This window comes from Mustela nivalis (genome assembly GCF_964662115.1).
Source record: "Mustela nivalis genome assembly, chromosome: 5".
Classification (NCBI taxonomy): domain Eukaryota; kingdom Metazoa; phylum Chordata; class Mammalia; order Carnivora; family Mustelidae; genus Mustela; species Mustela nivalis.
In genome coordinates, this window is record NC_139024.1 from 42,966,888 (window position 1) to 43,038,976 (window position 72,089).

Here is a 72,089-nt window from a genome sequence, read left to right on the forward strand (position 1 = left end):
AATCCACTGAGCCACCCAGGCGCCCCCCTTTGCATCCTTTTTGACTGCTCCCTCCTTAGAGAGAGACTCTCTCCCTGTTCTGTAAGGGAAGCCTGTGCAGGGAGGGCTGCCTTTACGCAGCCACTCAACCTTAGAGCAATTAGATTCATTTTTAGGTGAAAGAGAAAGCTGATTTAGGCTGTAGGTCAAAGGCATGCTCTTCAAAGTAATTTTACCAGAAAAAAAAATAATATTTTGATGTTCATTTGATACTCTGTTTATTTCTTATTTTGTTCAGAAACTGTAGGGGATGATATTATCACTCTAAAAAACCCCAATTCTCCTGACCCTTGTCAAAGGCTGGAACTGTAGACACAACCTCTTGGTCACAGATACAACCTGCCCACTTCTTGGTCGATCCTGGTCCTCAGCCCTTGTACTTCTTGGAGGCAGAATGACATGAAGCACATGGGATGGGAACCTGTAGGAAGAATGCCAAAGGATCAGTTGACAATTATAATCTCGTGAGTATTTCTCCAGGAAAGAGAATGCTCAGACTCTACATGACTGGTTACATTTACTGGCACAAAAATACAGGGGAAAACTTCTGAGGAAAACAAGAATTTAAGATAAATACACTTCAAAAGCAAAAAAAAAAAAAAAATCCCCAAAAACAAAAAAACCAAACTCTGTTTGTTTTGTCTGCGCTCACTAAACCATCTTGCTTTTGTTCTTCGTGGTCTATTCACTGGAATTTATTGCTATCTTTTTTTTTTTTTTTCAGGCTTTTAGCTTCATCCTATTCAGGGAATTACTCTCACTTCCACCCATTGGGACTGGTTTTTGCTATTAAAATGGACTGACAACTATTACCTGGGGAAAATATTTTAACTCTTATCTCCTGCCTAGACTTATGGCTTCGATTATCACACTGATGCTAGTACTCCTGCCAAGGTTTTCTCTTCTGCATAAGCTATAAATAATTTTGTCTGGTTAGCTGCCCTGGGTTCTTGATCTGTTGGGTGCTGATCTGCAAGTACTGCTCTGCCCTTTAGCTTAGTCTGATAACTGGGATTCACAACCTAATGTTTGCTTTGGATCTCATGCTAGAGTGTGCATATGTGGGTCTTTGGGTGCTAAGGTATTAAGTTTGGGTGGGTCTCTCAATGGAATTTCTTGATAGCTACCAGGAAACAGTAGCTATGAGGTTTTGGTTCCTTTAGACATTCTGGGATTGCAGGCAATGCATATTATTGGTTAAATTCAGACTCTTACTCCTTTATGGTCAGGTGAGCTAAAAAGTAGGATTGCCATTCTTCAAATTTGGAGAACTTAATGAGGATTCCCACTTCGATAAGTGAGCCCAGGTAATTCACATGTATAAGATAGTAGTTTTGCTTTGCTCAAGCACAGTGAAAAAGTAATGATGCAAGCAACAAAGTTCTATTCCCAAGGACCTACATGCAATAATTTTAGCCTAGATATTTTTTGAGGTGGGTGTTGGAAAAAAGTTAATTCAACCATAAAAACTAATTCAGTAAACATCTATGAAATATGTAGATTTAAGCACAATTTCTTGGTGAACTTTCCAAAGAAAACAGACTGCAAATGTGTCCCAACAGTCCCAGTGATTTTACCTGCTCCTAAAGGGCCATAGATATAGACCAGTAAAATTTTGGGTGAGTTCATTTAAAAATGAAAAAAATTGGATTTTGAATAATTGACATATCACCAGTCTTTCTGGCAGTAATTAGACAATGGCACACTTTCTTACCATATTTTACTTTCAACTTGTAATTGATTCCATTAATACTGTTTTTACTGAATTATTTAGTCAAACTATTTCTAACAGCACTGTTCCTTCTATATAGCTTAAAATATTATGGAAATTTCATCTCCCCATTTCTCTACCTTTCATGTATGAGTTATTCTCTTTGAGACACTGTGAATCCTTTTTATCAGGAAGGTAAAACTTTTCTAGAGGTTCCATAGAAGACTTTTGCTTATGTACATTAGCCAGAAATGTGTCATATGAGCACTTATAGCTGTGATGATTGGCAAAGAGAACATCTAGCTTTCCAGCATCTAGAGTGGAAGGCACATCAGGTAGAATAGGAATGGGTGTTTAGTTACCAACATACAGGGTTTTCTATAACAATGCTTTATGCCATGATAAGGAATGTGGTGATAGAAGTAGGTTTTAGGCATTCATTCCCTTATACCTAAATTTAGATATTTGCGTTAGCAAATGGATAGGGAGCACATAAGGAACTCATTTAACAGAGTTAAAATGAAGACAAGAGGAGGTTCAAGGCAACAGTCCTAATATAGAAAGTCCTCAGTCTTCTGTCTTTTAGTGTAGCAGGTTGCTGTGCACTTCTTGATATCAGGCCAATATATCTTTCTAAAGAACTATTCCATCTGGAGGCATTGCTATGGTACTTTTCTGAAAATTAAGAAGAAGGTCTTCAAATTTGGTATCCTGCCTCTGAATGAGGTTTTCAATAGAAAATATTTTGGAAAACAAAAACATACCATCAGAAAAAGTGGTAGAATTGTTATGTAATAGAAGATGTAAAATAGTCTCATCTTTCTCTTTCATTTTTTATTAGAGAATATAAAATGTTTGTTAAGCAAACAAATTATTTTTTATGATATATATTGCATAAGAAGCATATTGGGAAAGAAAAATAGTTATATTTTCATCATTTGAAAAAACTGTTTTTACCTCAGAAAGACATCAGGTAGAATGTTTTCAGTAGCAAATAACAAATGCATCATCTCTAATGACTTAAAAAAGTAGGCACATATAAAGTGCCTATATGGGTGGACTGGAGGAGTCACTTCAGGTACCTTCACCTTCCTCTGAGAGACTCTTGGCTCCACCCTCTTGTGTGTTGCTACCATCTGTAGGCTGTTACCAAAATTATCACAATTCAGGGCATCGCATATAAAACACATTTCCAGAGAAGAGCTGACTCTCAAGAGCAGAGAATTCTCAATTGTGGCTTCATTACAATCACCTGGGGACTTGTTAGAAATGAAATTCTCAGGCCCCACTCCAGAGCTGTCAAAATTGGAAGGGAGGGGATACAAAAAGGGAAGGAGGAAGGTAGGGAGGGAGCTAGGCATTGGTGCCTCAAAAGCCTCCTCAGACTAAGAATCTTTGGCTTCACCTAATTGTGACCCATCCTCTGGACTGGGTAGAGCCTGGGCCCCAGACTTCCCAGAACACATGATCTTAAGAAGATGGTGGATATCTGCATGGAACTATGGTGTTGTTGGGAATGATGATGGTGGTTAGGAATTCTACCAAGTGTACCTTCCTCACATGTTCCATGGTTATAATCTCAGCACAGATCCAAATTTATACTCCTCTCCTCTTTTAATGTTATAATGTATTTTCATATTGTTATATAGTTTTATTTCATAATTATCGCCTTAATGTCTACACAATGAGTTGAGTCATTTTGAAGTTGAAGTGTATGTAATTTTCACAAACTTAAGAAGTGTTCATAAAGACATGAAGAGCTGGTGTTATATAAGCTTAAAATTACCATAGAAACAGACTCTGCAAAGCTATGCTATCAGAGGCAGAGCAGACGTGTGTGTGATGATGTGTCAAACACGAGGAAAACATAGCTTTTGGAAGCTGTGCTCAGTGTTTCTTTACCTTCCCTGATGACAGAACTTGTATGGAGATAATTCCAAGTAAAAAAAAAAGTTGTGAAAAAGATTTTCTCAGCTGTACTCTATAATTAGTAGAATACTAGTTCCTCTAGGTATGAGATGGAAACACCATGATTCATGCTGGATAGCTAAATATTTAGGAGCTCAATGCCAGATATTTCCTAACTCTCTCCTGACAATGATCACGGAAAGTGGGACGAAAACTAATTGACAAATCAAACAATGGACACCTATTAGGCACCTATAAGATATACCTACAAGGCTGTATTGCTAGGGATTATGCAAGAGAAGAATGAAGAGTGAAATGTGATCCCTGCTCTTGAGGCACTTATATTATTGCTGGGAGATGAGTCAAAGCACATAAAAAGGCAGCTAATTCAAGGAACCAAACAAATAATTAAAAGAGACTGTGCATTTATCAAGTGGCTATTATCAACAATGAGATTAATAGGTGTTTAGTGGAAGGTTTTGGATTAAGGTGAGTAGGACAAAATCTTAGAGCAGTGACTGAAGCAGGATTCCAAAAGATGGACAGCATTTAGATCTACAGAGGAGGATCACAGGGTATAGTTAGGTGGGGGAAAGGCCCATTCAGAGGGTACAGCCTTTTGAAGGTAAGGGAGTAAGCCAGTCTAGTTTGATTCTTATATAGAATGAGATTAGGAATATGGGTGTGGACTAGAGGTGTTTGTGAGCCATGTTTTGGTTTTAAGATTTCCCATGCCTCAGTTTCCTCATCTATAAAATAGGACTAATAATATATACCTTAAAAAGTTTTCATGGGGATTAAATGAATAATACAAGTGCATGGCACCCAGTAATTGCTCAGTAAATTATTTGTATTTTAAGTAACATTAACATTATTGTTTTATTAGTAATTGTAGACCCTCAAAGGGTATTAAACAGAAGATACGAATGATCCAATTTGCATTAAAAAAAAAAAATTCCCTGGCTGTAGGGTAGAGAATGGATTGAAGTCAGAGGAAAGAATGGGCAGAATAGTGAAATTATGAGGAAATTGTGATGATTTGGTTGACAGAGGGTGGGCACCTGCGTTAGCTTGTGGAAATGCCCTGAATTGGTATCTGTAGTACTTGACTGGATATTTCTTCCAACTATCAAACTAATAATTATTGAGTTCTTGCCACGTGCTCTCTCAGTGCAAGGATACACCGGTAAGCGAGAAAGGCAAAGCTCTTTTTCATTTAGAGTTTAGATTGCAGGGGGTGCGGGGAGATAGATAAACCACATGCAGACTAATAGGTGAAAGACCTGTCAATTGGGATACGATTTATGAAGGTAAGAAACAAACGAGGGGCTAAGAAAATAAGTCAGAGGTAAAGGTAAGGTTAGTTTTTGTTTGTTGGTTTGTTTTCCATTCTATTTTATTTTATTTCTTTTCAGTGTTCCAAGATTCATTGTTTACGCACCACACCCAGTGCTCCATGAAGTATGTACCCTCCTTAATACCCACCACCAGGCTAGTTTTTGGTGCTTCTTTTAGAAAAGGCGACTCCAAAGGGGCTTTGAAGTTGAAAACTAAAGAAAGTGCGGAAGTGGAGTCTAGGCATTGGGAATGGCAAAGGATATGGAAGAAAAAGAATGGAGCCAGTGTGGCTGGTGGGAGAATGAGGAGGAGCCATGTGAACAACACTGGAAGAGGTTTGCAGGAGCACAATTATATGGAGTCTCCTAAGTCTTGCAAAGGGAGTTGCATTTGACTGTAACTGCAATGGACAGTCTTTGCAGTGCTTACAATGAGAGTGTGAGAGATACTTGGGCTTAAGGGTGCTATTGTGGTACTGTTGGAGAAGTCCGAGGAACTTGTTAAATCCAATAATAAGCAAATGAGGTTGAGTTGTGCAAAAGGTATAAACAAAATGCTTTGTCATTCAGAAGAAGGCGCTGTAGGAGATTTGTCCATTTTAGATGGAGAAGCCTGGGTGTATAGAATTATACCTGCTAATGCAGTAGACTATCTTCTGAGCAGATATTTCTTCTATTTGACCAACACTCTAAAGAATCTATAGCGTTAAAAGCAATCTTTAAAAAAGAAAAATAAAATGATAGGTTTTTCTGTTCTTTTTATATAGGAGAAAATTATAGATATTTTCATCTGTACCTAATTTTAAAAATGCGTTTCTGAAATTTCAGCTAATTTTAGACAGTCTCTTCTGCTCCTAAAATATTTCTTTTAGTATCGTATATTGGAAAACCCGTTCTCAACAGACAGGTTCAGTAGTGAATAAATAACTGAATCTTAGAACCCTAGAGTTCAGAAGTGTAAGGACAGCTAGATATCATCTTGTCCAAATTTCTACCTCATGTCAGGATTCTTTTCTACAAAGCCCTCTACTTTGCAATGAGTATACTGTTCATTTAGGGCTAGTCCATGACTCCCACACTTGACTGACCCATAGGCAGACCATACTACTTTCTTAAATTGAATTTTATATTTATATGATATTTGCTTTCTTGGAATTCCATACATTGGTTCTACTTTTACCTTCTAAATTAACAGAAAATATCCACATCCTCTTCTTTTAAAATATTTCATAATGGTGAATTGAATTGAATGCCTTCACAAGTAGTTCCTTTTTGAAGCCAAACATTTTCTATTCCCTCATTTTTTTTTTAAATAAAAAAATCCTTGTCAGATTACCTTATCAATTTGGCCACCTTCTTCTGCTCTAATAGTCTAATAGTTATCTCTAAAACCTAAAAAGTAGTTAAGAGTAACAAGGCTAACACTGTGTTTCATGTGGAACTCTAAGGAACTAAAGCTCCTATATTCTATTTGAATTAAGGAAAATTTCTTCTCGTCTGAATTTGTGTTCAATTTTGTTGAATAAAAGCTTGGGATTTTACAGTTACCTTTGTTTAAATTTTATTCTTGTGCTTCTGTTTTTAAAACGATTTTATTTTATTTATTTAAGGGGGATAGGAGCAGATGGAAAGGGAGAGAGAGAATCTCCAGCAGATTCCCTGCTGAGCTCAAAGCCCCACTCGGTAGGGCTCAATACTAGTACCCTGAGATCATGACCTGAGCTGAAATCAAGAGCTACCTGCTTAACTGACTGAGCTACCCAGGAGCCCCTATTTTTGTGCTTCTAGATATTATCTAAGTATTTTGAAAAAACTTGAATACTTATTAGCCTGTTATTGGATTAAATGTATTCTAAATTGAGTTCAAAATACATTTAGTGACCATTATTATGCCATCTTTGTCTTTAACCCTTCTCTGGAAAAATGATAGAAAGTCATAGAAAAGAACATAGTTCTAGGACACAAGTCTTGTGACTTTTCAGTAGTTTCACAATAAGACTTTACATTCAAATGATAACTAATTGCTTCTTGAGTGCAAGGTGCTTCAAATTGCATTGCATACATTATTTAATAGAATACCCTGTAAAAATGGTACTACATTATTATTTCATTCTTATAATTGAAAAAAAATGAAGCTTAAACTCAAAGTCACCTCTTAGGGTCACCTTCAAAAGAACTATGGAGCTAAGATTTTTAACCCAGACAACCTGAAACTCTGCCCACACTCTTCTCCATTAAAGAGTCTTCTCTTTGAGCCATCTAGTTATGTCATCCAATATCTTTCATCTTGATCTCAAGGATGCAGCTGAGTATTTTGTCCAACAGGTTTCTACAATCCATTTTTCAAAATATTTATTTCTCTGGTTTAGTATTTTACCTAGTATTTGAGTTTAGCTTAGTAAAATACCTAGTTTTTTAGTTTTTAGTATTCTATGGTTTAGTATTTTACCTGGTATTTTAGTTTAGTTTAGTAGAATACCTAGGTTTAGTAAAATACCTAGTATTTTACCTCAATTAAAGAAAAGAAAATAACTTAACTTATGTGGGTAACATTAAAGTTTCTCTATTTTAAAGATTTTGATTATAATATGATAGAAATATGTAGAGCCCATTTGGGTCATTTATTCCTCAGGATGAATGATGCTCGCTTTGATTATAGGGAGAAGATAAAGCGTCATCATACTTTTTCTACGTTCCAGTCAGATGTCGTGGTGAGGCATAAGGTAAACCCCAGTCTAGATAGTATGAAGAGAAGTTATTTAAAGGATGAAATTTTTAAAAAATACTCACAATATTTGGGGAACAAATTAAAAAGCCAAAACTTAATTTGTGTGTGTGTCAAGAAAAAAAGGAAGGGAATTAAGGCACCCACAATTCCACCATTTAGAGATAAATTTTCGTAGTAGACATGTGTATATTCTAGAACTTTTCCGTGTTTTTGTTTTTACCTTTTAAAAAATTAACAAACTTTACTTTTTAGTGTAAAGTTTACAGCAAAATTGAACAAAAAGTCCATAAGGCTCCCATACAGCCCCCACCTCCACACATGCATAATCTCCCTTATTATCAACATCCCCCAGCAGAGGTACATTTGTTACAATTGGTGAATCTACATTGACACATCATAATCACCCAAAGTCTGCAGTTTATGTTGGGGTTTACTCTTGGTGTTTTATATTCTGTGGCTTTGGATAAATGTATAGTGACATGTATTCACCATTATAATACCATGTAGAATAGTTTCACTGAAATAGTTTTTTCAGTTTCACCTAAAAATCCTCTCTCTGTTCTGCTTCCTCCTAACCATGGCAACTGCGAATCTTTTTACTGTCACCATACTTTTGCCTTTCCTTGAATGTCATATGGTTGGAATCATGGAATATGTAGCTCTTCAGATTGGCCTCTTTCACTTAGTAATATGCATTTGAGTTTCCTATATGTCTCTTCATGGCTTAAGAGTTCATTTATTTTTGGCACTGAGTAATATTCTTTTGTCTAGATATACCAGAATTTATTTATCCATTACTTGTGAAAGGATACTTTGGTTGCTTCCAAATGTTGGCAATTATGAATAAAGCTGCTATAAACATTCATGTGCAGGTTATTGTATGGATATAAGTTTTCAGTTCATTTAGGAAAGTACAAAGGAAATGATTGCTGGGTCATATGATAAGAGTTATGTTTAGTTTTGTAATTAAGGAACACATTTTAAATTCAACTGAGCCATTTAGAGGATTGAATGCAAAGTTAGTTTTCTCAAGGGCTTATGTTGCCTCATCTCTTTCTCTCATATTTTTGACTTTCCTCTCCAGTCTGACTTTTTCTGTACTGCTGCTCTCTTGTAATTTTGGCAGGTTTGTGGGGCTGATCTAGCACTGATGCAACATTTAACCTTTCTAATGAGTGTACCTCATCCTCTGGTGTCTCTGCTCAAATTCAGGAAAGGAACAGTCTGATTGGCTCACCCTAGCCTAGGATTGATTGGTTTGCTCCAGCTTTGGTGTCCAGTTAGCTGGAAACGTGCAAAGCCAAAGCCTTTAATTGCACTGTGCTTCTGGAGAGGCTTAGGGAATAGATGGGGAGGGTAATTTCAACTCAGAGAGTTTAAGTTAAGAGGCTATGCTCGGTCTGTACCATCAGAGACTACCTGTTTCTCTGGTCTACTTTCTAACAATAGCACTCCCTTTTCATTTCCAAACTATTCTCATATGGATGATAAATTTTATGTGGACTCCAAGTACAACCTACTTAAAAGTTTTGACTGGGATTATCTGTAGTGATCAGGTCCATGGTAGGGAGGTATTCTAGAAATCTTCTTTTCTGGAGACTTCTCTGTGTATTTGGGGAATAAGAATAAGAAAAAGAAAATAAGTTCGAATTATAATCTACAGGAGTTTGATTACATTTTGTTTCAGGCTAAACAAATATTAGTTCTTAAAAAACAAAATGAAACAGTTCAGAAATTTTCTGATGTTGACCATCTTCTATCACTAATTTATTTTAGTTAAATGCAGATGAACATAAAAATACATTAGTCCTCCCTTATCCGTGGTTTTGCTTCCTGCATTTCATTTACCTGATGTCCACTGTGTTGCAGAAACACAGTGGCATATTGTCTGAAGGTCAATAGTAATAACCTAAAGCTAGGTCACAATGCCTGCATTACTCACCTCACATTCACCTCAGTCATTTTATCAACATACATCATCACAAGAAGGGTGAGAAGGGTACAATAAGATATTGATATAATTGTTCTATTTCATTATTAGTTATTGTTGTTAATCTCTTACTGTGCCTAATTTATAAATTAAGCTTTATCATAGGCATGAGTGTATAGGAGAAACATAGTATATATAGGGTTTGGTACTACCCAGTTTCAGAAATCCATTGGCGGTCTTGAAACATACCCCCAAGGATGAAGAGGGACTATGGTAAGTTTCTTGTTGACTCAAATTTACCTGTTAATTAAAGAAAGAGTTCTTATTTTTTGCATCTCTCCAATGTTTGAGCACACCATACATTTCATGAAAATTGTTCTATCTTATAAATTCAGTAGTTCTTCCTGAAAGGTTATTAATATGTAAATGGTTGGCTTTTCTGCCCATTTAACCAAAGACTGCCCCCCCCCCATTTTTTTAAGCTTTCCTTTCTCTGGCATGCTTTTCCTTCAACATTGGATCCCAAGCAGTTCCAGCCTTAACATATTTTTAACTTTTTAGGATTACTTGAAACTTACTTCAGCTTGAGTTTGTAACCCTAAAAGAGAAAGGGAAAAGGAAGGAGTTAGTTCTATAAATTATACTGATCCTTGTCACAGGCCACAAATATTTGCCAAGATCTGATTAAATAGATATATCTGAGATGATGGCAACTCTGTTTTCAAGGAGAAATATTCAAAGAGTAAACATGAATCCTTTCACAATTATTTCTTATGTTTCTTTTGTTACATTCTTTAAATAAGCCATAGAGGGTGTTATGTAGGGAATGAAATGAAGATCACATTAAAACTTGATTATTTGAAGTCTGGGAGATGGTTGTCCGATTTTAACTGTGCACTGGTATTATTTCAGAATCCTCTTAGGAAAAAAAATCTATAAAGACAGCTCTGAGGATATCAGTATTGTAAACAGTAATTTTGACAATCTGCTTGACACCAGCCAAGTGATGTCTGGGGACAAGAATGTTCCAAAGTGGAGGGATAAAAAAAGTTATGGAAAAGTGCTAGCTTCCAAGAGGGCCAAGCCTCACAGATAGAATCACCAATTTATCAAATACCATTATAACATCCAATTCAGCATAATGGGGCCTTTCTCCATGGTCTGGCCTACAGCCCACGTCAGCATTGCTTTTCTTATGTCGATACAAAGAAATCTATTACACTAAAAACTTATATAATAGAAATGGATGTTGATTGCCAATCTCTGCTGCCCTGTCAGTAGACTACTATTAAATGGAAACATTGTCCTTTTGAAAAGGAGTTGGGTACAGTAACTCCTGGAATACAAAGGCAGATACTCTCAATGCATTCTGATATGTTGATAGATTCCCCACCCCCTTCTCCTTTCAGAGCTGCAGAGACTGAGAGGTAGAACAGAGCTCTGTCCTCAGACCTGTCCCATTGTGGTTGATTATATTTACATCACACAGGGTCAGCCCAAATTATATCTCCTTACAGATGATTTCCCCGACCTTCCTGCCACTACCAGCTAACTTTAGGAAACTCCACCCTTTCATCAATTCTATGTTTTAATACGGTCACTGTAAGCAGTAATTCCTCAGGAGTTATTCTAGTGTGTATATGTTAAAATATAACATATATTTTATATGTATGTCCTGATCGCCTTGTCCAGGATCAGGTGTTCTAGTAATATTTATTCTTTAAGTATCAAGCATTCCATTGAACAAATGGAAATCACTCTTTGAATGCTGAATAAAGAAAGCTAGAGGCCTTTAATTTTTTTCTATTTTAATGTTTAAATCAGATACTCAGAGATGGAGTTAATATGATGCTATTAAGCTTGAACTTTAGTGACCCATTTTTGCAGGGCCCCCTTTAAGGCACGGAAGTGGCCTTGGTATGTGTTCACATGGTCATACTATTTTGTATAATTTGTAATAGTTGTCATTTTAACCTTAATTAGTTAACACTGTTGTCTCCTTCCACTTATACTGACCCCTGTCACACGTCCTTTCAGACTGAGTGCAGGCATTTTGGGATCCAGCTGAGAGGAATTTTATTTCATTTGGTGTTTGTGGGATGTATTTATATGGCTTGCAGTCATTTTAAACTCTAGATTACCTATTGTTAGCTGTCCTGGTGGAGAAAGAGCTTCTAAGACTTTGCTCCCTACTCCTTGTGCTGAATTACAAAGGAACAGGGCTAGAAGCCATGTTGTGATGTCCTGTTGCACCCAACTCTGGATATACACTGAGAGTGGAGGAGAAATAAGATTTGAAATGTATAGAAGAACCAAAAACTAGTATATTGGAGAATCTTTCCAGTATTGCAGCCTATATATGAAGAACAACATACATATATATTCACACCACTACAACCACAACTGCCAATGGCAAAAACCTTAATGAAAATTTTCCCAAATTTGACATCATTCCTAATAAATTTGTGGGACCTTACTAATAGTGAACTATGAAACAAATGAAATACTTTTCAAGCTGTTAGTAATCAAAGAATATGAACCTATAAACTGTAGGAACCATTTCAGATAAGGGGAAGCAAAAGCTTCGTCAGACAGCCACCTTCTTAAGAACACAAATACAAATATAAATATATTTGTATTTTAATACAAATTTAATTTGTATTAAATTTAGCCACATAGAACTGTTAGAAATAAAATCTACCTTTATTATACTAGAATATAATTTTTAAAAATATTACATAAAATAAATTGCCTATGGTTATGTTCTCGAAACCACTCTATTGTTTCTTTATTGGATTCAACCTGCTGCAACCTGCCATATGTTCTTCCTGCACTGGCTGGTTGGTTTATTTATCATTCTCCACCATGCTGGGCATCTGGTTCCCTGTAATGGGCTTGCTTTATTCAATATGCCAGTGTTTAAATTGTTACCACCTAGTCAAATTCTACCCTTCCTCAGTATGCAGATCAAATGTCACTCCCACCTGCAAGGAGCCTCTTCAGATCCTCCTGTAAGCAGAGCAAAGGCCCTCCAAATGTTTATTACACCTACTTCTCAAAACCTTGTATTTTTGACATACCTTGTATTTTTGTCTCTGTTGGCATTTAACTTTGTGTGTCTCAGTCTTACTTTCCCTATTAAATTCAAATGTTCTTTGGGACCCTCATTAGTCCTCCTATAATTATTTTTTTTTTATTTTTTATTTTTTATAAACATATATTTTTATCCCCAGGGGTACAGGTCTGTGAATCACCAGGTTTACACACTTCACAGCACTCACCAAATCACATACCCTCCCCAATGTCCATAATCCCACCCCCTTCTCCCAAAGCCCCTCCCCCCAGAAACCCTCAGTTTGTTTTGTGAGATTAAGAGTCACTTGTGGTTTGTCTCCCTCCCAATCCCATCTTGTTTCATTGATTCTTCTCCTACCCACTTAAGCCCCCATGTTGCATCACCACTTCCTCATATCAGGGAGATCATATGATAGTTGTCTTTCTCTGCTTGACTTATTTCGCTAAGCATGATACGCTCTAGTTCCATCCATGTTGTTGCAAATGGCAAGATTTGATTTCTTTTGATGGCTGCATAGTATTCCATTGTGTATATATACCACATCTTCTTGATCCATTCATCTGTTGATGGACATCTAGATTCTTTCCATAGTTTGGCTATTGTGGACATTGCTGCTATAAACATTCGGGTGCATGTGCCCCTTTGGATCACTACATTTGTATCTTTAGGGTAAATACCCAATAGTGCAATTGCTGGGTCATAGGGCAGTTCTATTTTCAACATTTTGAGGAACCTCCATGCTGTTTTCCAGAGTGGCTGCACCAGCTTGCATTCCCACCAACAGTGTAGGAGGGTTCCCCTTTCTCCACATCCTCGCCAGCATCTGTCATTTCCTGACTTGTTGATTTTAGCCATTCTGACTGGTGTGAGGTGATATCTCATTGTGGTTTTGATTTGTATTTCCCTGATGCCGAGTGATATGGAGCACTTTTTCATGTGTCTGTTCGCCATCTGGATGTCTTCTTTGCAGAAATGTCTGTTCATGTCCTCTGCCCATTTCTTGATTGGATTATTTGTTCTTTGGGTGTTGAGTTTGCTAAGTTCTTTATAGATTCTGGACACTAGTCCTTTATCTGATATGTCGTTTGCAAATATCTTCTCCCATTCTGTCAGTTGTCTTTTGATTTTGTTAACTGTTTCCTTTGCTGTGCAAAAGCTTTTGATCTTGATGAAATCCCAATAGCTCATGTTTGCCCTTGCTTCCCTTGCCTTTTGCGTTGTTCCTAGGAAGATGTTGCTGCGGCAGAGGTCGAAGAGGTTGCTGCCCGTGTTCTCCTCAAGGATTTTGATGGATTCCTTTCGTACATTGAGGTCCTTCATCCATTTTGAGTCTATTTTTGTGTGTGGTGTAAGGAAATGGTCCAATTTCATTTTTCTGCATGTGGCTGTCCAATTTTCCCAGCACCATTTATTGAAGAGGCTGTCTTTTTTCCATTTGTCCTCCTATAATTATTTGAGGGCTCAGAACTGTAGGAATTCAATACTGTTATTGAATAATTGTTTCTCAGGAATGGCTAGTTTTAAATCTGAGAGTAAGGTTTTAAGCTAGAAAGACCAGCTTGTTGGTGTAAGGGGAAGGGGTGTTTTGCTGAGATTAGGCTCCAAATACTTGTTTTATTTCATTTTTATGGAACTGGGAACAACTTAATGTTTTGAGTTTCTAAAGTTTTTCTTTTTCTGTTTCCTTAGAGGTGGAGGCTTGAATTCTTATTTAATGGCCCTTGGCTCATTTGCTTTTGGCCTTGCTCCTCCTCCTTTTCCTTCTTCTTCTTATAAAAAACAGTAAAATAGATATGTCTATGGATTTTAATATATACAAATAGTTGTATATACAAAGGTACTTCAGGATATCCTGTCTTTTAAAAATCCTGTTATATATCTCCTTCCAAGTATGGTCTCATTTATTTGCTCCTTATTCCCAACATAATTTCTCACAGTATTTCTTTTCTTTTTTTTTAAATTAACATATAATGTATTATTAGCCCCAGGGGTACAGGTTTCTCATAGTATTTCTTTTTCTACTTCTTGTTTTCTCCTTTATATACTCCCATTGAACTTCTGTTCCTTTTATTCCATTATAACTACTCTTGTCAATGTCATAAATTATTTTTATGTTGCCAATGTTGATGGTCATGTCTCTGTCCTGGCAACACTTCCATTCACATTTACAGAATTACACACCAAGGAAAGCCAGTTATCGAACTCTGTGGACATAATCAAAATGATAATGAAGGCAGGTGAAGAACAGCCCTGGAATATACAAAAAGAAAAAAAAAGGATGAATGAACCAAGATTTACTATAAAATCAAGATTTAATAGAATGAAATCCTAAAAATAATAACAGTACTAAAAGAGTAAGTAATCCAATGACCATCACGGCTCATCTTCATCAGATACTTTAGGCAGTGGTGTGGCCAGAGCACCTCATGTGACTGAGACGCTTTGCAATACTGCAGAGAGATATAGTCTAAAACTTTTCTTTCTATAAGGATTTATTTTTATAAATCTAGTTTTCAGATGCACTGTATTGAAGAAGGTATAAAAAATTATGACAGTCCAGTTTATAAATAGGGTGAAATTCTCACTTCCTCAGCTTTCTGTGATGATGAACTCCCCATGCAGAGTCAGTCATAGACATCAATACCTTATTGTTGAAACACCAAGGACTATGCTAAACTCCAGTTTCTTTTTGGTTCCTTCAGCTAACGGGGATTTTCAAAGTTACTAAAAACAGAGTATTTTAATTTCAGTAAGATGAGTTCTTATTTTAAAGAAGGGATCCTAAGGCTTCTATTTTAGATGCATATCTACCTGTGTTGCAAATCTGTGGGTTGGAAATCTATGTTTTGTCATTAACGGTTATTCCTTGAAGCTGTGAGTTGCTAGCTCTGCCATTTACATTGGTAGTCACTCGGGATATTTTATACTCACCTGAAGCAGACAACAACTTTGAATTTAAATGGTAAGTGAGTGTTTACGTGGTAAGACAATCTAAGCAAAACCCAAAGCCCCAGCAAAATCTAAGCAAATCTCAGCATTGTTCAGAGTCATTTTCCTACTCACATGGTAGGTCTGGGTGCTTCATGAGGGAGAAGGATGAAGAGAGGAGGAGAGAACCAAAAGGAACATGTGGAAGGAGAGGGCTTAAAAGAGGAGGGAAAAAACTGGAACAGAAAAGAAGAGAGAGCCTGAGTCTGGTGTAGGGGGAAGTCAGCTGGGGCCAGAGGGTGTCGCACAGTGTCAGATTGTTGTCAGATTCTTGACAGCTTGGTGAGGGCTGAGAGGAACATGGAGAGTGGTGTAGGCTTGACTCTGATGCATTATCCACTCCTCTGTGCTGTGATTTAATGGAGAAATTATACAGAATTCCTTGTTCAAGGGCTATTAGGAATGTCTTTGTATCTGTAGCTGTGACAAATAATACAGCTTCAAGAAAAGGACAGCTAATTAACTCTTCTTAGTACATATTTAGTGCATTTTACATAAATGACAGATGCATACAGAAACAAAATCAAGTTACTCTAATGTTAATCAGGGACACCTAAGGAATAGGTAAAGGGTTAACTAAAGCAGAAGTAAGAGAAGACTGCTAGACCATTCCTGCGGGTTAATGACTGGACAAGGGACCACTCTGTTTGACACTAAACACTGGAGAAAACCTCTGCTGGGTAATTTGTTAACATTGTGATCCTTCTTTTAACATTGATGGCAATTTCATAGGATAATCTGAAGGGAGCATTAAATGATTCCATTTTATGTCAGAAATTTTATCTCAGAAATTTTATGAGGCATGAAACAGATGAGTGGGTAATACAAATACAATAAAACCTAATTTCCTTTTTTGTCTCAGTCTTGGCGCAGATTTGAAGTACATCTATTCCAATTCCATTCTCTATATAGCATCCATGTAATGACAAATCTGAAAAGATACGTTATTCTAGAGAATAGCAAAGAAAGAACCAAAGACATGTGATGAGAACAGCTTTATTTGGAACCAGGTATCAGTGAATTTTAAGTTATTCAGCACTTAAAATGGTACACGGTTCAGAGTTTAGAACTAAAAATCAATCAAAGAAATTTGGTTTGGCTTTTTAGTTCCTGGCTCAGTGTACTTCTAACCCTCTTTGTCTTTTGAGGAGCTCTGGTTTTTAAATTTTTGCTTCACTTTTTACTTGTCTGGTTACATGGCTGCCTTTGTTAGGTGTAATATTTGGAAATAACAATAAATTTTTTTTAAAAAAAAGTTTTCGCAGAGAGTATGAACAGACATTTCTGCAAAGAAGACATCCAGAAGGCCAACAGACACATGAAAAAGTGCTCCGCATCACTCGGCATCAGGAAAATGCAAATCAAAACCACAAGAAGATACCACCTCACACCAGTCAGAATGGCTAAAATTAACAAGTCAGGAAATGACAGATGCTGGTGAGGATGTGGAGAAAGGGGAACCCTCCTACACTGTTGGTGGGAACGCAGGCTGGTGCAACCACTCTGGAGGTTCCTCAAAAAGTTGAAAATAGAGCTACCCTACGACCCAACAATTGCCCTACTGGGTATTTACCCTAAAGATACAAATGTAGTGATCCAAAGGGGCACGTGCACCCCAATGTTTATAGCAGAAATGTCCACAATAGCCAAACTGTGGAAAGAACCTAGATGTCCATGAATGGATGGACAAAGATGAATGGATAAAGAAGAAGTGGTGTGTGTGTGTATATATATATACACATATATACATATACATCTATATACATGTGTATATATATACATCTATATATATGTGTATATATATACATCTATATACATCATATACACACAAAATGGGATACTATGCAGCCATCAAAAGAAATGAAATCTTGCCATTTGCGACTAGAGGGTATTATGCTTAGCAAAATAAGTTAGTCAGAGAAAGACAATTATCATATGATCTCCCTGATATGAGGAAGTTGAGAGGCAACATGGAGGGTTTGGGGGGTAGGAAAGAATAAATGAAACAAGATGGTATCGGGAGGGAGACAAACCATAAGAGACTCTTAATTTCACAAAACAAACAGAGGGTTGCCAGGGGGAGGGGTCTAGGGAGAGGGTGGTGGGGTTATGGACATTGGGGAAAGTATGTGCTATGAAGTGTGTAAACCTGGTGATTCAGAGCCTATACCCCTGGGGCTAATAATACATTATATGTTAATAAAAAAATTTTAAAAAGGTTTCATTCTCTCTTGTCTAAGGGAAAAATGTTTTCCCAACTGAACTTTAAAGACCATTGAATGGAATCTTCACCTGGGTCTCTATTCAGTTGCTACCCGCTATTGGTTATATGATTTTTTCTTACCATCCCCTCTGTGATATATTAAATAGTGACTTCTTTTCTCCCCAGGATTCTGGTTTTCAAAAAGGTCAGCCCGGGGAAGATTTTGTATGGACAGCTTGCATTATAGCTATCAGAATTATCGTCAAGTAATTGTGGATCTCAGACACTCTGTTTGCTTTCACTCGTGGAGGGACCCACAGGAGGCATGGGGGTTTTGATCTGTTGCTGTCTCCATTTGGAGGAGGAGAAAGCCTTGCTGAAACTTTGGGTTTCATGAGGGAGAACCAGATGAACTTCTGGGACCAAGTTACACTGATAAGGCCCTGTCCTGGCTAGATTTTTATCCCTCATGTCTCCTGCTGGAATTAATTTAGAACCACATTGAGAGGAGATCTCTCTTCCATTTTGGGATTGGTCCTGCTAATCAATAATCAACCTGACTTATACCCATTATTTCTTAGGAATCATTTTTTCTCCATTAAGGCTCTCTCTGGATTAAGGAGTGATGCCTCTCTCATCCCACTATATGCCTTTTCCCCGTTGCTGATCCTGGAGAATCTTCCCTCAGTTTTCCCAGAGTGACTGTCTGTTGCATGAATCCCATGGACCCATCTGCTACCAGCAGCCAGTGTCACATTGTCTAGCTTATACAGCAAGAAATCTTTTCCTTTGGTTATCGCCTAGGTGCAGAACAAGCTGTTTGCTCTCTTGCAAAGACTTTTGTTGCCTTTGGATACAGGGATTTGCTTTTGATGATTAAAAAAAAAAACTTTATTCTCCACACTGTGTAGTAGAATTAATCATTTTAGGGGGCCTGATAGGGGTCCATCTGGAGCTACTGAGCAATAGAAGGATTATATCCCCATAGGACATACATTGAAAGATGGCTGTATTAATTTAAATAGGAAAATTCTCAGCTAATCCATAAACAGAACTTGGTGGGATTGAGTGGTAGTTTTTAATTATGAAGATGGAACATTTCAGTGAATAATTCCTACTGAATTCATTATAGATGTTTCATTTTTTGTTTCCTCTGGCCTCTTTCTAACATGCTATAAATGCATAATCAAAGTGAAATGCCATGATGATTAAAAATGGTTACAGCAAATTTCTTTGTATAACAAAAGAGCTTGTATATTCCACACTATTTTGTGGACATTTGAACTTCATGATAAGGAACACAAAAGAAGTATTTCCCACATGCCATTACAAAATTTAAGTTGTCTTTTATATTTGAAGTTGTAATTATTGATGAGAGGAGAGACTGTTCCACTACGTAGCTGAATGCCTTACCATCATCCCACGACACAGGCAGACGGTAAATGGTTCAATAAGTGAATAACTCCTCCTAAGGAGATGTGAAAAATCCCCGTGGAGGGACTTTTGGGAATAGCCAGCTCAGACCATGATGGTTTTTCTTCTGTAACTGGTTACATCAGATGGTACTCTAAAATAACTTGTACTTAGATCTGGCATATCAGCCTTTTAAAAGGCAGGATCAACCCACATTTCCCCAGAGACTGAAAGTTCTGGGAGCTCCAGAACATTATATAGTATATTTCTCTGATTCATAAATAAGCACACAGGAAGAAAAAGGTGTCGTCTCAGGATGGATTAAGAAGTATAAATAATAATAAAAAATGATTACCAAATTACGAACATGCATTTTGTTCACTGAATGACTCACTTCAACTTAAAGATTGTTAACAATTACTTTACGATCTATGCATTTCTCTTAAAAGAATGTGTCCTTTTACAATTATAAGGAAACAAATGTATGAATAGCTATCAGTCAAGAAAACAACTTGCTTGATACTTGGCCAAGTTCTGCACAGTTTTATAAGCCACCTATATTATATGATTAGAAAATTGAAGATTTTTAAAATTAATGATGAGTGAATAGAAATACCTGTCATTCCACCATTGTTCCTGTGTGAGCAGCGCCATGGCTTTACCGGGCTCTATTTCTTAGGGTCTGTACTCTTAGAGTCTCTAGCTGCATCTGTATTCCTAGTCACTGCCTTGCAGGGGGTTTGGGGGAAGAGCTTAAGAGGAGAAGAGGAAGATTGCATGGGTGGTGCTTCTCATAGCTCACTCCATCCCCTTTTTAGCAACAGCATTGTGCAATGGTACCAGCTGAGACTTTGAGTTCACACTAGCCTGGTCTCCATCTATTTCCCTGCCAGTCACTGGTGGTATAGCCTTGGACATTAAATGTCACTTAATGTCCTGAGCATGAGTTTTGTTTTACATAAATGGAATGTGACCACTTCTCCTAATAGCTGCCTCAAAGCATAGTCCTGGGAATTAAATAGCTGCCTTAAGGCATAGGGAATTAAATGAGATAATATATGTTAGGTGCCTCACACAACTGCTAGTACATGGCAGGCCTTCAGTAAATGTTAGCTTTACTTTGCCATTCCTCTTTATATTTTTCCTTGATCCAACTTTTTGCTTTCTGCTTCTTGTTCTTGGAGAAAATTGTGAGCATGCCTAGGTTAGTGAAGAATTATAGTAGTTTAGTTCCTTATCTAATCTATTAAAATTGTTCCTGGGGTGAAATTTCTAAACCTAATAAACATGTCGTCTCTACTTGACTTGATCTTTGCACAGTTTACTTTGAGAACAGCAAAAGTCCACATCCTCCTAGGAAAAGTTTGATTCCTCTCTAGTCATGGCAACAACCACCAGAATAGGTTTTAAACTTTTAAATTAATCAATGATAGTCCTATGACTGTGCTAACAAGCAAATTCCAGAGCTTGTTTAAAATGTCTCCAGTTGACCAGTGACATCTCACTTCATTGAATATGCCTCTGAAAGCCAACCAGTGAGTGACAGACTGACACTTAGGAAGTCCAACAATTGCAGGTGGACATGAACATGCTTCAAAAGCTAATGCCAACCCACTCTTACTTTTGCGACCAACATAAAGCCAAATAAACCATCCCCACCAAAATGTATGTAAGATTAGCAATTTGCTTCCTCAGTAAGACTACCTGACCAGTAGAACTCTCCTTTACTCAAGAAAGGAAAAATTTAGCTTTGGATTTTTTTGTTTCAGATTTTTTGTTTTCAGGTTTTCTATGATAATTTTATCTTTTAGTAGACTTTCAGGACTCAGCCGGGATAAACTGATTCAGACACTCTAGCTGCTTAGATCCCGTGCTTCTATTCAGTCTTTGCTTGCCCCCAACTCTCCTTTGCCCTTCTTAAACCTTGGTGTTCCTTAGGTGGTTTTATCTGTAACCTTAATGAAATTTTTTACTCACCCTCCACTTTTGTGGAGCAGAGAGAGGAAGTAGAATCTGAGAGACTAACCATATTATGTATGTAGCTAAAGGTACTGTTGAAATTATTGCACTGAGCTGAGTATATGTTTCTCTATATTATTTAGTGTGTGGACAGATATAAGGAAAATTAAAACAGTTGAATAGAGTAAAAGAAGTTATGTTTTCTTGACTCATATGAATACAGTGTGATAAATTTGCTATCTCATTGGAGACAGTATTTGAGGAAACGGGGGAAGCTTGGGAATTGGGATAATTTGAGAAATTGCCTGAGTATAACAACTGATATCTTTGCAACTTAAGATCTCAGGGAAAAAAAGTTTAAGAATTTCCTTCAAAGACAAAAAATTATGTTTTCAACATATTTATTATCATTTAAAAGATTCTATTCTACTGTACTAAGAACATTTAGCATGAGATCTACCCTCTTACTAAAATTCTAAGTGTACACCACATTACTATTGACCATAGGTACAATGCTGAACAATAGAACTCTAGAGCATGTTCATATTGCTTAACTGAAACTTTATGCCCTTTGATTATTAACTCCACATTTCCCTCTCTACTGGCCTGTTTAGCAGTTATATTAATCATAAGTTTTCCCCCAGACAAATATACTCACTCACAGGCACCTTCATCTTTTTGGTGTATCACAATCATAGGTGAATTAACTGGAGAGGTCCCCTTTGACAGGTCAGAGATACGGACACAGTTTTGACTATAGTGTCAGAGAACCACCTTTGGGTTTATTGTTGACGTTTGTTGTTGTTGTTGTTGTTATAAAACTCTTGATGATCTTTAGCACCAACAACTTTGGTCTTGAAAGGTGACCTAAGATCATAGTATTTACACTACAGTACAGAGAGTTTCAGGATATAACCTGCCTGTCATTGACTTGCTTTACTGGTAGAATTCAGTGTACTTCTCTGTGGAAGAATGCCCTTGATATATAATAAGCTTGTTTAAGTTCCTTTTTCTAACGGTGCCATTTTTTGATAACCTTCCACGTATTTAAACTTCTACCTAATTACAGACTTCCAATTTCCTTCTTCATTGACATCTTAACCTAAACTTAATTTCCCACTTATCTATTATAATATCTATTAAAAATTAAATTGAGCCCTTTGTTATCACATTCTTTATTGTACTTATTATCAATTTAATGTTATTTCAAATGGCATTAATAAATTTTTGTTAATATGCCATTAACAAAATTACTATTAATTTCAAAGAAGGGCAAGTGCTGAATATATATTATCTAATAACATAAACTGATTTTTTAATTAAAAATTCTCTTTTATACCTTGTGTATGTTTTATATATAATCTAGAAGATATTGGGCATGAAGCAAAGTTCTAAGCTACTGCTGCCTGGGGATGTTTAATAGTATTATACAGAAAGTGTGTATTGTGCAAGTAGGAGTCTGTTTTTAGTTTGACTTGAAGCTACAGGAGACTTTACTCACTAAACAGGCTTTAAATTTTCTCCTCTATCATCACAGTGCAATAAAACAAAACAAAACAAAACAAACAAAAAAATCCCACAATTTTGTAAAGAGAATGCAACTGCCAAAAAGACTCAGAAACAAGGGTGTGCAAATTAGAAAGAGTGAGTTACAATACTACAAAATCACTGCTGGGGTTAATAAAAAAAAAAAATAGTAGGGATTGTTCATGATCAGGAATGCAAACACAGACCTTCAAACTCAGGATTCATTATGGAGCAGACTATGTCTCCTGGACACTGTTTGGAATTTATTTCCAAATATCTAGTGTGGAAGAAGCAAAGAAGATGTCAGAACCCTGGATAGATCCTGTTAAATTGGTTTAATAATGTATGTAATTTGTATACATTTTCGGCTAGGGAGTGTAGGCTTAGTCATCTGAAATTATTTTGAGAAGAATATGAAAAAGAAAGTACAATATTATAAACATAGGCACTCATATCACTTCAAATTGATAAAGCAATTTTCAATAAATTCTTTTATCATTGTCAAAAACCCAATTAGGCACACTTGGGAATTATTGCATATAGATATTTGGACCCTACTTATTATTAGAGACAAGATTCTGTTACAATGGGTAAAATCAAGTGAGTAGATGTTGCTGACAAAGTGATGCTTTGAGTTAATAAGGTTTATTTTTTTCTAGTTCTGATTAGGCTATGGTGCTTAGGACTTAAGAGGGGGAAAATCACCGATGTTATTCTTATGTGCTATGCAGTAGAAAAAAACCCCCAAAAAGTCTTTCAGTGGGCATTTGGGATGATAGAAGTGTGAGGACCCTAAAAGGCAACAGAAGCCAGAGCACTGGAGGCGTCTCCTGCTCATTGTTCCATAGTCTTTTACCTTCTAGCTTTCATGGAAGGGATCCAGGACTCACTGAAATTTCAATGAGATTTGTGTTATTCATAAGAGTTTCATAATGCCCTTATAAAAATTCAAAGCAAACAAACCAATATAAAGCTTTAGCTGGTTATCCATTTTTCCCCCTTTTGACCATGTGTTAGTTTGCTGCTCCCATAACAAAATAATGCAGATTGGATGGCTTAAATTGGAATTTATTGTTTCATAGTTTTGGAGTCTAGGAATCTGAGATGAAGGTATCAGCAGGATTGGTTTCTTCTGAGATCTCCTTCCTTGGTTTGTAGATAGCCGTCTTCCTGTGGATTTAGGTAGTCTTCTCTCTTGGGATATCTATGTCCTAATCTTCTCTTTTTATAAGGACACCAGTTGTATAGGATTAGGGCCCACCCTAACGACCACATTTTAAACTTAATTACCTCTTTATTTTTTTTAAGAGTTGTTTATTTATTATTTGAGAGTTAGAGCTTGAGAGCAAGAAAAGGGGAGGGCAGAGAGTGTGTGTTTCGCGGAGGGGGTAGTGGGCAGAGGGAGAGAATCTCAGGCAGACTCGTGCTGAGCAAAGAGCCTGATGTAGGGCTCCATCTCACAACCCTGAGATCATGAAACCAAGAGAAGGATGCTGAACTGACTGAGCCACCCAGGTGCTCCTAAACTTAATTACCTCTTTAGAGATACTTTCTCCAAATATAGTCACGTTTAGAGTTTGGGGTTAGGGAGTTATGGTTTGAACATACCAATTTTGAGGGTGGTGTGGACACAATTCACCCCATAACAAATCACAGCTCAGACTGCTATAATCTTTCTAACTCCGAATTTGTGATCTTTCTTTTCCTACTGTTCTGCTATCCTGCCAAAGCTGGTGTATGACAACTCCGGGAGATGAGAACATCAGCTGGAGGTGATTAACAGAACTAAAGCCCACACCATCCTCATCACCTAGAGGAACGGAACACAAATGAAAAATTGTGATGGTAAATTTTTCAAAAGGGGCTGTAATGAGCAGACGACACTTTTGACCATTGTTCTCTGCTTTGTGGGCAGCTATCTCATCCGGTTTATGACATTAATAAAGCTGGTGTTTGGCATCATCTATTATGGCAGATTCCTGCATATGTACAAAGGTCAACATTCCATATTTAAAAATAAAAGAATGGTGCAGATTTTTTTACCTCACGAAATACCTCTGATGAATAAGACCGCGTCAGCATGCTATACTTCTTGGGGATGGTTAATGAGAAATTTGTGAGGCAATGTCTGGGTCTGCTTTCACAGTCACATTCATAATATGAGCAAAATTCTTTGGTTGAAAAGAAATGGGCAGTACAAGAGAGGAAAATGGATTAGCTTGTTTCTTCCTCTATTAGTTTGTTACTCACAACCAGTTGAATCTTGAGGATATTTTTGATTCTGATACCAGCATATTTCATAGCAGTAAAAGGGATATTGAAAAAAAAAGAGCAGTATTTATTTATTTGGTGTCTACTTATGGGCCAAATGGTATATGAAGAATGCAGGCAAATGTAAGTCTCTGGTTCCTGGCTATTCTTCAGACTCAGCATTGACATTCCAGTTGGAGAAACAAGACACACAGGAAGAATTTAAACAACAGTGACAGCCTGAACCACAGCAGATAAGATAATAAATATGTAGTGCTAAATGAATGGAATAAACACTAAATTTTGTGGAAGAAGAGGTGGGCAGCTGGGTGGGCAAAAGAAGGCTTTAGGAGGAAGAAAAAATTTGAGCTGAATGTACAAGGGAAAAAAGGGAATGTGTAGAAGAAGGAAAAGCTGATCTTGAAGGAGATTATTAAGAGAAATTCTGAGGTTTAGAAATCATTGAAGTTTTGGGGCAAGAACAATGTGATGAAATTGCTGTCTTAGGAATAGTTTAGACACTGTTATAATAGTTAATGTGTGGAGTGACTAAGATTTGACATAGCAAGGTGGTATGAAAAAAGGAAGATAGCGTGGAGAGAAACTGGAAATAAAGAATGGAATAAATGCGGTAAACCTTGAGATGATGTAAGGGAGAGGAAAGAACTGAAGGTGATGTCTGTGTTGTTAAGCCTGAATGAGTCTGGGTGACCCAGAGAAGACTGATAGCATTAGTGATTAATGACTTGACGAGTAAGGAGCGGACACTGTTTCTCTTTGAGAAGATGAAGTATTTCACAGATGCAGCCAGATAGATGTTCAAGGGGGAGTATGCTGTGGGCAGTTGAACATGTAGGTTTGGGAGGCAGGAGAGCAGCTGAGAGGACCAAGACATAGAGAAGGATTACCCTCACTGAAGAAGGCAAAACAGGGACTCTAACAGGAACATGATAAAAAAAGAAAACTTTAATTGTAGAAACAAATTATGTATTAGTTGTTGGAGCAGGATTTTTTCTGCATTTCAGTATGTAAGAGTGGAACAAAGCTTCTTTTGGTGGTAAATAAATGTAATATGGAATCTGATATATGTGACATTAAGAGAAAACTATGTATGCTAGTTTGTATTTGTTGAAGAAGCACAAAATAGCTATAATTTTTATGAATCAAATAATGTTTGAGGAAAGTGAAGGGAATATGATAAACATACATAGTGCATCTATGAATTTAGGTAAGGTACTACTATCGTTATTGTCAGTGCAATGGCTATTATTGCAGTGGCTCAAGTGTTCAAATAAATATGATATTTCTAGTTTCCATTATGGGATGCCTGGGTGGCTCAGTCAGTTAAGCGTCTGCCTTAGGCTCAGGTCATGATCCCATGGCCCTGGGATTGAGCCTGCATCAGGCTCCTTGCTCAGTGAGGAACCTGCTTCTCCCTGTGCCTGCTGCTCCCCCTGCTTCTTTCTTTCAATAAAATCTTTTAAAAATAATTGCCTAAAAAAACTGAGCTCGTATTCATATATCTAAGGCATGATGTGACTTTTAGTTCATTTAGAATCTGATGATTTTGAATTAAATGCAATCCACTTTGACAAGTGCTTCTGAGTATATGCATGGCACTGCTGGGGTCATGGAAGTCTACCAAGATAAGTTAAACACTCCTTCCTTCCAGGAGTAAGGAAACAGTATGTGCTTGTTAAATATCTGCTTACCATGTGGGGCAGGCACACTTGCTCTGCTCATGTTAACCTTCATCATATATGTTATCTTATAATCCAGTGGGAGATCAAGCACATATCACAATGACTCTAATATCAGCCAAGCCTCAATAAAATGATAGAGGTTAGTATGTGCAGCAAAGAGAATAATTGCAACTAGGAAGATCTAGGAGAACTCCTTTTATAGGGTAATGTCTAAGCTGGACTTTGACATATGAGCAGGAAAATGAATATTTTTTAACAGGACCATCCAAGTGCCATGAAGGCAAAATCAGTTGCTAGAATAAATTGTCAGGTTATTAATATCAGATATAGGCAAAATCACTGAGAATTTATTTTGTTTAGTTTCTCAGTTCTAAACAAATAGCCAAATGCATTGACATCTTGGATGAAATGCTCCAAAATAATTTATGTACAGATATTAAATAGAACAGGATTTTTCAGTATTGAATCATTCAGAAGAGATTTTTTTTTTGATCTGTGGTTAGTAAGTACAATGGTAAAACTTTATGTGGGTAGGCTCTGGTACTCAGTTGTTTGGGCAAACACTTGTCTAAATGCTACTGTAAGATCATTCACCAAGACCAGGAGAATTTATTCCTGGGATGCAAGGGTGATTCAATATTTTCAAATCAATGTGATACATCACATTAATAAGGGAAAGGATAAAAACCATATGGTCATTTCAATAGATGAAGAAAAAGCATTTGACGAAGTATAATATCCATTCATGATAAAAAACCCTCAACAAAGCAGGTTTAGAGGCAACATACCTCAACCTACTAAAGGCCAGAGAAGAGCTTGGGTGGCTCAGTTGGTTAAGCATCCAACTCTTGGTTTTGGCTCTGGTCATGATCTCAGGGTTATGAGATCAAGCCCCACCTCAGGCTCCATGATCAGTGCAGAGTCTGCTTGAGATTCTCCCCCTTTTCCTCTGCCCCTCCCCCTACTTTGTCTCCTTCTTTGTCTCTCTCAACAAAATAAATAAAGCCTTAAAAAAAAAAAATAAAGGCCATATATGAAACACCCACAGCTGACATCACACTCAATGGTGAAAAACTGAGAGTTCCCTCCTAAGATCAGAAAGAAGACAAGGATGTCCACTCCAACCACTTTTATTCAACACAATACTGGAAGTCCTAGTCACATGCCTCAGACAAGAAAAAAGAAATAAGTATCCAAATTACTAAGGAAGAAGTAAAACTTTTACTATTTGCAGATGACATGACATTACATTTGGGAAAACCCAAGGACTCCATCAGAAAACTACTAAAGCTAATAAATGAATTCAGTGGGGCGCCTGGGTGGCTCAATGGGTTAAGCCTCTGCCTTCAGCTCAGGGATCAGACCCTGCATCCGGCTCTCTGCTCAGCAGGAGCCTGCTTCCCCCTCTCTCCCTGCCTGCCACTCTGCCTGCTTATTCTCTCTCTCTCTGTCAAACAAATAAATAAAAATCTTAAAAAAAAAAATAAATTCAGTTGGGTCACAGGATACAAACTCAGCATAGAGAAATCTGTTGCATTTCTATACACTAATAATGAAGGAGCAGAAAGAGATTTAAAAAATCTCATTTACAATTGTATCAAGTATAATAAAATACCTAGTAATAAACTTAACCAAGGAAGTGAAAGACTTGTTACTCTGAAAACTGTAAAACACTGATGAAAGAAATGAAAGAAATTGAAGATGACACACAAAAAAATGGAATGATATTCCATGTTCATGTATTGGAAGAACAAATATATATTGGAAGAACAAATATTGGTGGGTTTTTTGAATTTTTAAATTTTATTTTATTTTATTTTTTTAGTATTCCAAGATCCATTGTTCATGCACCACCCCAGTGCTCCATGCAATACATGCCCTCCTTAATACCCACCACCAGGCTAACACATCCCCCCACCCCCTCTAAAACCCTTAGCTAGTTTCGGAGTCTACAGTCTCTCACGGTTCAAAAAAAAAAAAAATTGTTAAAATGTCCATAGTACTCAAAGCAATATACAGATTAATACAATCCCTAATAAGAGACCAACAGCATTTTTCAAGGAACTAGCACAAATAATCCTCAAATTTGTATGGAACCACAAAAGACCCTGAATAGCCAAAGCAATCTTGAAAAAGAACAAAACTAAAGGAATCACAACCCCAGATTTAAAACCATAAAAATCCTAGAGAGAGCACAGGCAATAATTTCTCTGACATCAGCCCTAGTGCCACTTTTCTAGATTTGTCTCCTGAGGCAAGGCAAACAAAAGCAAAAATAAACTATTAGGATTACACCAAAATGAAAACTGCACAGAGAAGGACAAAATCATCAAAAGTAGGAGACAATCTCTGAAAGGGGGAAGACATTTGCAAATGGCATATCTCATTAAGGGATTATATATATATAACGGATTTTAGCATATTTTTAGCATATATATATATATAACTATACAAATAACTCTTACAACTCAACACCAAGCAAACATATACTCCAGTTGAAGGGGAGCTGGAGTGCTGAGAGCAAGTTGTAAGGCATGTGATTTGTGAGCTTGGCAGTGGCATGGTCACAGAGTAGCATGTATATTCATAAACGTGATCCTAGGAATCACACTTAATGTTTTCATTTTGTATTTTTTAGTTGGCTCTTCCTTCCACCTTTTGAATAGGGTTTAAAATGAAAACAATTTATTTACACATCATACAAATAGTTGGTAATATGAAACTTGAGTGAGGAAACGATAAGTAATTTAGATAAGAATTTTTAAGGACTAGATATTTCAATTTTTTTTTCAAGTGCTAAGATAACATTTATTTATCAAGGCCAGCACATTCTGTAAGGATAGAGGACAGAGAAATTTGGACCAATAACACTGCAAACACTAAAATGCATCATAAAATACTGGCAGGGAACATTGATGTAAGCCACATGAAAGGATTGAACAGTACAGAGTAATAACTGCGTGATCATCCTAAGCTCCTTTAGAAATCAATTTTTGCTTATAAAGGAAGCATGCTCTGTAATGTTTCCAGCCCAGCTTCATTTAGGAAGAGAAAATGAATTGCTCTGTTACTCTGGAGCCCTCACTCAGAGTCTCAAGTGTAAGTGGCAATGCCTAAAACCCATTTCCATAGTCGTTCTGGTCTTTGTGTGATTGCTCACGCAAAATGGTATGGTTAAATAGACGCTGTATCTTTTTCATGTATTTTGATGATGTGAAATAGCACTTATTAAAAATTAAAAGTGCAGAATACAAAATAGTACATAACATCTGATATCTATTTTATAACATGTTTATGGCCTGAGTTTCTCTAGGCTTCACTACTCTAGCCTATGAGTGCAAATGAGGCCTCATGAATGGTTGTGTCATAAATGTCACTGTCTGTTGCCTCTGTTTGCATAATTCAGTCTGACCTGCTGTGCCTAGAAGGCCCTGACACTGTCCTATATGTACTTACAAAGAGTTACATCAATTGTCTTTACCTCAGATCTTTTTGTTGGTATCCAGGGCTTACAGAGTCCAAGGTGCTCAGGTTAGATCCAAGCTGGGACTGGCTATTCATAAACACATGCAGATTCATACAGAAGACTGTCTAGAAGAAAGTATACCAACTGTTTTCTCTATGTGCTGAGATTATGGATATGTTTTTCTACTTTTTTGGGTATTTTCTAAATTGTTTTTAATGAACCTTATTCTACTTTTAAAGAAAAACTAGATAAAGTAAGAGAAGAAATGGTGAGAGGAGCAAGGGAGTGGTATGGCGAGAGAGAGAAGAAAGAGTTTGAGGAAGAAAAGGCCGAAAGTAAACTTCATCTATTAGATCAAGGGAATGTGTCTTATGAATTATGCTAAAAATGTGGCAGAGTCATAGAGGGTTACCAGTTGCAGAAACATATATTGAACTGCTTGGAAACTCAATGTCTTGCTGGCAAGCTAGAGAACTAACAGTTTCAGCCTATCATTCTCCAACTGTGAGAGACAAGCAAGTCATTCTGCTCCTGTGGGTCTGACATTCCCAGTTATAAAACAGAAGGTTTGAGCTCGGTCTAGTAGATTTCTTGCAGTTCGGTCATGTGATACCATTGTTCTTGTAGAAGCAACATTCTCTGAAGTCATATAGACACAGTGTGTGGATTGAGGGGGCCTAAGAATCCTACTTGTTCTAGGTAAGGTGGAAGTCTGGCTTGAGCAACAAGATGAATGCCAGATGAATGGTTTGTCTTTCCTGGAGGATGGCTGGAGATACGTGGGACCAATAAGAGTAGTCCTGTGAAGCTTAGTGGTATGTAGAAAAGAGGGACCAGCTGATGGTTAGAGCTGCAGGAGACTGAATGCTTGCACTCTTTCCTATTTCTCCTATTCAGTTCTGGTAAGATCTGGCCAAATGCGTAGAGACAGAGTATCCCCAGAATGTCCCTTGTGAAGGAGTATTTATTGTATATTAGTATTTCCTAATTCTAATGATCTCCCTAGTCTGTCTTTATTTTCCTAAGAAAACTGACAACAACTTGCCGAAAAACTGAAATGATATGGCATCCATTTTCTCACGTTATTAAGTACTGCCCTTCTACACTTCACTTTCTATAGATCAGGAGGTGTCGTGACCGATAGAAGGAATTTTCTGGCCTGAGACTCAATATACCTAAGTGGTCAGCTCCTGAAATATTGATGGCTTAGTATTTTTCTTTTCCAGAGTCTCAGAACTTTATTTTTGTTGTGGGTTGGTATTTTTCCTGAAGGTAATTATGTATAATATTTAACTCTAGTTTTCTTTTTTTTTTAATTTAATGAATGAAATTAAATATTTCATTTGAAGTATTCACCAATTTTTCAAAAGCCAATCCATTCTCCTCTGAAAATCCAATTTCCTTAAGAAATATACATCTTGGTTGGCTTTTTCTTTCTTTCTTTCTTTCTTTTTCTTTTTCTTTTCTTTTTTTTTTGCTGCAGAAATTCTTAACACTTCTATAATTTGAGGACATTTTGCAGTTTGTAGAGAGGACAAGTGTCTGGGCACATCTTCCTTTCCATGTGCTTTACTGTCATCCATCCAGCTCAGCTCTCTCCAACCCAGGGGGCAGCCTACAATAAAAAGCAAGAAGTTGAACAGAAAGAAACTAAGGAGTTTGTTCCAACATTAAAAAAAAACACATATAAATAATATAAAATAGTGCCTTACCACTTACAGTTTATTCACATACAGTATTTCATGTGAGCCCTTCATATGTGTTGAAATGGGTGAGAAGATCTCGCTGATTTGTGCTTAGCAATTTCCTTTGATCTACCTCTTCATGTCCTACATGTCTCTTCCATTTCCACAGTCATCATGCAATGTTATTTCTTCATTCAGTAAATGTATATTTAATGATATAACATGCTAGGCACTGTGCTAGGTGCTTAGATATAAAAATGAAAAGACAAATACAGACTTTGTCTTCTTGGAGCTTATAATTAAATGTAAAAAATAAGCTTTGAATAAATTCCTTTGTCCATGGTCAGAAAGTGTTATTTCAGAGAAAATAAAGAGGGTTTGTGGAGCATAAAACAATGAGTCAGGGAGAGTGTATCATTCTGGATCCTAGCAGAATTCTACACAAAGAATAAGGCAATTTACAGAAGTGTCAACTTAGGCAAACCATCAGTGGGTGCCGAATCATTTAGGGACAAGCAGTCATGGAGAAGTTATTATATACCTCATCTGGTAAGAACAATACCATTGAGAACAGGACATATTTTCTCCTAGAACCACAGAGCCGAAGCAGGGAAAGAGCAAGGAAAGAAATACCTTGAACTCTCTTTCTTTTTTCATTTGGCTCTCTTACAAGTGCTTTCACTGGCTATCCTAGCCAGAACCAGAGGGCAAAAGAACCCCAGAGAGATAGGTGGTACGTCTGGGACACAAAATAGGGTATGAAAGAAGAGAAAAAAGAACTGGGGGGAGGGGAGAAGAAATGAAAATCACTATTACAATAAGCCTCCTTAAGAAAGAAGTGATTTAGGTTGAAATCTGAAGTATATAAGAATTAGCTAAGCTAGGGGTGGGGAAAGGAGGGTTTCAAACACTGACCATGGCATGTTTGAATGTCCTGATGTGAGAAAGTGGACATGTTCAAGGAACAGAAAACACAGCATATGGCTGGTGTGGAACAAACCAGGAGAAGTGTAGCTTGAAATGAAATATCTCAGTGATTCAGGATTTTATCTTAAGGGTAGATGGAAATCATGGAAGTCTTTGTGTAGAAATTGACCTGAATCAATTTCACATTTTAAATAATTATTCTGGCTCCTATGTGAAGAGTAGTTTGGAGGGATCAAAAAACGGATGCACGGAGATCAACTAGGAAACTGTGAGAAATGGAGGTGATGAAGGGATTAAATTAAGTGGAAATATTTGAGGTATATTAAGTGGGAAGATCTTCAGGAGTTGGGGATTAAATAAGAATGGGTGGATGTGATAGGGAGTGGTCAAAGATGACTCTCAGGTTATTATTGCATGATAATGCCATTTACTAAAGTAGAAACCACCCAGAAAGCAGCTTTGGAAGTTGGACATGAATTTGTGTCACTCATGGGTGGAGACATCAAGTAGAAAATTGAGTATGTAACCTTGGACCTCAGAGAGTGGTATCTGGGCTGGAGATAGCTGATGTGGGAATAACTGGCACATGGATGAAAATCACAGTCAAGACCATGAATAAGATTATCCAGGGAGAGAATGTCAACTTAAGGTATTAGAATAGAGCTCTAAGGCATGGGAGTTTTTAAAGATTCTCTTGAGAATGACTTTAGGAGATTGAAAAGCATCAAAGGAGAAGCAAAGCCAAGGGCATACATTGTGGCAGCCAAGGGAACAGGAGGCTTGGAAGAAAGGAGGTACTCACCTGTGTGGCATTCAGGTTCTGCTTATCTAATGATGAACCCACTGCAGTAAACAATTCCTGTCCTTCCATTTCTAAGGTCTTCTTCTTTGGTCTTGACAGACACAGAGATGAAGGAATCATATTTTGTTTTTATTTTATACTTTTATCTCTCAGAAACTTTAAAGTATTTTAAGCCAGAAACAGAAATTCTTACTTCAAAATCTTAAAGTTGTCTACTGATTAATTTTCCTCACTTTGGCTGTCTGAGAATAAGTATATAATTAAAAGTAGAATAAATAAAATAAGTATGGAATAAAATAATAGGAATAGATAGAAACATAAGTAAGTGTTACTATCTTTGCTACAGGAAAAACTGAGGTGAGCAGCATACAACTAAAAGCAGGATGTGAAATCTGGAGGTACTGTTTGCTTTTACGAAAAGATACTTGCATGTACTGAATGAGAGGGTAAAGCATGCTGAGGACCAATGCTAGAACTTAATAGAGTGGCTGCATTAAAAAAAAAAAAAATTATTAACCTTCTACTCAAGGCAGATTGTTAAGCCAAGTTCAGAGCCATGATTGTGAAAACTAGAGATCCTGACATGGAGGGTAGAGACAATGAGTATCATTATCTTGAATCATCTGGCCAATTCTGGGGGCCCACAACTTCCTATTAAAAGCCAACACAATGCCATCCTATATGGCAATGAAGAGACCTTTCCCCCAGAAGGCAACAGGTGCCTCTCTCAGGATCTGCTCCCTCCTCCCATTCTGTCAACTACTCCCAGAATTAGGGCTAATTCTCAGCACAAGCCAGTGAGGGCTATGCTGGGTATGAAACAGAGAAGAGACAGTAGCTGTAAGATGTAACCAACACATTCTGGGGGGAGCCAGGTATATGTGTGTGAGTTTGGATGTTGAGGGTGTTTGATCAAGGATACCAGAAGATAAGGTCTGATAAGTGCACCCAAAATACAGAATTTGACATTTTCGCAAGAACCTCAGGAGATGATGCACATTTATTATTAGGTTGGGTTCTTGAAGCATGGAAAAAAATCATAGCTTACAATTTAACAATGTGGAAATGCAGATTGCTAGGGACTAGAAGTCATAAGGATTTGGATAAGCTGGGATGGATGAGTAGGTTTCACAAGAAGGCCTGGAGGACACACCATTTACCAAGGCCACAAAAGTTTACCAGTGAGACAGGCACAAGGTTCATAAGAATTTCCATGGTAGTTGTCCTCCATAGGCCAGGGCTGACAGTAGGTGAGGTTGTTCCTGAATGTGGCATGCTGCTAAAAGTAGAGATGACAGAAGCCTGAAGCATAAAGACCAGGTGGTGACACTTCACTGCCAGACCCCAGAAGGTTGCCATTATAGTTCCAGTTGGCAAGAATGGAATGGCAGCCAAGGTGGCCTGACCTGCAGAGAAGTATGGAGATGATTAATAGCACACAGTGTTTCTAGATGGGTAGCCAATGAGACTATCACTCAGTCTATATGAGAAGAAATCATGGATGATTGCCCTAAGTTGATTATAAAAAGTCACAATCTCATTTCTAGTTTCTAGACCTGAGCCAGTTTGCAAATCTAGAATCTGCTGACTGGAGAGCCAGGAGCTGTAAGATGAGAGAGTCATAAGGCCATGTGAATACTGAAACAATCCTTCATAAATCAGAAGCAGTGCAATTGGAACCAATAAAAAGCAAACTGGGAGCACATTGCCTGGACCCCAAAGTAGACACCTCTGTTGCACCATCACCTTGTTTCCAATCCATGCCTATGATTGTATTAGGGATTCCAATCGAATACCTGAAGGAAGTGGGAAAAGCATGAGTTTGGTCAAGGGTAAGACAGTTTGATATATGGGCTCAAGTTGAAAACAGAGAGCAGCGACAGTAAAGACCACTCAGAGGTAGGCTTGGAAGATAAGGTGAAGGGAAATTGTTCACAATGGGCAAGACTTCAGATGGTGTACCTGGTCAAGGTTACTCACTATTTTTGGAAAGAGAAATAGCCTGAGATAGAAAATATATGGACTCTGTTGCAGTGAACGCTAGGTTCAAAAGACAGATGAATCACAGAACTGTACCCTTGAAACAAAAAATACATTATATGTTAATTAATTGAATTTAAGTTTAAAAACTCCACAAAATTATAAGCTAACTATAAAATAATAACTTTAAAAAATTTCAAAAAAGAAAGTATATGGTCTCATGGACATGGTGAATAGTCTGGCTGGGAGTGAGAAGATGTTTGATGACAAGGATTCTGGATTAGAGAAAGTGGATGGACATACGGGAGTGGCCATGAAGTATAAAGATTTTTGTTACTCATCAGAGAGCATCCACCACAGAAGAAGTACTAAACTGAGAAGTATGCAAACTATTTGGACTGTGTATGTCACCAGCCTCCATCATTGACTAGCCCAGTGTTGTCATAATAGGCAAATGAACAAAACGGCAATGGCACCAGAGATGGAGGTTACATATGGGCCCAACAGCTGAGACTCAAACTTACTGATCTAAGTACGGCTGCTTTTCTGAGACCTTTCCCTGGCACCATTCCTTTGTGTGGTACTAGGTTCTGGGATCAGGAAGTAGAAGCACTAGTGATTGCATTTATTATTACTCCCCATGATGACGTGGAGGACTTCGTGCTTCTCCTTCCTATGCCTCTGGGCTTTGCAGGGATAAAGGCTTGATTTCTAATTTCTGGGGTCTCTTCAACCAGGGAACCCAGAAAGCATCTCCTTTAATTCTAAGCTGTGGATGTTTCCAGGGTATTTTGTGTTCCTTGTGTCCAGAGACTGGCAGGCAAAAAATATCACTGTCTTGGCAGGGGTAATTGACACTGATCATTAGGGGGTAAAAAGAGACATGGAAAAACGTGTAGAATCTAGGGTGATCCATTTGGGTACATCTTGGCATCCTTTTGTCAATTGTGAATACAAATTTTGGCAAACCTGGAATAAGCAATCATGGGGACCTCTCAGGGTCTGGGTCACACCACCCAGTAAGCTAGCAAGACCACCAAAGGGGGCTCTGGAAGGTAAAAGTAACCTAGAATGGATAGTGAGGAGGGAGATAATGTGTGAATTTTGGTCCTGAGACCAGCTGCCACAGTGGGGTTTGTGGTTAGTTTCTCTTCTAAGATTCCCTCAAGAAGAGAGGTTCATCAAAATTCTGGAGGAGCTGCTCCCTGAATATATATGGTGAAGTGGACGTGAATTGGACAGAGTGAACTGTGGTAGAAATGGATATGTGCCATCAAGTTCACCCTTCAAGGCGAGATTCACTGTCCAATTCTTGGGTAACTTGTTCAGTTACCCAACTGGTAGCTCTTTCAGATCTGCCTCCATTACAGACAATACCTCCCCTCATGTTAGGTCCTTCCCAGGGTATCTTACAACCAGTGATTGAAAGAGGCTGGAGTGAAAGTCATGTCAAGTTGGGTCTGCATGATGCAGACCAACTGAGATGGGCAATTGTTGGTTCAGAGCTCCCTAGCAGATTGCAAAATCTTCATCAGGTTGTCAGTCTGGCTTTCCCCCCTGCCCAATCTGCTTCCTCCCCTACCTTTCATAGGTAATGTGATACACAACTCACTCTTGATTCACATCTCATCCCTAATCCCATTTAAGGTTCTGCTTTGAGAACCCAACCCGTGAGGAGAAAGTTCCTATTCAAGGTTAATATAGAAGTTCCCAAGTAAATAAAATGTCTCATTTTATGTAAAGTTCATGTGTTCTCTGGCTCAAATAATTAGCAATCCTTTTAGAGCCTATCTTATTATTATTCAGGGATTTTATATATCTTTTATTGCTAACTCTGTTGGAAATATCAATAAAATCAGTTCATAGTTTAGAACCATCAGTTCATAGTTTAGAATTATGGTTCTTTAGACCAACTTTTTACTGGATTTTTTTTAATCTTTCATATATTGTTACATTTATCCTTTATTTTGAAGGATTTCTGTAAGGGTGAGTTTACTTAATAGTGACTCATTCATGCTTGAATTAAGAATGAGGAGTAATGTGAAGATCCTGAGGTGTTGCTGTTGGGTGTGCAGACGTTTATGATGAGATAATTGGAAAATCGAGGGTTTAGAGTCAACAAAAATCTGCCTGAAGTGATGCCTCTTTTTAAAGTTCTTCACGGTATTATTTTCATTTCAAAGAGGTCTATTGTTGGTTCAATAATTTTTACTACATCTTCTAATAGTTTAAAAATGACAGTGAACAGTTCTATTTCTTAAAATTTTATTTGGAAATAGTTCATAGTCACAAAAAAATGACAAGAATAAGAATAGCACAAAAATACCCGTATATCTTTAACTTAACTTAATCTGTTTTTAACATTTTACTCCATATACTTTATCACTGGCTTGTGCCCCCCCGATACACACACACACACATACACACACACACATACACACACTCATACATACGCACATACCATTTATTCTGAACCATTTAGGGGTCAATTGCATAGTCTTTTCCCCTAAATGCTTCTGTATTGTTTCTTAAGAATAAGAATATCTGGGGTGCCTGGGTGACTTAGTTGTTTGGGAATCTGACTTTGGTTTCTGCTCAGGTCATGGTCTCAGAGTCATGAGATCAAACCCCATGTTAGGCTGTGCTCAGAGAGGAGTCTGCTTGAGATTCTCTCCCTCCCCTCCCTGCTTTCTCTCTCTCTAAAATAAAATAAATAAATAAAATCTACACAATATAGTTACAACTTCAGGAAATTCAACATTAATACAATATGTTTGCGTAATGTATCTTCCATATTTCAATTTCATCATCTGATCTAATAATTTCATTATAATATTTTCCCCCAGTATAGAATCCAGCTTAGGATCATGTGTTGCATTTAGTTATAATGTCTCTCAGGCATTTTAATCCATGGTCTGTCTTTGTCTTTTAATGGTATTGATGGTTTAAAAAAAATTTTTTTAAGATTTTACTTATTTGAGAAAGAGAGAGGAGAGATCATGAGCAGTAGGGGGAGAGGGAGAAACAGACTCCCCACTAAGCAGGGAACCCGATGCAGGGCTCGACCCTAGGACCTTAAGATAAACTGAGCTGAAAGCAGAAGCTTAACCAACTATGCCACCCAGGGGCCCTGGTATTGATATTTTTAAAGAATACAGTATTTTTAAAAGAAAATATTTCTGACTTTGGGTTTGTCCAACATTTTCTCATGTTTGCATTTAGGTTGTATATTCTTTGATGTTTTACCTTCTCATGGTGTTGCATCTTAGGTCCATCATGCCCATCTGCCCCTTAATGGTGATAATTAACTTGTGAACCCAGTCAAGATGTTCAATTCCTGACTGAATAATCACCATCTTTCCCTTGTAATTAATAAGCAATCTGGGGAGACACTTTGAGACAACACAAATTTAATAAAAATTTCCTCGTTGGTTTAGTGCCCATTGATGGTGCTGAACCAACCTTTAATAGGATGGTTGCAGAATGGTGGTCTGCCAGCTCCAGCACTTCTGCATTTTCCCATCTGCACTTGGCATTTTCCTTTAAGCAAAAACCCACTGTTCTTTTTCATTAATGGATTTATCCTTCCTCTCTATTTTAGAAAATGGATCATTGATTCCAACTTTTTCAGGAGCTTGTAATTTATTACTGCCCTTAATTATTTTAGTGCTCAAAGTATCACAGATATGACTATTGGGAGTCTCACTGGGAGCTTCTGTGTCTTGGGACATGTTCCTTCATTCTTTGACTACTTTCTTACTTTTTCATGTAAAATATTCCAGGTTCTTCTTGTAATCCACATTGTTCAAGTTCTGAAATTAACCACTTTTTTGAGGGGATGTGGTAGGTTTGTTTTTGCTTTGTTTGTTTTTTTAAATAGGGGATGGTATTAGTGATCAAGGTCTGGGTGCTAGATGTGCTCATTGTTGTTGGGGTGTATTTGTTTCTAATCCCTAGGGGCAGATCTAGAAAATGTATGTTCACATGCACACATATAAATACATAGCATAAACATACACATACATATGGATTTAAGGTTTCCTTAACTGTAAGAGAATAAATATGTATTATTTTAAGCAACCAATTTTGTGGTTATTTGTTACAGCAGCCATAAGAAACTAATACAATTGTCTTCTAGTTTCTTTTCACTGAGAGGAGATTCTAGGTGCCATCAGTTTGTTCTTATGCACTGCCCCCCTTCAGCTCACTTCCTTAAGTAATGTTTGAACTTCCACTGTGTGTGAGAACTGCCCAGATGTTGGGCATATAAACATACATATGACGTGGGTACTTGCACTAAATGTACAAAGTAGATGGTCGTGCCAAGGGAGACATCAGTTCTGCTTGGGGTGATGAAACTGGGGGAAGGGAATCCAGGAAGAAATCCCACAGAAGGAGGTTATCCTGCCAGGCAAGATTGCTGCCTTTCTGCTGTATTTACCCTCCACCTACAGGCTCAACACAGATTTTCTTCTTGACCCATGGCCCCATCCTGCTCAACTTCCCACAAAGACACCTAGAATTTGACACATTCTTTTTTTTTTAATTTTTTTTAATTTTTTATTTTTTATAAACATCTATTTTTATCCCCAGGGGTACAGGTCTATGAATCGCCAGGTTTACACACTTCACAGCACTTGACACATTCTTTTTCCCTAGGCTACCTATGCATGACCTGGCTCCTTAGGAACCTTACAAGACTACCAAAAGGGTGGTCTTTGATGAAGTTTTGATGAAGTTCTCTCCTTCTCTCTGACTGGCTCCTAAGCCATTTCAATCCTGCCTCTGCCCCAAACTCAGGTGATACCTTCACTGTACTCATCTGAGTCTTGGCAAGGGACTTTGACTTTGGCTTCTCATGAGGCATTCTTTTCTCTGACAGCTGTAGGCAGTTTGCAGCTTCTCAGCTGTCATAGATCTTACCTTCTATCTTAAAACATTAAATATTATCTGACTTAAAGTGATTAGTATGTCTACAGAAAAATTGTGAGGTTTTTCATACCTTCAAAAGGATAAGTTCTTTTCTACATTTTATCCATATCCATCATAATGAGTTGCATGTTGTAACCCTTTGAAAACTGTTTTGTACTCACTGTTTTTGCTGTAGAGTCAAAGTTCACAATCAAGAGGACTGACCACTACAGTCTCAGTGGGCTCACTCCCCCGTCCCGGCTGTATAGGGAAGGGAATGGCTCTCTCAGAGGCCAGCCAGGATGAAGCTAGCTTTTCAAGAGAGATGCAGGAAACCAAGTAAGATCAACACATATTGGGAATGTCGATTGAAAAACAGTACCTCAGAGGCAAATCGCTAGGTATATTTATTTCAAAGCAAAACAGCAATGTGGTGATGAATGATTGGTGAGATGGCTTAGTATTTATGATCTCTGTCAGAAAAATGAGTTCTCTCTCTAGCTTTCAGTTTTGGAGGAAGTCACCCTGTTGATGGGAGGGTCTGAAATTCTGATTTCTGACTTCTGGTTATGGACAACTATCTTTGAGAATCCCTGCCTACAAAACAAGAGGAATGTAAACCCAGGGCAGGTGCTAGGGCCCACCTAGTCACTTGGAACAAACCTGTGCCTGAATGAGACACATCTGTCCTTGGACATTTGTTTCTGGAAACAGTAAACCTAGAATTCTGAAAGAATAATGAGAATGACAAACAATACAGGGGAGGAGGGGATGAAAGATTATATATTTACTTGACATGGGGAAGAAAAGAGCCCTTAGATATTTTTAATATTTTAGGTTCACAGCTTTTCAGAAGTGACATGCCAAATTTCCAATCTCATGTTTTCTATTTCTGTGTTGTGTAGGAGAGGAGTATGGGGTAGAGAGAGTAGAAGGGAAATGCTCTTGGAAGCCCATTCTTGTGTTTGTTGAGAGGGAAGTGATAAATCTTGCTATCTCATGGCTCATAACATACCTGCGAACTTCATGCAATTTGGGGAAAAAAGGAGTAGGAAGCAACCAACTCAGGCCTGCATACGGCCTCACCTGCTCCTGGTCTTCCCTTTCTCAGAAGATGGTTATTGTTTTCTTCTCAGATCAGAAACCTTCGAGTCATTCTTGACATTTCCTACACCTTGTATACATTCTATTTGTAAATCTTGTTGACCTTGTCTTAAAAAGATTTCTGGAGTTTAACCACCACTCACCAATCCTACCACTCTGACTCTTGTGGTGGACTTGGTCTTGATCCCTGGTCTCGATTGTGCTTTAGCCTCCTTACTGGTCTCCTTGCTTCTAGCCTTGCCCATTACAGTCTTTTCTTAAAACAGTAGCCAGAGGGATGCATGTGAAAAGATAAATTGTGTCCTGTCATTCCTATACTGGAAGCCTTGCAATGGCTTCCATTTGGCTCAGCTGATAAGACAATTTCCTTTCAAGGGTCTCTAGGCTCTAGCCCACTCTATTACTCTGTCCAACTTCCTGTTGTTCCTTGAATTCACTAAGTATGTTGCTGCACTAAAACCTCTGCTGTTGGGGCGCCTTGGTGGCTCAGTGGGTTAAGCCTCTGTCTTCAGCTCAGGTCATATTCTCAGGGTCCTGGGATCAAGCCCCATATCGGGCTCTCTGCTCAGCAGGGAGACTGTTTTCCCTTCTCTCTCTGCCTGCCTCTCTGCCTACTTGTGATTTCTGTCTGTCAAATAAATAAATAAAATAAAATTTTAAAAAGCCTTTGCTGTTCCTTTTATCTGTAACATTCTTCCTTCAAACATTTTTATTGTTTATTTCTCACGTCAAAACTCTGTGGAGTCAAAAATCAACTTATCAATGAAGTATTTCTTGGCCACCCTTTATGAAACATTAGCTCTCCCTCTCAGTATCTCCATCCCTTTTTTTACTGCTTTATTTATTTCCAGAGCACTTTTCAGCATCTGGCATACTATTTATTTTCTTTATTGTCTGTTTCCGTATTAAATTAAAGCCCTTTAGGACTCCCTGCTTCTTTTATTTATTATTATATACTCAACACTTGAAAGAATATCAGGCACGTTTTCAGTACTCAGCTAAATAATGGAGTAAATAATCCCCATAGGGAGGATCAAGTTAGGGACCTATAAAACTAAATTCTAGTATGAAATATGTAGCTAAGAATAAGGGAGAGAATTTCCTGTTAATGAAATAAGTTCAATAAATGCTCAGATATACCAAGGGATCTCTTCATGTCTTTAAAAGGATGAATGATTGTTATTACATTTCCACAATTTACTGTTCAGTAATCACCCCAACATAAAATTTTAATCCTAGAAATTTTAACAGGTTTTCCTCATCAATCTGGAATTCTTAGGTGATGAGGATTCTAGACAAAGGGAATAGGGATCCAGAGCTCCATAACCAAACAGAGTGGCATTCATGTTTCTCTAAGTAGCAGTTACATTTTTCATGATGAGTCCAGGAGGATCATAACCAGTAAGGAGATTGAAGCAGTCATCAAAAATCTCCCAACAGACAAGAGCCCAGGGCCAGATGGCTTCTCAAGGGAATTCTACCAAACATTTAAAGAACTAATTCCTATTCTCCTGAAACTGTTCCAAAAAATAGAAATGGAAGGAAAACTTCCAAATTTATTTTATGAGGCCAGCATTATCTTGATCCCAAAACCAGAAAAAGATCCCATCAAAAAAGAGAATTACAGGCCAAATATCCTTGATGAACACAGATGTGAAAATTCTCACCAAAATACTAACCAATAGGATCCAACAGTCCATTAAAAGGATTATACACCACGACTAAGTGGGATTATTCCAGGGCTGCAAGGTTGGTTCAACATCTGCAAATCAATCAATGTGATACAACACATCAATAAAAGAAAGAACAAGAACCATATGATACTCTCAATAGATGCTGAAAAAGCATTTGACAAAGTAGAGTATCTTTTCTCGATCAGAACGCTTCAAAGTGTAGGGATAGAGGGCACATACCTCAATATCATTAAAGCCATCTATGAAAAACTCACAGTAAATATCATTCTCAGTGGAAAAAAACTGAGAGCTTTTCCACTAAGGTTAGGAACACGGCAGGGATGTCCATTATCACCACTGCTATTCAACATAGTACTAGAAGTCCTAGCCTCAGCAATCAGACAACAAAAAGAAATTCTCTTTGAGGTGATATGATACTTCATGTGGAAAACCCAAAAGACTCCGCTCCAAATCTGCGAGAACTTGTACAGGAATTCAGTAAAGTGTCAAGATAGAAAATCAATGCACAGAAGTCAGTTGCATTTCTATACACCAACACCAAGACAGAAGAAAGAGAAATTAAGGAGTCAATCCCATTTACAATTGCACCCCAAACCATAAGATATCTAGGAATACCTAACCAAAGAGGCAAAGAATCTGTACTCAGAAAACTATAAAGTAGTACTCACAAAAGAAATTGAGGAAGACACAAAGAAATGGAAAAAGTGTTCCACGCTCATGGATTAGAAGAACAAATATTGTGGAAATGTCTATGCTACCTAAAGTAATCCACATGTTTAACGCAATCCCTATCAAAATCCCATCCCTTTTTTTCAAAGAAATGAAATAAATAATCCTAAAATTTATATGGAACCAGAAAAGACCTTGAATAGCCAGAGTCTGGGAGGATCAAGGTCAGTGGCACAACAGTCAACACTAGAAGTGACAAACAGGCAAGTGACCTCTGTTATAGCTAAATGCTCGGTGAAGGGCAGGCGACATGGACATGAGGATGATGAAGATGATGAGGACTCTGTTCTCAGAAATTAGTGTTGTAGGAAAGGGAATTTGGTTCCACTAAACTTGATTTTTCAGTTTCCACAGAGTTCCAGACCACAGATATCTGGAAGTAGGAGATTAATCCAAATACAGTTTAGCAATTCTAAATATGTGTGCTTTAAGGGGTTATTTTTTCATAGGTCCCAGTCAAGTGGTAGACTGCAGAGGGACTTGCTGTACTCAAGAAGCCCCTCTCTATTTTTTTTTACACTTAATTTTTAATGCAAAAATTTTCATAAATACAATAAGAGAAAATATGGTAATGAGCCACCATGAACTCATCATCCAGCTTCAAGGATTACCACACTTTGCCATTTTCAGAGCCCACTTAAGACATCTCCACTTTGCACTTAATGTGACTTTGCATTTCTGTGTGAATAGTAGATGATTACATCCTGACAAAATAAAGGCACCGCAGCTGACTGAAAAGTCAACTACATAAAAAATTAATTACCTCACTCATTGTGACACATTCTCTTTCTTTAAAAATGGTTTTACTAGTTATAAATGATGTATCAGGCATAGGTTCACATGCAAAGAGCTCCAGCTTGGTGGCTTGTTCTGCTGAGTACAAGAAGAGAGAATGGAAAGTGCATCCTTAGATAAATGAGATGCAGAGAGAGTTGAAAAAACCCTAAAAAAAATCATTATTGTTTCATATAGATGAGTATTTATGATAATGACTATATAAGATATGAGCATTTCAGTGGGAAAACAAATGTAGGTTTTTAAGCGAGAAATAGATAATGTAGAATATTTAAGAAGGCATCATGGAAGGTTCTGGGCCATAACATACTTTGTGTAACTCCTAGCTGTGGGCTGAGGAGAGTGATGCTATGGTGTTGGGGTTGCTCATAAAACCGTTGGTGTGCTTCCTCGCGCAGCTCTTGTAGGTGTGGGTCTGATGAAGTCAGAGAATAACAGGTCAGTCAGAGGTGGTGCAGTTGCCTCTAGACAGGTGCTTTTGATGAACAGATCTTGGAGAAATTGGCTTTTGTCTGTATTTGGTTTGCCCTACTTAACATTTTTAGTGGGGGCAATCTTGTGGTAGTATAGTAACTTGTAAAGCATTTATAGAACTGATTCATTCTTAAATAAGGCCAAGTTGTTGAATAGCTTGTCAGCATCTCCAGACTTAGAATTTCCAGTCAAAAAATAACTTATTGCTCTATAACAATCAGCCATTTTTATTTAAATAAGAGGGTATAGAGTATTGTAAATTAGCATAAAAGCAGACCTATTTTCAGATATCTAGAGGTATATTCATTTTAAGTCCTAAAAGTTGGCACAGAAAATATCCTTTTTCTAGCTTACAGATATTGTTTATATAATTAAGGGTTTTAACAATTTTTAAACTTTTAAAAAAATTTTTCTTCTTTTTTTTTTTTTTAAAGATTTTATTTATTTATTTGACACAGAGAGAGAGAGCATGAGTAGGCAGAGAGGCAGGCAGAGAGAAAGGAGGATGCAGGCTCCCTGCTGAGCAGAAAGCCCCATGCGGGGCTTGATCCCAGGATGCTGAGACCACAACCTGAGCAGAAGGCAGAGGCTGAACCCACTGAGCCACCCAGGTGTCCCTTTTTTTTCAAAATTTATTTATTTGACAGACAGAGAGAGAGAGACAGTGAGGGAGAGAATACAAGTAGGGGGAGTGGGAGAGGGAGAAACAGGCCTCCTGCTGAGCAGGGAGCCTGATGAGGGACTGGATCCCAGGTCCCTAGGATTGTGACCTGGGCCAAAGGCAGATGCTTAATGAATGAGCCACCCAGGCACCCCCAATTTTTCTTTTTATTCCGTTTTTTAAAACTATAAAATATTCCAGGTGGGGGGGTATGTTTATCATAAAATATTCACATTTGATCATCCACAAGATTTTTAATATAAAAGAAAATACGTACTAAGACAAAATTCATCTATCTATTTTAATGCGATAGGAAGCTGTGATGAAGATGGGACATTTATTAACCAGGGCTCAAATGTTAATTGAACAGTATAAATGATATTATATCTCAGTAAGATCTTTAAGCTATTAAACTACATAAGGAATTTTATATTGCATGAAATTTCTCAGAATTAAAATCAGAGAATTTTTTTTTTAAAGATTTTATTTGTTTGAAAGACAGAGATCACAAGTAGACAAAGAGGCAGGCAGAGAGAGACGTGGAGGCAGGCTCCCTGCTGAGCAGAGAGCCCTATGCAGGGCTTGATTCCAGGACCCTGAGATCATGACCTGAGCTGAAGGCAGAGGCTTTAACCCACTGAGCCACCCAGGTGCCCCTCAGAGAAGTTTTAATGGAACAAAAATCCAAAGATTTTCTGGTGGGACTTGAAATTTAATGATAAGCAACAAAGTTCTTTGACATGGGGAGTCTAAATTTATGGACTTCTTGTATGTGTATGGTATCATTAAAAACTTGCTGGGCTAGAGTGAACCCATCTAGGTTCTAGCCCCTGCTGTGCAAATTATTGTGGGAGTTTGGTTGTGATTTGATTATATAAGATATAAAGATTTTAAAAATTCTGTTTAGTTTCTAAGAAATTGTGAACTCCTCAAACAGAATGTCCTCTGCTAATTTCCTCTTTGCTTTTCTTCCCCCACATCCCTCACTTTTGGTCATGCTCTCTGGCTGTCACTACTTAGGACTTTAATGAAAGTCTGGCAGACCTAGTAAATGATTTCTAGCTGGAAACTCGGAATGTCCAAATTGTGCTGTGTGAAAACCCTTCTTTCTGTGAATTTCTCAAGGGAAAGTTATAAAAGGAAATTAAATACTTAAAAACAATTATTAAGGATGTTTATTTCTCAAATTGTAATGTAGTACCTTTAGCATTCCTGAATATGGCTTAGATTTGAGGTCCTCTCTCCACTAAAACCCAGATCTTAAATCCTGTTTCAATTAAGTACCTAAAAATGAAACAATGAAAGTGTCTAAGTGCTCCTGATAGAAACAGAAGAAAAAGCAAGCAAAGTGGTTTCATTTTTCTACTTGTGAAATTTAGCATCAACTCAATTTAAAGAGTTAGGATGACTTTTGCACAAATAGCAACCTTCTCCACAAGTAACTCCTGTGAGATCCGTGTTTTAGAATCTGACCCCACCAGATTTCATTCTCTTGGAAAAAGTGGGAGTGGCTCAGATATCTTTGCATCCCTTACCACTAATCCTGCTTAAATCCTGTGAAGAGTAGAACTTAAGTAAAATTAGTGGTCTGTGTGCTTCTAGTATGGTTGAGTAAGCTTCTACGAGATTGAACTTCCCACTGATAACTATAATCTTTGGGAAAAATAAAATGATCAACCATATGAAGGCGCTAATGAATAAACAAAGGAGGCAGATTCTGGGGGGAAGTTAGCATTTGGGCAAAAGGAATGATATGATGACAATTTTCTTAATTTTATGGGTTATAGATTGAGGGTAGATTTTAGTCAATGCTACATGAGGTGACCAAAACTCTTACAGAAAACTTGTCACCCTGTTGCTTAGAAGAAACAGTTCATGGCAACCAAAAACCATTGAAAAGCAAGAGTAGAATTTTAGAAAAGCAAGAACCAGAGAGGAAACAAATTCTGTGTATAAACTTTGTACAAACCTCTAATCCTTGAATCACACATGTGCATGTGGGCAGCCCACTGAAGGATTAAAAAAGCTGAATAAGTTTTGAGTTCCTGTTCAAGACACAGAATTTATAGTTTTAGTCCAACCAAGTTGACTGATTTCTAAACCAAAATAATCAACACTCATCAGAGGACTATAGCAGAGCTCGGTGTCCAGTACTTAACATTAACAATGTCAGAGTACAATTCAAAGGTTCTTTTCAGAGAACAAGAAAATATATACCATTCTTAAAGGAAAACACAATCAATAGTTACCATCATGTTGGTAATAGCAAATGAGAATTTTAAAATAGCTCTTGTAACTGAGCTCAATGACATAAAGCAAAATATGCTCAAATTTATCAAAGATAGAAATTATCAGCAGAATAATAAACATTTTTATAAAAATCCAAATGGAAATTCCAAAACTGAAATATATAATGTCTGGGTTAAAAAAAAATATTGGACAGACTTAACAGCAGAAGAAAGAGTTGGTCAATTTGAAAATTGAAGTAAAAAGACTGATGTCAGTATACTTAATTGCTTACAGAATTTACTATAATCTTATATCTTCATCACCAAGCTATAAAATCTTTGCAGAATTAATATTAGCTCCAGTGCCTTACTCAGAGAATATGCCCTGTCATTTATCTGTAAGGAGAATAGTGAACCAAAAGAAATTTAGTGTAGTTAGCATAAACCAATTAACTAATCAGCTAGAGGTTGATATAGATTTCTCCTTATTTTAAAATCACTCAAGCTCTTTTAGGATTTTCATAATTAACTGCTTTAATTGGTATGGATGTTCATAAAATATAAGCATTTTCCAATTAAAACCCCCTATCATACTTAATTTTTAGCTCTTCAGGTATTTTACAATAATGAATCCCAGGGAATACCAGTAGCTGAACTTTATGGATCGCTTACATCACTATTCCTCACAGTAGTCTTAAGAAGCAGTTATTTTAATGCCATTTTTAGAAATGAAGAAACTGAGACTTTTTAACGATGCTTTACATATATTGGAACATAGCTGGTAAATCGTGATGTTGGGATTTAAACCAAGGCTCTGAAACCAAAGGCCATATGCCTCTCCAGTCCTTACCTGTTTTATAATCAGAGTAGTCACAGTAGCAATAATGAGACTCCACAACCCTCATACACAGGAATTAAAGCTGTGCATCTTTAATTATAAATGATTCTAACCTTTGTCAGTTATTCAAATTTAATCTATGCCAGTACTTTCCAAAAGCAAAACATTTAATGAAGTGTGGCTAATAACTATAAAAACTACTTGTCTTCATAATGTTTATACATTGTTTCAATGTGAACTCTGCTCAGGATTAACAGATATTCTTGAACAATTTATCATCTCTAGGTTACGTACAATGATGCTTTCTCTGACTTTAGGGCTACGAAATATATTAATTATGATGATTAACTCAGTGTATATTGAAAATGCAAATTAACTAATAAGGATTTTATGCTATGATAAATTTTAATTAAAAAACAGGTAATGAAAAAAAAACAGGTAATGAGGTCGTTATATGCATTTGTAAAAAGATCTTTAAGACTGCTTTTGTTTATTCAAGAATATTTTAATTCTCTGTTACAATAATCCATAGTATGTTTTAAATAGTCTGTAAATGCAGTAAATGACAGTGGTATTCTCTCCTTTTTCCCTCCACCTCTTGTCCTACTTCCTAGAAGTCACTTCCTTTAACTCTTTTAGCTATTTTCCATGGTGCTAATCTATTTTTCTGAATAATATAGATATTTTGCTATTTTCTAAATTTATTGAACACATTGTCTATTGAACTTAGCTCATCTGTGGAGAAGGGCTATTTGTGTGTGGTTGTTTGGATGAGATAATAAGCTTCTAAAAATATTATATAAATATTAGCCAGGATACAGAGGAACTGGAACTCTCACACACTGCTTGTGGGAATGTAAACCAGTATAAGTGCTTTGGAAGAAATTTGGTCATTTCTTAAAAAATTAAGTGTATACCTGCCATGTGATCCAGCCATTTCTTGTCTGGATATTTACCCAAGAGAAAGGAAAGCATATGTTCATTCAAAGACTGTACATGAAGGTTCGTAGCAGCTTGATTTGTAGTAGTCCCCAACAGGAAACAGCCCAAACGTCTATCAGTAAGTGACTGGAAAAAACTGTGGTATATCCACAGGAAGAAATAGTACTCAGTAATAAAAATAAATCAACTACTGATACAAGCTACACTGTGGTTGACTCTGAGGTATTTATGTTGAGTGAAAGGATGCAGACAAAAAAGAGAACATACTTTAGAATTCCATTTGTGTAGTATTCTAAGAAATGCCAGCTATTTATGATTAACAGAAAGCAGATCATTGGCTGCCTGGGAATTGGGAGGAGGAAAAGGAGGCAGGGATTACAAAGGGGCGTGAGAAAATTAGGGGGAATGTGGGATACGTTCATTATCTTGACTGTGGAATTAGTTCCATGACTGTATAAAGATGTCAAAACTTAGCAAACTGTACAGTTCACATGTTTGCCATTAATTATTTGTGAAGTATATCTCAATAAAACTTTTGAAGCTTATTTCAAAACCTCTAAAAATATCTTTAATTGCATGCAGCCTAAAAAAATTGCACTATCTGTGTCCATCCATAATTGCCATGTTTTACTTTTTCCAGAACCATTTTCATCTCATTCTTAGTAATTGTCACACTTTTTGAGTTATATTCAAATGCAAGCTGACATTTGGTTAACTTTCTGAGCTTTTATGCTAAGCAGTATGCTTAGGTCTTTTCACTTTCATTATATTATTTACACATGTCTGAATATGTACATTTAACTTAGCCCTTGCCTTTTTAATGCTCTACTAACACTGGACCTTAACTGTCCCATACAAGGCTTTCAGTCCTGCCTCCAGATCTGTGCTCAAGTGCAATCTGCATAGAAATTCCATCCTGGTTTCCAGTCCTTATTATTAGTAGTAGTATTTTATTACAGACCTAGCAGAAGTCCTTATTCCTCTAAGAAGCATAATCATATTATCTCACAATTAATTCTTTTTTCCATTTTTAACACAGTCTGCCTCGTATTAGTGCCACTGGTTTATATATGTGAAGTTCTCTATCCTGTTATGCTATGAACACCAGAAAGAAGGATTCTCATTATTATTTATATTTCCAGTCAGCCCTTGAATATGGGGGACAGTAAACACATATTTGTGAAATTGAATTTCTACTTTTAATGGACATCTATGACTATCTGCTATCTTTTGCGTTCTATCTGGAAGACTCCCTCACCCTTCTAAGACTGTTTTTCATGGAATTTAAAATAAAGAGCAAATTTTAAAAGAGTTTTTTAAGGTTTGTTTCTTGATTTCATCTTCTGCTTTCTCCAATTTTTTTAAACCCTGACTATGTGGAGACAGTGTTTAGTTTCCAAAGAAGCCTAAGACTTAAAAATGCATGCATTACATGTAAAATATTTCTTCAACAATCTTATGTGGGCCATGGAAACTCACATGGCGCCAGACAGTGCTTTTACTTGCTGCCATTATGTTCTCTGAAAAGTGGCTTTCACATCAGGATACCTCAGTGCAATTCTTCTCAAAATCAGGGATTTGCCAGGCTGTCCTTCTAACTTTTGTTCTACAAAGTGTTTCTTTCAAAATCATTTTTCCCCTGATCCTTTGACTAGTTTTGCTGTTCAAATTAGGTAAAGGGGAAGAATAGGAGCCTTATATGTTATAAGAGTTAAATAAATATTTATATTGTGAATGAATGAATGAATAATAGTTTTTATGCAGAAAGCCATTGCCATCTAGAGAAATTTTATTCATTCATTGTCTAGAATGTCAAGATGAGAGAATCAAATAAAAATCAAGTCACAGACCTGTACCCCTGGGGATAAAAATATATGTTTATAAAAAATAAAAAAATTATATTAAAAAAAATAAAAATCTAAAAAAAAAATCAAGTCAAATCAGAGGGTCTGTTTTAAAGGCTTCCATCAAAATTCACCCTCTTTGCTGTCCACATTGTAAATGTGCTAATTTGGGGGGTGAATGTATTATTAGTTTTGAGTAGATTGTTAGATCAGAAGTAAAAAGGAATCCCTACCTCCCCTATCCACAACTCTAGACACATGTATCCAGCTTCCAACTTATTCACTTGGACATCTAAAAGACTTCTCAGACTTGATGTGTTCCAGACAGAACTCCAAATCTCTCCCCTTCAAACCTGTTCCACCTACAATTTTCCCATCTGTATTGATGATCATTTCTCAGGCAATTGGCCTTGGAGACATCCCTATGTCCTCTTTTTGGCTTCCTCTCACTGGTTCTCTCCCCCTTCATGCTACTGCCCACATCCAAGCCATCACGATATCTTTCCTGGATTATGGCACTTGCTTTTTAATGGGTTTCCTGTTTGTCTCTCTTTGCCCCCAGAGTTTACTCTCTTTGCTGCCAGTGATATGATCCCTTTAAAATATGCATCATATGAGGGCACCACTCTGCTCGAACCCCCAAATAACTCCTCATCTCACTCAAGTCAGAGCCAAAGTTCCCTCCATGGCCCTCAGGCCTTTCAAGGTCTCACTGTCCCCAACAGCGCTCTGACCTCTTCAATGACTCACTTCAGTCTGTCCTGCCGACTGGCCTCTGCTTTCCTCCAACATGCCAGGGGTGTCCTACCTGAAAGCCTGAACTGCAGTTGTTTCCTCTGCCCGGGACCTTCGTTTTCCCATGTCTGCTTGGTTAATTTTCTTCTTCTTTTTGAAAGGTTTTATATATTTATCTGACAGGGAGAGACACAGTGAGAGAGGGAATACAAGCAGAGGGAGTGGGAGAGGGCCACTGAGCAGGGAGGCTGATGCGGGGCTAAATCCCAGGACCCTGGAATCATGACCTGAGCTGAAGCTTCACGACGGAGCCACCGAGGGGTCCTGCTGATTTTCTTACCTAATCATTTGTGTAAAGTCAAATGTACCTTTGTCCAAAGACTGAATGGGAAGTAAAGAAAACAAAGGGATTAGAAAGTGATCTGGAATTTACCAAGGAAAAAAAACTTTGGATGAGAGGTTGTTATGCTTCAATGTTGCAGTGTAGGGACTATGGAAGCTATGACTACTTTGGTTTAATGAAGCTTCAGAGGCAAGTTTTGAAATTATTTTTCAATGTCTCTGGGACCTCTACTGTGAAAATGGCAGGACAATATGGAAACTGGAAAGTCCAAGTAATCATAACTGGAAAGTCCAAGAACCCAACAGCTGGTAAAGGCTATTAGATATTATTGAAACACATTCATTTGGCAGTGGGAGCAAAATGGGAAACAAAGGAGGTTCTTTATTTGCTGGCAGTCTTTATGGGCTGTTGCTGAGTAACAGGTTGCACAATTCCAGTCACTCTGAAAAGGATGATCCTTGCCAGTGCCATTGGGAGGGCTCACCAGATGCTAAGTAGCCACCAGAGAGAGTGAAACATATCTCAACAACCAATATTCCATTTGTTTAAAGAAACCTTTTAGAATCTCAGTCTCAATTGAGAATGCAAAGAGCAGAGGAATGTCAGAAACCACTACTGATGTCAGTCCCTGAAGCACTGATCTTTACTCCTAGCATAAAGTAGGAATAGAAAAATACCGGAATTTTTTCAAACATGATTTTCATAAATATGCATTTGTCTTGTAACAATAACGACAAAAGAATTTTAAATTACTTACCTATCCTTCACATTTGGATTTTGTGATCAAAAGAGCACCCACGAAAGCTCATTCAATCCTAGAATTGTTTTTTTTTTGTTGTTTTTTGTTTTTTTTTGCCTGGTGGAGGGAGGAGAATCAAGGTTGGGAGAGGTTAATTGCAAGAGAGGGGATGGACATGGGTGAGACATAAATCTGATTATATTCACAATGAGTCTTAAATCCCAAAGCTGTTTTTTGACTTATCATGAGATGAACAGCACCACTGCATGTGAATATTTACATAGAATTCTATTCCACATGTAAGTTCTATTTATAGAGATTTTGATTGCATAAGATTTGATTAAGAACAGTAATAAAAAAAAACAGTGATCAGTCATAACACAAATAATGACTGTAGGGAAGTAAAGACTAGAATGGGAAACTGAATTTACCTTTCTTCAGTGAGAAAGATCATGATTTCCAATGAGGTTTTCTTTTTTTTTTTTTCCCCTTTTCAATTATGCAGAATTCAGGAGATGTTCCTTAATTCTCTTTCCCAATGGACCAATGGTTGCTGTTCTGCTTTTCCTTCTAGAATTCCTTTTTTCTTTTGGAGCCAGCTCCATAGTCCTGCCTTATGATATACCATATAACTGTTGCATAGCTTGATTCAATCTTTCTAGTTTCTGATCATTCTTTTCTCTAGAGAATTTGTTCCAGAAACTGCTGGACTTTCTGACATCTCTCATTTCTTTTAAAATTGCTTTAGTCTCTCCATTTGAAATGACACACTTCACCCTTCCACTTAGATAGATGTCCAGTCTCAAGTTTAGAGTGATCAAGTATCCCATATTCCAACCCTTAAAAGTTCTCACAGAATAGAATTGGATAAAAAAAGGGGGAGGGGAGGGTGGATAAGCTGATACAATTACAAGCCAGGAAACTTCTTAAGGACACTCTTAGGACACGGTCTTTGTTCATATAATAAATAAAATTAGTATTTATTTCAAGATAGTGGTGTGTTGGTAAATATTTAACAAGTGGTCCTCCAAGGCAGGGAAAGGGGTAGGATGAGAGTTCTGTAATTATATCGGTGCAGGGACTAGCGTGAGACACTTGCACGAGCCTGAGAGCAAGTGCCTTCTTTAAGTTTTGTGCCTACACTTGGCCCTGATGCACATATATGATTATATACACTTCTATGGATTAAACTGATACCAAAAATGCATAGCACACACTTAACAAAAATAATATACATTACCAATGAATTCTTTTTTTTTTGATGATTTAAGTTTTAATAAGAGATTGGCTGCCCAAATCAAGTATCATTGAGTTCCTAAAACATTTGCTCCTTTCTAATCGTAAGTCCATTCAAATTAAATTTCTAAAAATATTTCTTGTCTCCAGCATGTCCCTTACTTAGTAAGGTCACTTCTTGCAAATGTCTTTAATTAACGTTATATATATATATATATTTAAGCTAACTTCTTTTTTTCTTTTTTTTTTAATTTTTAAATTTATTTTTAGTGTTAATAGTATTTATTGTTTTTGCACCACACCCAGTGCTCTATGCAATCCGTGCCCTCTCCAATACCCACCATCTGGTTCCCCCGCCCCTTCAAAACCCTAAGATTGTTTTTCAAAGTCTATAGTCTCTCATGGTTCACCTCCCCTTCCAATTTCCCTCAATTCCCTTCTCCTCTCTAACTCCCCTTGTCCTCCATGCTATTTGTTATGCTCCACAAATAAGTGAAACCATATGATAACTAACTCTCTCTGCTTGACTTATTTCACTCAGCATAATCTCTTCCACAGCAAATATCATCCTCAATGGGAAAAAGCTTTCAGCCTTCCCACTGAGATCAGGAACATGACAAGGATGCCCACTTTCACCACTCTTGTTCAACATAGAAGTAGAAGTCCTAGCAACAGCATTCAGACAACAAAGAGAAATAAAAGGTATCCAAATTGGCAATGAAGAAGTCAAACTCTCTCTCTTCGCAGATGACATGATTCTTTATATGAAAAACCCAAAAGACTCCACCCCCAAACTACTAGAACTCATACAGCAATTCAGCAATGTGGCAGGATACAAAGTCAATGTACAGAAATCAGTGGCTTTTTTATACACTAACAATGAAAGTACAGAAAGGGAAATTACAGAATTGATTCCATTTACTATAGCACCAAGAACCATAAGATGCCTGGGAATAAACCTAACCAAAGAGGTAAAGGATCTATACTCGAGGGACTACAGAACACTCATGAAAGAAATTGAAGAAGACACAAAAAGATGGAAGACCATTCCATGCTCTTGGATTGGAAGAATAAACATTGTTAAAATGTCTATACTGCCTAGAGCAATCTATACTTTTAATGCCATTCCAATCAAAATTCCACCAATATTCTTCAAAGAGCTGGAGCAAATAATCCAAAAATTTGTATGGAATCAGAAGAGACCCCGAATTGCTAAGGAAATGTTGAAAAAGAAAAACAAAACTGGGGGCATCACCTTTCCTGATTTCAAGCTTTACTACAAAGCTGTGATCACCAAGACAGCATGGTACTGACATAAAAACAGACACATAGACCAGTGGAACAGAGTAGAGAGCCCAGATATGGCCCCTCAATTCTATGGTCAAATAATCTTCAACAAAACAGGAAAAAATATACCATGGAAAAAAAGACAGTCGCTTCAATAAAGGGTGTTGGGAAAACTGGACAGCTATATGTAGAAAAATGAAACTCGACCATTCTCTTACACTGTTTACACAAAGTTTACACAAAGATAAACTCGAAATGGATAAAAGTCCTCAACATGAGACAGGAATCCATCAGAATCCTAGAGGAGAATATAGGCAGTAACCATTTTGATATTAGCCACAGCAACTTCTTTCAAGATATGTCTCCAAAGGCAAAGGAAACAAAGGCGAAAATGAACTTTTGCGCCTTCATCAAAATCAAAAACTTCTGCACAGCAAAGGAAACAGTCAAAAAACCAAAGAGGCAACCCACGGAATGGGAGAAGATATTTGCAAATGACAGTACAGACAAAAGGTTGATATCCAGGATCTATAATAAACTTCTCAGACTCAACATACACCAAACAGACAATCATATCAAAAAATGGGCAGAAGATATAAACAGACACTTCTCCAATGAAGACATACAAATGGCTATCAGACACATGAAAAAATGTTCATCATCACTAGCCATCAGGGAGATTCAAATTAAAACCACATTGAGATACCACCTTACACCAGTTAGAATGGCCAAAATTAGCAAGACAGGGTGTTTCCTGATGAAACATCAAGACAGGAAACAGGAAACATCCTGTCTTGCTAATTTTGGCCATTCTAACTGGTGTAAGGTGGTTGTGTTGGAGGGGATGTGGAGAAAGGGAACCCTCTTACACTGTTGGTGGGAATGCAAGTTGGTGCAGCCACTTTGGAGAACAGTGTGGAGATTCCTCAAGAAATTAAAAATAGAAATTCCCTATGACCCTGCCATTGCACTCCTGGGTTTTTACCCCAAAGATACAGATGTCGTGAAAAGAAGGGCCATCTGTACCCCAATGTTTATAGCAGCAATGGCCATGGTCGCCAAAATATGGAAAGAACCAAGATGCCCTTCAACGGACGAATGGATAAGGAAGATGTGGTCCATATACACTATGGAGTATTATGCCTCCATCAGAAAGGACGAATACCCAACTTTTGTATCAACATGGACGGGACTGGAAGAGATTATGGCCAATGAATTCTTAAATAATACTTTTGTTGATTTTTAAGTAAATATTTTGCTTTGAAGTAATTTCAGACTTACAAGAAATTGCAAAACTAGCGCAGTGAGTTCTCGTGTACCCTTCACTCAGCTTCCCTCAATGATCATTTGGCACTTTTAATGGTGAAACCCTGATACAGTCCAACACTGAAGAGAGCCCTTCTCAGAAGGTAAGCCTGCACCTGGGCGACTGACTTGGTAATGGTGATCCCGTGATCCCAGCTGTGATCCAGCTACAGACCTGAAAACAACTCTGTAGCCCCAGCCTTGGTACTGTCACCCACAACCATACAAGAAAAGACTGAGGAGAAATCATGTCCACCCATGAGTAACAACCTTACAGAACTCAGTCCTGGCTGTGTACTGTGAGGTGGCCCCTGAAACCAGATCCATCTCCTCTCAGCCCTTAGAGGTGAGCACACCAAACTCTTTCAGACTGTAGATTTCTGAAAGGGCCCTGTAACCGGGCTCTCAACGCTGCCAGCCACACTCCACCAGCAGTCCTGCCAGTACAGGGACCCAGGGGGAGACACTACTGCTCCTCAGGATATCCTGAAACAGTCCTATTCTCAGCTCCAGCCTCAACAGTCATGGTCAGGATGCAGTCCAGTCTGCCCAGGGAACTGCTGATTCATGCCGTGAAAGCCAGGCTGCAAATCTCAATCTTGGCTATAAAATCTGAAACAGCCTTGGAGTTCAGCCCTCTCAGCCTGGTCTGGGGCCAGCTCTGCCAACCCAGGAGCCTAGCCCGTGATCAGGCAGGATCCCTTCCAGAGACTTGGCAGGCGCTACACCCACCTTACACTAATGCAAAACATTTTATCTTTTTAAAGTAAATATGTGTGCCCTCAGCATGGGAGCACCAAATATTTAAGGCAAATGTTAACACAGCTGAAGAAATAGCACTATAAGAATAATAGAGGACTTCAATACCTGACTTTCAAATTTGAATACATCATCCAGGGACAAAATTAAGAAGGAAATGGCCTGAATAATGCTATAGACCAAATGGACTTAAGAGATATATACAGAACATTCCATCCAAAAGCACCCAAATACACATTTTTTTTTTAATGTGCACAAAATATTCCCTGAGACAGATTTTATGTAGGGTCACAAAACAAGCTTTAACAAATAAAAAGGAGATTGAAATCATAAGAAGCATCTGTGAGGCATACCATCACTCTCAGCCCCCATAAAAGCAGAACCCCAGGCCATGTGCTCACAACTCCCCTCTCCCATAACCTTTCTGGCCCCAAACGTGCTATGTGCTTTCTAGGAACTGTGAGTAATAAATTTTTTTTTCCCTCGAAGTTTTCTGATGGTTATTGCCATAGGACATCATGCAATCATAACAAACACAAGGGCTGTTCCAGTCACAACATTGGTTATTGATAAGTTGAGATGAGCATGAAATATTTGTAGTTGACACATATTTAAAAACTTCCTTTCCAAATATCTGTTTTAAACATATAGGCATATAACTAATTCATATATTGTCCTAAAGATATTGTTAAATTTCATTTATCTATAGATTCTTCTAAATTTTCAATATAAGCAATAATGTTGTGTGTGAATAATGATAGTTTTGTTGTTTTATAATCCTCGGAATTTTATTTCTTTGCCCAGTCTTACTATACTGGCTAGAACATCCAATACAATACTGAGAAGAAGTAATAATAATAGACATTATTTCATATTCCAACTCCAGAGGGGAGCTTCCAAACTTTATTGAAGGAGATTTTCTTATTTTTTTGCATGTTTTTTAGATAGGCTTCTATCTGTATTTGTTAAAAGGTTTTCTTCTTTTTTAAATCACGAGTGAGTTTTGATTTTGTCAAATGTTTTTTCTGCATCTAATTTCATGATTATGTGCTTTTCTCATTTATTCTGTTAATTCTAAGAGTCAGTTCATTTATTTTATTTTGTAATATGATTTTCTTTATTGTTTACTTTATTGAAGACCAATTTACATATAAAATTCATTCATTTTAAGTACATTTTGATGAGTTCTTACAAATTTATACTCCCATGTAACCAACACCATATTCAAGATATAAACCGTTTCTTTCATTTTTCTTTTTTCCTGTCATTTTCCTTCAAGCTGAGCCCTGAGCTGTCACTGATATGCTTTCTGTTACTATAGAGTAGACTTATCTTCTCTGGAGTTTCATGTGATAGAATTATATGATATGTACTCTTTTGTGTCTGGCAACTTTTGACCAGAATAGTGTTTTTGAAATTCATCCTTTTTGTTGCCTATAAGAGCAGTTCATTCTCTTTTTATATATTCTCTTTTTATATATGGGTGATAATTCCAAGTATAAATATAGCACAGTTTGTTTATTCATTTACCTGTTGATAAACATTTATAGTTCTGAGCTATTATGAACGAGATTAGAAAAGACTTAAGCAAATCATGGTTTCCAAAGCAACAGAAATTCAGCCTTGCCATGTTTGCAGAACTGTCAATAACGTAAAAATGGTTCTTATGTTGTATGCCTAAAATAAATATATTGTATATTAACTATACTTCAATTTCATATATACATATAAAAGTGGTTCTTAATGTATTTTCCCTAGAATGACTATGGCTAGAATTTAAGTATTCCATGAAGGCAGGGATTAAGGGCAAGGAATAGTCTATTCTGTTCACCATGTATCCTAAATAACACAATAGGTGCACATAATAGGTGTACTTATAACTTAATAGGTGCACATTAAATATGGAGTGAATTAATGAAATTACTTTGAAGAATTTAGAATTTTTTTCCTGTCTCAAATTAATATTTTGTCTCAAAGTTAAATCAGTGCACTTCATCTTATAATTTTAAAAGAAAATATATGAGTGTTTAGAATTAAATAATAATGAGAATCAGCCACTCAATCTTAACTTTTTTTAATGGAAGGACCAGGGATGAAAGTTTTTAATTTTAGTATTCCTAGGTTAAAACTTTCCGTGATTGATTAACTTTCCAAATGTCATTGACTTAGTGATATCAGTTTTATTTATTATTGTCAATGTAATCTCTCTAGGCCAGAGTACTTTTAAGTCCACATCTATTTACCCTCTTGGGCATTTTCTGTTTTCTTACTATTGTGTGTATTATCAGATAGGGAAAGTATCAAAAATCTCAGTTTATGGCAAACATACTTAAAATTCACAAAGGTATAAATATAAAAATCAGGAACAGGAAAAGAAAGAAGAAATAGGGCCCTATTCCATTTATCTTCAAGCCATTGTCTGATTTTGTCATACTTCCTAGGTTCTGGGTATGCAAAGTTAGAGTTTTAAACAGATACTATTCATATGAGATATAATGAATTTCCTCAGGTGATACAAATTGTTTGGAAATACATTGTAACATGTTTTCATTTTATTATGTGTGCATGAATGTGTGGGTGTGTTGCAGCCTTGGGAAAATAGTTAAACGGAAATTCTTTCTTTAGATTTGATTTGATTGAACAAGTGTTCATTGAATTTATAACAAAACTTCTCATTTTGAGATAATTGTAGATTCATATACGGTTGTAAAAAAATTATAGAAATCCTGGGTAGCCTTACCAAGATTCCACCAATAGTAACATCTTGAAAAACCATAGTACAATGTAACAGTCAGAATATTGACATTGATACAGTCAAGATAGAAACATCTACATCACCACCAAGATTCCCTCATGTCACTCTTTTAAAGCCACAACTTACTTCCCTCCTACTCCTTACCCTTCCATATCCCTAGTAATTGCTAATCTGTTCTCCATTTCTATAGTCTTGTCATTTCATGAATGGAATGACACATTATATAACCTTTTGGGACTGGCTTTTTCCAGTCAGCATTATTTTCTAGAGATTCAATTAGGTTGTTGCAGGTATCAGTAATTCATTTTTTTTGATTGCCAACCAGAATTCTGTGGTATGATTGTAAATAGTTTAACCATTAGCCCATTGAAGAATATCTAAATTACTTCAGGTTTCAGCCATTATAAATAAACCTACTATAAACATTTGCACAAAGATTTTTGTATGTATATAAGTCTTCATTTCTTTGGGATATATTCCCAGAAGTGCAATTGCATGTGATAGTTGCATGTTTAGTTTTTAAAGAGACTGTCAAGCCATTTCCCAGAGGAGCTGTACTATTTTATAGTTCCACCAGAAATGTATGAATGATACAATTTCTCTATATCCTCACAAGCACTAAAGTCACTATTTTTTTTATTTTAACCATTCTAATAGGTATGTAGTAGTATATCATTGTGGTTCTAATTTATAATTCCCTAATAGTTAATGATATTGCATCTTTTCACATGCTTATTTGTAATCTGTGTCTTCTTCTTCTTCTTTTTTTTAAGATTTTATTTATTTGACAGAGAGAGAGAGAGATCACAAGTAGGCAGAGAGGCAGGCAGAGAGAGAGAGGGAAGCAGGCTCCCCGCTGAGCAGAGAGCCTGATGCAGACCTTGATCCCAGGACCCCTGGATCATGACCTGAGCCAAAGGCAGAGGCTTAACCCACTGAGCCACCCAGACGCCTATCTTTGTGTCTTCTTTGATGAAATAGCTCTTCACGTCTTTTGCCCATGTCTAATTGGATTGTTGCCTTTTCTCACTTTTGGGTTTTGTGAGCTTGTTAATTTTAAATTTCATTTTTTTGATGCATATTATAAATTAATTGACTTTTGTATATTATCCTTGTATCCTGTGACCTTGAAATAATTACTTATTAGTTCCAGGAGTTTTGTTCTGTTTTATTTTGTGGGGGAAGGGTCCATATGATTTTCTCTATGGCAAATATGTCACCTGCAAATAGAGAACTAAAAGAGTTTTGACAATTTATACTACATCAGACAGTATTATATTTTGCTTCAGTTATCAATAAAACTACAGTTTTATTTCTTCTTTCTCAATATATACACATTTTGTTTCATTATTCTTGTCTTATTATGCTGAGCTAGGACTTTCAGTATGATGTAGAGTAGGTGTGGTAAGGAGGGCCATCCTTGCCTTGTTAATGATCTCAGGAAGAGTCTAGTTTCCCATGATGAAGTAAGACAGCTCTAGAATTTTGTGGTGTTCTTCATGAAGCCGAGGGATTCCATCCCATCCCCTTTCCTAAGAATCTTTTTTTTTTTTTAATCATGAATGGTTGTCATATTTTACCATATATGTTTTTGTATCAATTGATTTAATCATATGATTTTTCCTTTTTTAACCTCTTGATGAGGTGGAATAAATGAATTGATTTTTTAAATATTGAACTAGACTCACATATTTGGAATAAATACTACTTTTTTGTGCTGTATAATTCTTTTTATGTATTTAGGTTACACTAGCTATAATTTTGAAGAAGATTTTGTATCCTTGTTCATAAGAGACATTGTAGGTAGTTTACCTTTTTTGTGACATTTTAACCAGTTTTGGTGTTAGGATAATACTGGCTCCATAGAAAGTTCAGAAGTGTTATCTTTGCTTCTATCTTCTGTAAGACATTATGAAGAATTTATATCACTTGTTCTTTAAATGTTTTGTAGAATTTACTAGTGAAATCGAAGAATCTGGTGTTTCATTTTTGGGAAAGCAATTATTGACTCAGTTTCTCTACTAGATACAGGCATATTCAGATTGCCCTTTTTTCCTTTGTAAATTTTGGTAGTTTATGTCTTTCAAGGAAGTAATCCATTTCATCTGAGTATCAAGTTTGTGGACATAGTGTTGTTCACAGTACTCCTTTACTTCCTTATTAATGTTTCTTTTTTTCCTCTTAAGGTCTTTTTTAATGAGATCAGTAGCGATGACCTCTGTTTCTTTTCTGATATTGATAATTTGTGTCTTCTATCAACCAAGACATTGAAGTAAGACAAGAAAAGAAAATAAAAGATATACAAATTAGGAAAGAGGAAATAAAGTTGTTCCTATTTGCAAATGACATGATTATCTAAATAGAAAATCCCAAGCAATCTAAAAAAAAAAAAAAAAAAAAAAAACCTCCTAGAACTAATTAATAAGTTCAGCAAGGTCTTAGGATATAGATAAATATGCAAATCAATAGCATTTCCATATAGTAGTAGTGAAAACATAGTTACTGGAGTTAAAAATACATTACATTTGCACAAGACAAAAGCAAAGAAACATTTAGGTAAATCTAAAAAAACCTGTATGGAACTTGCCTGCTGAACACTGTATCAGATAGTGTTATATTTTGTTTCAATTGTGAAACATATATTTTAAAACTCAGGAAACAAACAAACAAACAAACAAAAAACAATTGTAAACTCACCTATATTTTTGCTACCTTTTCCTTCTTCCTTCTTAACGTTCCAAGGTTCCTTATTGCATTTTTTTTTCTTTCTGTATATAAAACTCCCTTTACCATTCTTTTGTGTTGATGCTTATGACAAATTTTCCCATTTTCCCTTATTGGAGAATATCTTGCTTTCTACTTCATTCCCATAGAATATCTTGCTAGTTATAGGATTCTGGGTTGATTTCTTTTCTTTCAGCACTTGAATAATATTGTACCACTTCCTTTTGGTCTTCATGGTCTCTGATAAGAAATCTGCTGACATTTTAATTGTTTTTCCCTTATAGGTAAGGTATTTTCATCAGGTTGTGGAGATTTTTTTCCTTTGTCTTTATTTTTCAGAAGTTTAATTATGATATGTTGTGGGAATTGATTTCTTTGAGTTTATCCTGCTCAGGATTTTCTCAGCTTCTTGAATCTGTACATTTGTATCTGTTGCCAGATTTTCAAAAGTTTTCAGCCATTATTTTTTTGAGTATTTTTTTAGTCCCCTATCTTCCCCCACCCCCATTTCTGGATCTCCAGTGACACAAATATTAGATCTTCTGTTATAGTCACACAGGTGTCTGAAACTCTATTCATTTTGTTTTTCAGCTTATTTGTTCTCTATTGTTCTGACTGAGCAATTTTTATTGTTCAAACTTCTAATTCACTGATTCTTCTATATTCTCCAGAGCACATTTGCTGTTGAGCCCTTCCATTGTACTTTTAATTTTGGTTATTTTATTTTTGAGTTCTAAAATTTCCATTTAATTCTTCTTTACATCTCTTCTTTCTTTTTTTCCTTCTCAGTTTTACTGAAGTATAATTGGTTTATAACTATCTTCTTTTATTTTGTTTAGATTTTCTATATCCTTGTTGAAGCTTTTTATTTTTTCACTTGTTTCACATATGTTTGTAATTACTCACTCACTCAAGCATTTTATCATGGCTACTATAAAATGTTTGTCAGATAATTCTGATATCTGTGTCATTTTGGTGTGACATTTATTAATTGCCTATTTATTTATTTATTATCTTTTAAATTCAGTTTGAGATTTTCCTGGCTCTTTGTCATGATTGGTTCTTTACAGAATCCTGGACTATTGTGGTATGATGATTCAAGAGTCTGGATCTTAATAAGTCTCTTATTTCAGCTGGGAAATTCTGATACTACTGTGGCAGGGGAACACGGGTGCTACTTTTTTTTTTACTGCCAAATAGAAATAGAAGTATACCCTTACTGCCAATTAGGATTGGGAATTCCAGATTCCCATGTGATCTTCACTGATGCGCACTAGGGGTGGTTTTAGTGGGCAGCTATGGTTTAAAAGATTTCTCTGTAACTAGGTTGCCCTTTAGCTGGTCCTTGGGCTAGAGAGAATAACCTTCTATTCGGGCTTTTGGGTCTGCATTTCTCAGTTGCTAACTTCTGTAGCTTCATGTCTGGGACAATATGAGGCAAAAAGAGAAACCCAGGGAACCCACTACCATGTGGTTCCTAAGATTCTGAGGTCTCTAGCCAGTCTACCTTCTTTTCTTCTCCTACAGTGTTCTTATGTTTGTTTTGTATGTATACCTAGGGTTTTCTATTTATACTCACTGAGAATAACGGGGAAAAGATGCCTACTCCATCTTCCTGGGAGCAGAAGTCTCCACTTAATTTTGACTATGAAAATTACTGGTGCTTGGGGATTGCAGAGATGAAATAAATTATGGTTTATGTGCACAAAGACTTTGCTGTCTTATTGGGATGCTACCTTTTAAACATCCAAGTGTTATCCATGGCAAGTTATAGTCAGTGCTATAACTAAAGTCTGGATGATGTAAGATCAAAGATAATGTTTTATAAAATTGAAAACCTTTAGCTAAGATAGAGGAATCCCAGGCATGGTTGTCCCTACACTGTATGAGGTCCTAGAGAAATACGTCTTGTAGACCTGTGTCTTTAAAAGCCATTTGATATAAAATGTACTATAAAATTCATTAGTCCAGGTATTATACAGGGTCTTATCAATAAAGATTTAGACAAATGAATATGTAAGAGATACTTAGTATTTATTTATTGTCCAATCAGTGTACATAAATATACTTTGTAGTGTCTAAGTCCCTTATTCTTCTGTTGAGGTCCAGGAATCATCTTCTTCTTTATTATCAAATCTTCCATTCATGACTCATTTCATACCTTCCTACTTTAAGAAAAAATGAACAATAACTTATTTCTGTTCATAGTAAATTTTTCCATTTGGAGTTTTATTGTGAAAATACAGAACACAGCTTTCAATTCTGTCTTCTCTTGAACTATTTAGGCTATAATAACTATATGTCTAGACTGTGGTCTATTTTAGTACTAATCATACTGCTACCTTCGATACATTACCAGAGAAGATAGCCTGGGAGTTTTCTGTAGAGTGAGAAGATCAATCTCATTTGTAATGTTGGTCTCAGCATGCCATCACTGTATTGACTGGTGGCTAGAAAGAACATTAATTGGTAAGGCCCATAGACTTTGCAGAGCAATGATTTCATAAGCCCTTAAAGGATATAGGAGTAGTAACCCAAAGGACTGACCAGTGGCTTGGAGCCTCTAGAGGGGATGAGGGCCTGTAGAGCCATTGGCAGGAGATGCATGGTATAAAGAATGCCTGCTGCTGCCTTTACCACCCTTCAGTACTGCAGACAGGAGGTAGCACTGTGGTTGGAACATGATTAAGTGATAGTCAAAACATAAGTCCACACATATGGCTCAGTCCAAAGTGTTAACAGTAGACAGTCTATGAACCAGAACTCTGAACTCATCCTGTATCTTCTGTGAATGAAAGTTATCTAAATCGTCATGCCAGGACCATTTTGATGCCTATCCTTGCATGACCTCCGCTAAATAAGAACCACACTGGATAATAAAAGCAATCTGCTTATCAGACCACCTCCTGGAATTGGGGTCCAGTCATGTGGGTCTGGGGCAACCCTACATGCTCATGTGTTAGAACTTCTCAGGACATCTGCTTGATGCTCTGTGTAGGGTAGAAGGATATACAGAGGCTTGGAGACAAAACAGGGTAATGAGGCTCATGTGCTTCCCCTTGAGGATCAAGACACTCTTGTCAAATAGCATTGTTGGTCAGTCTCAGGCACTAGAAGAAATTCAGAACATTCTGAGGAGAGGGGATCCCCTGAGGTGCTTACCTGTGTCTAAGGACAGAACTGATGCCAAGTTTCAGTCCTAATTCGCTCCTGAAAAGCTGCATGTTTTTGGACAAGTTAATGAGAATTATTAGATCTCTTTCTCATCATCTGTAAGGTGAAGTAATTGACTCAATGAGTAGCCATGTGGTCCAAGGTCTCTCTAATCCTGTGTACTTACAGTAAAGTAGATATAATAAAGTATAGGTAACAATAGTATAGGCATGAAGACATTTTCAGAAAGAAAAATAATAAATTAATTTTAAAATTCCCAACATTCCTTATACTTAGAAGACAAATTGAATCTTACTTCCAATTAGTCAGTTCTGGTTTTCTGTCCCTTACCCCTGGGCTGAATGAAGGTGAGAACAAGGTCATGGAATGAACACTCCAGAAGCTGGGTTCGGGAGATTTCTTTCCCTGCATAGATGGTTTTGAATACAGGGGGAATTTGCTGTTGGCAGATTACACATCTACCTTTGTGCTTAATTTAAGCATAGGGTCAAAGAGAAGGACCCCCAATTTACTTGGAATTTGCCTAAAGTAGGTAATAAAGCCTTAAGATTTAAATTACAAAACCTTTAGTAAGAGATTAAATTTAAGGATTGTTTTTCATTGGCAATACAATCCCTACCGTGAGATACGTAATTTGGACCACTTAGCCTGTTGTCTTGAGTTCATCTAACTGATCTTATTTGGACTCAAACTTTATAAACAACTTTCTGATGAGGATTTGACTTATAGATTTGCCCTAGGGCAGATCATGGCACTGTATATTTCTCATTGCAATTTAACAAATTCGCTTCTATGTTTCAGTCTTGGAAAGCTTGGTTAATGTGTGGCAGCCCCTGAGAGCTAATATTACACTAGGAATGTTGACTGATTCAGTTTACAAGGCTGCAAATTTCAATCTCCATGACTGAGTCAGTAAATTCATCAAGGTTGTAAATACCAATGGCACAGCCTTTCAGCACTAGATTTGCCTAACAGATACACTCTTTCCATTGCCAGAGGGTCCAGCCATTTAATTCAGGTCCTAATTTCCATACTGGCAAGATAGATTTTGATGCTATTAACCTTAGCCCCCAAATATGCAATTCCCCAATGGGACGTTTCCAAGAAGTATGTAAAATTGTAGATCGGTACTTCAAATATTTCTAATCCCTACAGTTTTTTTTTTTTTAAAGATTTTATTTATTTATTTGTCAGAGAGAGAGTGAATGAGAGCAAGCACAGGCAGACAGAGTGGAAGGAAGAGTCAGAGGGAGAAGCAGGCTCCCTGCGGAGCAAGGAGCCCGATGTAGGACTTGATCCCAGGACGCTGGGATCATGACCTGAGCCGAAGGCAGCCGCTTAACCAACTGAGCCACCCAGGCATCCCATCCCTACAGTTTTGTGGTTCTAGCATACAAGCACTAACATTAGAGACCGGGACCTGAGAATATGATCTTTCTTTTCCTGGGGAGAAAGCATGGCTTATGAGCTCTGGTCTGATCCAAAATTCACAGACCAGAGTTCATAAGCCATGCTTTGCCACTAACTAATGATATTGTCTTGGGAAAATGACTTATCCTATAGGTCTCATTTTCCTTACTGATAAAGAGGTGGGAGTAGATGGTCTCACCAAACTTTTAGACCTGTTAGTTTCTGTTAATCTCTAATAAACCTATAGCCATGAAGTAGAGAAAAGGAAGTATACTTGTTTGTGTTCCTAGGGGATTATTACTGGTGTTCACACAGTTCTGGGTTCGAAAGAGCAGTTGTATGCTATTTTTAAGAGTTCTTTTTCTATACTCCTCTACTCTATGGAAACTTACCCTTAGTTACTTAGTTACATGATGAATTTCAGATAATCTCTGAGTCCTTTGATTTTGAATGCAAAGTTTTGAGTGTATGTAAATATTTTTTGGAGAGGGATAACAGTTTTTATCAGGTTTCAAAAGGTTTTAAACCCCTCTACACACTAAGTCTATTGAAAGTATGATAGGAACTCCCTTCTCCTCTCTGTCTCCCTATGTCCTCCATGCTATTTGTTATGCTCCACAAACAAGTGAAACCATATGATAATTGACTCTCTCTGCTTGACTTATTTCACTCAGCATAATCTCTTCCAGTCCCGTCCATGTTGCTACAAAAGTTGGGTATTCGTCCTTTCTGATGGAGGCATAATACTCCATAGTGTATATGGACCACATCTTCCTTATCCATTCATCCATTGAAGGGCATCTTGGTTCTTTTCACAGTTTGGCGACCGTGGCCATTGCTGCTATAAACATTGGGGAAGAGCTGGCCCTTCTTTTCACTACACCTGTATCTTTGGGGTAAATACCCAGTAGTGCAATTGCAGGGATAGGGAATTTCTATTTTTAATTTCTTGAGGAATCTCCACACTGTTCTCCAAAGAGGTTGCACCAGCTTGCATTCCCACCAATAGTGGAAGAGGGTTCCCCTTTCTCCACATCCCCTCCAACAGATGTTGTTTCCTGTCTTGATAATTTTGGCCATTCTAACTGGTATAAGGTGATATCTCAATGTGGTTTTAATTTGAATCTTCCTGATGGCTAGTGATGAACATTTTTTTATGTGTCTGATAGTCATTTGTATGTCTTCATTGGAGAAGTGTCTGTTCATATCTTCTGCCCATTTTTTGATATGATTGCCTGTTTTGTGTGTGTTGAGTTTGAGGAGTTCTTTATAGATCCTGGATACTCTTATTATATAATGAATAATTATTAATGTGATTATCCTTTTATCCAAGAAGACAAATTTTTAAAACAACAATATCAATATTTTTGGTGTTTCATTTAAGTATTACTTAAAATATTCAGTGTAGTTCAAACATTTATTTTCATTATTAGAATGCATTATTCTACTAAGAATGAGTGAAATACTGCATTCGATATAGCTACTTGAAATAACTGGCTACCGATTTATGTTGTATAAATGCTTATGTAATGTTTAGGTTGATTCATTTCACTTTGGATTTGAGGATGTGGCATGATACTTCTAAGTTCATAGAAGAAAATAGCTTTTAACTGCTCAACATTCCCTTGATAAAGATATTCACTGTAGGAAAATTTTGGTTGGGGGGTTGGTGTTACTGGTCTACATTGAGAAAGTTAAAATGTAGTCTCCAAAGCTCTTTATAAAAGTTTTGTTTCATGGTAATCTGGCTCACCAAAAAATACCTATTGCTTAGTTTTAAGTGAAGATTTCATAAATACAAACTTTACGAAGCAAACCAATTCTGTCTTTTACTATCCAGTCCTAATCATTAAATATTACACCTTTTATTAGTCAATTCAATTTTTAAAAATTAACCTCTTTTTAAATTAAGTAATCTCTCTGCCCAGCATAGGGTTCAAACTCACTACCTCAAGATCAAGAGTCCCATGCTCTACCAACTGAGCCAGCCAGGAGCCCCAGAATTAACCTTCTTATTTTGAAGATTTGAACATGTAATTGTAGGAAATAATACAAAGAGATCCTGTGTGAATAATAGAGATCCCCTCCCTATAACTTTTACTTACGTTCCCTGAATGGAAACATAAAACTATGGCATAAATCACTATCCCAATATTGAAATGGTTGAGATACAGAATGTTTCCACCAGCGCAAAAATCCTGCCCTCTGCTATTTTATAGTAACATCACTTCCCTTATAGCCCACAACCTTCTTAATGCATGGTGACTACTTATCTGTTCTTCATTCCTACAATTGTGTCATTTCATGAATGTTATATAAATGGAATCACAGTTTGTAGACTTGTGGAGTTGGCTTTTTCACTCAGCCTACTTCATCCAGGTTGTGTTCATCAACCGTTTGATTCTTTGTTGCCGACAAATGTTCCATTATATCCAATACCGCAGTTTGCTTACCCATTCATTTGTTGGGACACATCTGGGTTGTTTCCAGTTTGGAGCCATTACAAATAGAGCTGCTATAAATAATCATGTGTATGCTTTTTATGAATATAAGTTTTCATTTCTCTAGGATAAATGCATAGGAGTGCAAAGACAAGATCTTAAGGTAGTTATAGTTTTAGCTTTTAAAAAAGCTCCCAAACTGTTTTGCAGACTGACCATACCATTCACATTCCTGCCAGCAATATGAATGGTCCAGTTTCTATATATCCTTACCAGCATTTGGTCCTGTCATTATTTTTAATGTTAGCAATTCTGACAAATATGTAGGGATTCTGATTGTGGTATTATTTTTTAAAAAATTTTTTAAAAAGATTTTATTCAATTATTTGACAGAGAGAGAAAGAGCACAAGTAAGGAGAGCAGCATGGCAGAGGGAGAGGGAGAAGCAGATTCCCCACCAAGCAGGGAGCCTGACGTGGGGCTCAATACCAGGACCCTGGGATCATGACCTGAGCTGTAGGTAGCCGCTTAACAAACTGAGTCACCCAAGGGCCCCTATTTTGTTTTATTTTTTTAAAAATTAATTGATTAATTAATTGATTAATTAAAGAGAGAGAGATTGAGTACCAGCAGAGGGAGGAACAGAGGGGAAGGGAGAGAATCCCAATCAGACTCCTCACTGAATGGGAGCCAGATGCAGGGCTCCACCTCACAGCCCTAAGATCATAACCCAAGCTGAAGTCAAGAGCCAGGTGCTTAACCTACTGAGCCATGAGGTGCCCTGTGGTTTTAATTAGGTTTTCCCTAATGACTAAAGATTTTAAATATTGTGCTCTATTTGGCAGCCCATATAAAGATGTTAAATATCTTTTCATGTGCTTATTTGCCATATATATATATATATATATATATATATATATATATTTACTCTTCAGTGAAATGTCTCTTCATGTCTTTTGTCTATTGTCTAATTGGATTGTTTTCTCACCATTGAATTTTGAGAGTTTTTATCTTATTCTAGATACCAGTCTTTTGTCAGATATACGTTTGCAAATGTTCTTTCTCACTCTGTCATGTCTTTTCATCCTTTTAATAGTTTCGTTAGGAGAGCAAGAGTCATTTTGAAATTTTGAAATCAAAATTGTCATCTTGAAATCCAATTGATCCATTTTTTTCTTTTATGGATAATACTTTTGGTGTCTAAGAATTCTTTACCTAGCTCTGGATCTTGAAGATTAACCCCTACTTTTTAAAATAAAAATTTTTGATTGTATGTTGACATTTTAGTCCTTGACAAATTTGAGTTAATTTTTGTGTATAGTGTGAGAT